Below are 65979 nucleotides of genomic sequence, written 5' to 3' on the forward strand. Positions count from 1 at the left end.
TTCATTAGAAAATGCATCAGCATATGTGCTTCTCTTTGATAATACAGATGCATTTTGTATACGGAGAAAAGAAATGCTCTTAAACATTCGTATTTTAATTGTGGATGAACTAAAGCTCCATACTGTGCATATTCATTATTGCGGGGGGGGGGGGGGGGGGGGGGGGGGGGGGAGTTTACCTCAAAATTCACACGTTCTGTTTTGCTGGCTTGAGATCATGTTATCCCTTAAGGCAGATTTTTACTCTGCTCAGACGCTGTTCTTTTACTTGATCTCAGTATCTGGAGCGGAGGGAATGTGAATATGACAAGAAGTCTCTTGTAGACTTCTATAAGGAGGAGGATCACTCACAGCCTGCTTTGACTGGAGTTATAGCGTAAGACACCTTTATTCTTATCAAAATCTTGCACTACCTTATCTTTAACCTGAATAGCTCTTTCAAGTCTGCAGTTTATGCTGCCTGTAACACAATGCTGATGGTACGATATTGCCATGCTGATGGTACGATATTGCCAAGCTGATATATCTATTGTTTGCAGATTTACGTCCACCCCGGATAAATTTTCAAACAGGTACTATTTGGGGCCTGCACCGCTGGAAGATATGGCCAGGTAACAGAGGGATCATCTACTGCGTCAGACCTCGCCAATTTGTTCCTTGCTTAAAATCGATTTTCACAATTTTTATGTTGCTTGTTCAGGCAAATAGCAACTGCTTTTGGACCTTGTGGAAACAATCGAGATTATCTTTTCCTGCTAGAGAAAGCCATGTTTGACCTAGGTAAGTTCTTTCAACTGAAGCAATCTAGCAGGAGTTACCTTAAGTTGCAAGGTCTTGGGTCTAAGTAGGTTGTGCTTTCTCAATCGGGACACAATTTCACTGTAGACACATGATGCAATTACAGGTGTGCTGGAATTTGGAGAAGTTATTTACATAGCCAAAACAAAAGAAAAAAACATAGTAAAAAAGGTTCCTGAAACCTGTTGCCTATATTTCCATCTGAGAGAAAATCCTTGTGGACTTAATACCATATTCCTGCAAAGTATCGAACTGAGTTGCTTGGCCCGTTCTCCACATAAAATGGAAAATTCACCCGACATTATAACTGGAAAAGTTTCATTTTCCCCTTTTTTTAATTAATTTTAGGAATATAACATGCCGGATCACTTTTTGTAAAATAGATTGGGTTATGAGAAGTGTCTTGTTTAGTGCGATTCTTCTCCTACTTTGATTGAGTTTCAATGGGTCAAATGAACTGCTGGAAAGGACAACTCTGCAGAGCCAAAGCTTCTGCTTCCTTTTGTTTTAAGTGTTTGTACGTTTCCTCCTTGGCTTCATAATTGAGAAACTAATGGGTAACTTTTGTACCAGGTCACGAGGATGACTATGTGATCGAGCTAGCAGATGAAGTGCGAAAGGAACTTGAAATTATCGGGAAGCGGGAAAAGAAGTTGATCTCGCCCCACAAAATCCCGCCAAAAGCTGTCCACATCCCATCCCTCCAGAGACGTCCCCTTCAAGAAGCCATAGTCATGGATTCCTCATGAAAGGCAATAAACCCGCCTAAAGAGAGGGCTCTTTAACTGAAGTTAATGCCCGCGTGCAGGAGCATCGGCGCGCATTCAATTTCTCGAGTAGTATCAGTAACCTCATTCCTTGTTCGCAATTAACCTATCGTAGCTTTCCATTGTTTTATTTAGTACTTTAGCCATTGTTAAGTTCGGGCTTCAGCTGCGCATGGAAGTAGTAGTCCATAGCCGAGAGGACTGACTATATAACTGGGAGACGATAGTGAAAACTAATGATAAAATTGTAGCAGTTGCCTTTGGAGCTTAAATGAAGTTTATTTTAGTAGTAAAGGAGAGGAATAACATATCAGCTCTCACCCAAACTTTTTTACTTGATTTTTCATTTCTATTAGTTATGTTATGATTCTGCCTTTACATTTGGTACACTGAAATGTCTTGGTATGTAATGAATCGACGCGGTTAGAATGTTTGGTTCACTGAACCGTATTGGTACATAATAAATCGACACGATTAGAATTGTCGGGAATATTACGAGCCTTGCCGAGATGGCAGAGCTCTCCAGCTATGGCTGACGGTTTGACTGGTGATAAGTCCGGGGCTGGTCTTGCCTTGGACATGTGAGCCCGTGATTGCCCTGGGGGTGTAAATGAGATGAGATGATTTGCAAAAGGTTCGGGCACAGTTCGATGAGAACTTGCATTCGGCTCGATCTTATTGAGCTCGAGCCCCGGCTCAGCTCGCCAATCAAACGAGCCGAGTCAAGCTCAGTGGTATTCGATTTGATTGGCTCGCGTGCTTAAACCAGTTTTATTATTATTATTATTATTTGAATTTGATGATTAGCAACTCGTATCAAGTTCCAATCAGTATCGTTGGATTATACTTTTGTAGTATATTGTTGTTGTATAGTTTAGTTTACCATCATTGATTCTGTAACAAGTCCAAACGAGCCCAAACTCAAGCCTGAACCGGAGTCCAAACTTTTTTACTGTACTTGGCTCGTCAACCAAGCCGAGCCCGAATCTGAACCTTCTATTTATTTGATGAACCGAGCTCGAGCTCGGATGTTTAGGCTCGACCAAGTTCAAGTCTAGGCTCACATTGACGAGCCAAACTTGAGCCTCATAAATTGGGGTTCGGTTCGACTTGTTTACACCCCTAATTGCCCCTTGGTCGGAGCACAGGCAAGGGCATGGTGGTGCAAATCCAATCTGAGGAGTCCAAAGGCCACACTGCCCTTGGAAGTTCGAAACTTCCCCAAATAAACAAGTTTTGTCCAAGATAATCTATTGAAAGTATTTCGCAACTAGAGTAAGTTGATGTTCGATATGATTTAGGTATACTTGGTAGTTCCACAAAAGTTAAGATTACATCCTCGTCATGGGCCGAGAAGGGGGGGATCATTGGTACAAGTAGCTGGTGATATAGTTCAGCTTTTCCTATATTGTGAGCAAAATCTGCTTTCAATATCTATTCCGTCTCATGTCCCTATGACCAGGAATTAACATGCTTCCTCACAAAAAATCAAGAGCTTATAAAAAAAAAAGACGCACATTTAATTCCTCTTCCTCTCTTTCTTATATTGTCCACAAAGTAATAAATAAAAGCTTCTTGCACTTTTTTTGGGGATGAATGAATTACAATTTACAAATTTAATATATAGTCACATACAACCCTTCATCTGAAATAAGGACATTTAGGCTCCTCTATTTACTGACATGGATTTCCACGTCAGCCTCTGTTATTAATTGAGTAAAATAAGCCCCTCTATTTGCAGGATCTGATTGTATTTCCAAAATCATCTGCTTCATGTCATCGAAGACTAATTTTCAATTTTTGACTCATTGAAGAACCTAATTCCTTCCAATCCACTCCTCTCCCAAAGACCTTCCCCCCCCAATTCCACCGATCACATTGTTCTCAACTTACTATCTATGACTGTTGCAATAAAAGAAAATCTATCCTAGACAAGTTGTTCAATTTCATCTCTTACGATTCCGGTTTGTCATCTTAGTAATTTGATTTACAATTTTTTTCAAAATTTTCCTAATTTTTTGGATAACTTAATTCTCAAGTATATTGGTTGGATTATATAGATTATTTTGATGCTGAGATTGATTGAAGTCTCTAGATGTTACGTGTAGATAAGTTTTTAAAGTAAACTGCAATAAAATGAATAAGAACAAGGAGAAGAGAGCAAAGGATTTCCAGGAAAGAAAATAGTTTTTGCCATGGAGAAAAGTAAAAATAATACATTATATCAAGAATTTAAATATTTAAATGTAAGAAATTACAAAAAAAAATCATAAAAGTCTAGAAAGAAAACGAAAAAACAAAAAAAAATTACAAGACCATAGCAAAAGAAACAATAGAAAATTCAGAAAATGAAAAAAATACAATAGAATAAAAAATTTTAAAATGCAATTGGAAAATGAAATAAAAGGAAGGAATGTAAAGAATAAAAATTTGAGAATGAAAATGTTAAAAAGCTTTGAGAAATTTCAACTACTTGGGACGTGTCAAAAATTTGGAGTGAGCTAATATATATAACTTAAAAAAAGTGGAAAACTTTGCAAGGTAAAAATTTATAATTAAATAAAATGAGTAAAAAATTGGAGAAAAAATGTTCATTCTCTGGTGTTTCTTGAATTTCTCTAAACTTATATATCGTTCTGATTTACCATATGCAATTTATTTCTCCGCTCAACGCCCTCTCAATCTCCTCATCTTTGTCCACCGATCTTTACTTCATCTCATCTCTCTTCTTGGTGGAAAGAGAGGAGGAGGGCAAGAGGCGATGGGTAGAGAATGAAGCGGAAGCCGGAAAGGTGAATCATGACAGGCCTTTTTTTTTGTTATTTAATTTGTTTGTCTATAAATTTGTTTATTTTTAATCTTTCAATTTTCTTTTTCATTTTAATTTTAATTTTTATGAATTTTTCAATATTGTTTTTATTGATATTTTATTTTAAGTTTTAAAATTTTCCCTTTTTAAATTTTAAATTTTTTGAATTTTATCATATTTCTAGTTGGCATTTAAATTTTTTAATTTTATATCTTTCAGAAACTTATTTTAATTATTATTTTATTTTTAATTATTTTGGATTATTTTGGTTTTATTTTTTTATTATCTATCTAAATTCGACTAATTACCAAGTTTAAACTCCAAAAATATTTCTATTCTATGCCCTAAGGGCATATGATAAGCAAACTCAAATTACCAATTTTTAAATCCAAATTATTAATGCCAAGATTCTTTTATTTTTTGTGCCTAATTTACCATTATTCTATCTTACCTAATTAATTTTAATTTCCTTTTAACATATAATCCCTATCATTTTTAATAGCATTTAACCTATATATATATATATATTTTCATATATATTTTGGGTGAATTCATATATATATATATATATTCAAAGTCATACATATTATATATGTTTCTATATATATATATGCACTATATTTTATATGTTTCTATAATCATGATTTGAAATCTGTTTCTTTATTTCTTCAATTTATTGCATCGATAAATTCTAGAACATAATTAAAATGACCATGTAGGCTGTAGCTACTAGAAAGTTCCTGCAAAAGATGACGTCGTTTTGCTACGTTTCATTTTTGGAAGATCGATGCACGAGAGATTGACAACTAGTTTGTTATTATATCTATACTGCATAAAAAAGGTCAAGAAAGCTTTTGGTCTAACATTTGTTTTCCAAAAAAAGCCCATAGTGCCCAAATATTAGTTAATCGAGCCATTAATTGGAGGTTAAAATGGTAAATTCAATTAAAAAACTTACACTCTACTTCTTCCCTTCCCCCTTTCACTTCCTCGCCCTTCTCAACTGTATTTTCCCTCTCCCGCCCCACGTTCCCTTTTTCTTTTTTGCATTTTTGATTGAAAATGAATTAATATAATTTTTCAATTAATGTGAAGATGAATCAATGTAATTTTCATACAACATAATATTAAGTTAGGTCCCATCCAATAAAAATTATTAAATCATGAATAGGACTGTATATGAGTCAATCTAATTTTGCACATAGTGTATAATTCATTGTTTTAATCTTAAAATTCAGCATGTAGGGTGGGTTCTTTTCCTAGTATATATATATTAGATTGAATCATACTTAAACTAAGAACAATGGATACTATCTATATCAAAAGCTAAGGGGGCGTTTGGTTTCAGAGTTAAAGTAATTTTGATTTTGATTGTGGAAAAAGACAAATGAGATGGTATTATAAATTTGACTTGGGAAACGTGTGTTTTTGTTATTTAGTGGGTAGAGTTAAAATCAAAATCATGATTCTAAAATTATTTTATGAAACCAAACAAGCCCTAAGTCATTTCCATGCATAGCACAAACTTGCCTCTAGTTTAGACCATCTCCAATGGGAGGGACTCCACGAGTCTCTAAAGTGGGTTCGATCTCGTTACATAGGCGCCACATAGATGAGAGGCATCCCTAAGAAAAAGAGAAACTTGGAACTCCGACGCTCGTCTCTAATCGAGTCTCTATTATAATCCCACAATTTTAATTAAAAAAAAAGGGAAAGTAGCTGTCGCGTGAAGCCTGCGGCTGCCATGCAGCAACCACGAATTGATCTCGCTGCAGAGAGACTCGTCTCTCAAATGAGAGACTTATTGGGCTTCTCCCAGCTGTAGAGATGCCTGTCGAGTCTTGTTCCACGCCACGTGGGCGTGAGAGAGGCAACAAAGCTTGCCGCTAGAGGTAGTCTTATATATAAATCAAGAAATTGATATGAAATATATCTTTATCCATGCCTAACTATTAATATCTATATATACTTATATATATATATATATAGCTAAAGGAGGGCGACTTTCCTTTATCCACGTGTCATTTAATAAAAATTTCTAATAAAATATTATACCGCTTCAATTTCTTTTTCTTTTTCCACAATTAAAAAAAACCAAATGGTTAAATGGTGAGGTATATGCAATAATACAAACATAAATTAGGTTATAGGCGCATTAAGAGGGACATGTCCTTATTTTTCAAGTATATATATATATATATATTAATATATTTGTATCGATAAATTTATTATACTTTCAGCAATACAAATACTAAAACATACTTCAAGAAGTTTTGTAATTTTTCCACTAAAAATGAAAATTTTAAAAATAATATGTTATTTTTATTTACATTTTTCAAGGCGTTCTATATTACTTACATAAAAATATATCTAATTTTGTTAGTATTTTTCTTTATTTTTAATTTTCTAACTTCACAATCTTCCATAAGAAATCCTGCCATGTAGAACTATCTCACTGTTTATATGTATTTACTAAATTGAATGCGTAATACGTGTTTATATCCTAATTAATTACTCAAAAAAATTTCAGGAATAAATATATTTTTAATTGTCCACATGTATTTTATAGTTATAAGTTAATGTATAAAAACAAAACATTCTAAGAATTTTTACTGTTTAAAACTTTAGAGATTAGAACTGTGCATTGCGGTTAATTGACCTAGTAAATTAAAATAACAAAATACAATTAGATCTAAAATAAGGAAATTCTTATTATTATTACTAGACGTAAGCCCGTGCTACGCATGAAATTTAATTAAAAAAAGTGACAGCGCTACTTACAAGATTTTCAACGTAAGGTCGTTATGAAAATTCTTTGTGCGGTGTTTTTAGAGGTTAAAAGAATATTTTTCTTAATTTAATTAAATAATAAAATTAATAAGAGAATATGTTGAAGAAGAGAAATGGTGGAAGGAAGGTTATTTATCAAAAATAAAAAAGGTGAAGGGAAGGTTTGAGAGAGAGAGAGAGGAGAGAGCAAAAATAAATGAGGAAAACTGAAAAACGATAAAAAGAAGTGGAGCAATTAATTAATGTGGAGTAATAAATTTATTATATCGCCATTTAATTCAACGGTTATAAATTTTTAATAGAATTTTAGAAAGGATTTTTACAAAATGTGAAAGTTAGATTTTTTTTTTAACAGTATAGATTTTTTTTTTTTGCCCTTTCCCTCCAAGCTGTCGCTCTTAGGCCCGAACCGACATGACTTCCGCTTAAAACCCTAAAAAATCCTTCACTCTCAGTTCTCCTGCTCGATCTCTCCTCTCTTCACCTTGCCATGTATCTATACAGCCTCACCCTCCAGAAAGCCACCGGCGTCGTCTGCGCCATTAATGGCAACTTCGCCGGCGGCAAGTTGCAGGAGGTCGCCGTCGCTCGCGGCAAGGTCCTCGAGCTCATCCGTCCCGACGACAGCGGTAAGATCCAAACCCTTCTCTCCGTTGAGGTCTTCGGCGCTATCCGTGCCCTCGGCGTTTTCCGTCTCACCGGCTCCACGAAGGACTACCTCGTCGTAGGCTCTGATTCGGGTCGAATCGTAATTCTCGAGTACAACAAGGAGAAGAACGTCTTCGATAAAATCCACCAAGAGACTTTCGGGAAGTCCGGGTGCCGTAGGATAGTTCCGGGACAGTACCTAGCGGTCGACCCGAAGGGGAGGGCTGTTATGATCGGAGCTTGCGAAAAGCAGAAGCTTGTCTATGTTCTGAATAGGGATACTGCTGCTAGGCTAACAATTTCTTCGCCCTTGGAGGCGCATAAGAGTCACACGATAACTTACTCCATTTGTGGGGTTGACTGCGGGTTCGATAATCCCATTTTTGCGGCCATTGAATTGGACTACTCAGAGGCCGACCAGGACTCAACGGGGCAAGGAGCGAGCGAGGCCCAGAAGCATTTGACTTTCTACGAGCTTGATTTGGGGCTTAATCACGTGTCTAGGAAGTGGTCGGAGGCAGTGGATAATGGTGCCAATATGCTCGTTACTGTTCCTGGGGGAGATGAGGGACCTAGTGGGGTCTTGGTTTGTGCAGAGAATTTCGTGATTTACAAGAATCACGGTCACCCTGATGTTCGGGCAGTGATCCCGAGGCGCACAGACCTGCCTGCAGAGCGTGGGGTTTTGATTGTCTCTGCTGCCACTCATCGACAGAGGTCAATGTTCTTTTTCCTCTTGCAGACAGAGTATGGGGATATATTTAAGGTCACTTTGGAACATAATGGTGGGGAGGTCTCAGAGTTGAAGATAAAGTACTTTGATACTCTCCCTGTGGCTGCCTCTCTATGTGTTTTGAAGACGGGGTTCTTGTTTGCAGCATCAGAGTTTGGGAACCATGCATTGTATCAGTTCCAGGCGATTGGGGAGGAGGCTGATGTAGAGGCTTCGTCCGCTACACTGATGGAAACTGAGGAAGGTTTCCAGCCTGTGTTTTTCCAGCCCAGAGCTTTAAAGAACCTTGTGAGGATTGATCAGATGGAGAGCTTGATGCCAGTAATGGACATGAAAGTGGAAAATTTGTTCGAGGAAGAAACACCTCAGGTATTTATGCTTTGTGGACGAGGTTCTCGTTCTTCCCTGAGGATACTGAGACCAGGCCTGGCTATCAGTGAAATGGCCGTCTCACAACTTCCTGGTGTGCCCAGTGCTGTTTGGACTGTGAAAAAGAATGTGAATGATGAGTTCGATGCATACATTGTTGTGTCATTTGCAAATGCTACTCTAGTGCTTTCGATTGGTGAGACTGTGGAAGAAGTCAGTGACAGTGGCTTTCTTGATACTACACCTTCTTGGCTGTTTCTCTCATAGGTGACGACTCTTTGATGCAAGTTCATCCTTCTGGTATTAGACATATTAGGGAGGATGGTCGTGTCAATGAGTGGAGGACTCCTGGTAAGAGGACCATAGTAAAGGTCGGTTCAAACAGACTACAAGTAGTTATTGCATTGAGTGGTGGCGAGCTTATCTACTTTGAGGTGGATTTGACTGGTCAGTTAATGGAGGTGGAAAAGCACGAAATGTCTGGGGATGTGGCTTGTTTAGATATCGCCCCTGTGCCCGAAGGAAGGCAGAGATCCCGTTTTCTTGCAGTTGGATCATATGATAATACTATACGTATTCTATCTCTGGACCCAGATGACTGCATGCAGGTTTTGAGTGTGCAGAGTGTTTCTGCAGCTCCAGAATCTCTCCTATTTCTCGAAGTACAGGCATCAGTTGGAGGAGTGGATGGTGCTGATCACCCTGCCAGTCTCTTCCTTAATGCCGGTTTGAGTAATGGTGTTCTGTTCAGAACAGTCGTGGACATGATAACTGGTCAGCTTTCTGACTCCCGTTCCCGGTTCTTAGGATTGAGGGCGCCGAAGCTGTTTTCCATCGCCGTAAGAGGCCGCCAAGCTATGCTCTGTTTGTCTAGTCGACCTTGGCTTGGCTACATCCATCAGGGACATTTCTTGCTCACACCTCTCTCATATGAGGCTCTAGAATATGCTGCTTCCTTTTCATCAGATCAATGTGCGGAAGGTGTTGTTGCCGTAGCTGGGGATGCTTTGAGGGTATTCACCATTGAAAGATTGGGAGAAACCTTCAATGAAACTGCGATACCTCTGAGATACACTCCTAGAAAATTTGTACTCCACAAGCGGAAATCTTTGGTTATAATTGAGAGTGATCAGGGAGCATTTACTGCCGAAGAGCGGGAAGCTGCAAAGAAAGAATTTTTCGAGGCTGCTGGAATGGGTGAAAATGGGAATACCACCACAGATCAGATGGAGAATGGGGATGACGAGGATAAAAATGATCCCTTATCTGATGAGCAATATGGTTATCCAAAGGCAGAGTCAGAGAAGTGGGTTTCTTGCATCAGGGTTCTTGACCCGAAGACTTCAAGCACGACGTGCCTGCTTGAACTTCAGGATAATGAGGCTGCATTCAGCGCATGCACTGTGAATTTTCGGGAGAAGGAGCATGGGACTCTTTTAGCTGTTGGTACAGCCAAGGGTTTGCAGTTCTGGCCAAGACGAAATTTAGTTGCTGGATTCATCCACATTTATCGGTTTGTCGAAGACGGGAAGTCCCTGGAGCTTTTACACAAGACCCAGGTTGAGGGTGTTCCTTTAGCTTTAAGCCAATTCCAAGGAAGACTACTTGCTGGGATAGGGCCTGTATTGAGGTTGTATGATTTGGGGAAGAAGCGATTGCTTCGGAAATGTGAGAATAAGCTGTTTCCTAACACAATTGTCTCGATTCACACTTATCGTGATCGGATTTATGTGGGCGATATGCAAGAGGTACGTGTTGAATACATATGTTGCTGCATATGTGTCATGTAGTCTAAGGTGTACCTGTTTCTTGCATCTTGTTGTCATATGCATATAGGGCTGGGAAGTGTTAATATTTGAGTATCAAAATTTGGATTTTTTGCTGTTTAGGGCTACTTTTCTATATTCTAGGGTTATTATAGTTATTAATGTTATAGGAAATCAGAAAATTCATTTTTTTTAGTGCTCAGCTTTCATTTATTATTAATTATTAATCCAATAAAAGTATAGCTGGATTAGTTTATCACTTGATCATGAAATTTCTAGTATTGGTACTGGGTTGTGATTGCTAAGACAATGAGTGAAAATATTTGGAGGAAATCAATTAGATGAATAATCTGTTAGTTGCTTGGGTAAAGAAAATAAAAACGGTAGCTACAGCTTGAAGTGCATAAGATGTTGAAATCTGCTATCAGGCTGATATGTAGTTTGGAGTTTCATGTTATTTCGTAGAGTTTTGATTGCTTACAACCTTATGTTTTGAAGCATGCTATTCAATATCCTCAGACTGCATGTTTGCAGTATGTAATAGAATTCCAAGTAAATTTTTTACTTTTATAATCATCTGAGATATTTTCTTCTATTCTGGTTTGATTTATTGCTACAATGCTATAATTAGTAAATGATTATGCTTCGAAGCTCTAATGTTTTTGACTTCTCTGTATCTGCAGTCTTTTCATTACTGCAAGTATCGTCGAGATGAGAATCAGCTCTACATTTTTGCCGATGATTCCGTTCCGAGGTGGCTTACTGCTTCACACCACATAGACTTTGACACAATGGCGGGTGGGGACAAGTTTGGGAACATCTACTTTGTACGTTTGCCTCAGGATGTCTCAGATGAGATTGAAGAAGACCCAACTGGCGGGAAGATAAAGTGGGAGCAGGGGAAGTTGAATGGTGCCCCCAACAAGGTTGAGGAAATTGTTCAGTTCCATGTGGGTGATGTAGTCACTTGCTTGCAGAAGGCGTCCCTTATTCCTGGTGGTGGAGACTCGGTAATATATGGGACTGTAATGGGGAGCTTGGGGGCTTTGCTTCCATTCACTTCTCGGGATGACGTTGATTTCTTCTCACACTTGGAAATGCATCTGAGGCAGGAACACCCGCCATTGTGTGGGAGAGATCACATGGCATTCAGATCTGCTTATTTTCCAGTCAAGGTAAATTTCCACGTTCCTATTCTTTTAAATGGACCGAGGTAGGTATGCTGATGAACCCTTAATCTACTTATCAAAATGTTGATTGCACGGCGTATTACATCTTCTTTTGGTGTCAAGTTACCCAGAATTTTGTTAAAATTAGATTTAGAACTCTTTACCTATCTATTCATGCTAGAGACCGTTTTAGATAAATCTACTTTGTTCTTCCATTCATGGGAAAAGCATGACACAGAATTTCTTGTTTGTAGTAGGGAGACCGCGCTCATGGCAGATTAGTTTGTCGCTGCATTTTTTTCCTTCTTAAATTATGTTCTGATGGAACAAAAAAAGAAAACAAATAGAAAAGAGAGCAGTTTTAATAGCTGCTTTATTTCTGTCTTTATTTCTGGCTGTCTAGCTCAGATTCACATCGTCTGCTGGAATAGCTGCTTTACTGTTTTTAAGTTCTGTATAAAAATGGTTATTTACACTAGCTGGGAAGAGAAAAAGGTCATTTATGATCATAGTTCAGCTTTCTGGTGCTAATGGTACTGAGTAGGCCAAAACCCATGAATGATTTGGTCATTGCTAAGACATCTGATTTCAGTTTCTTCTTTCTTGTTTGTTTCTATCAACTACTGACATGATTGTTGAATTTTGTAGGATGTGATCGACGGGGATCTATGCGAGCAGTTTCCCACATTGCCTATGGACTTGCAGCGGAAGATTGCGGATGAATTGGACAGAACACCAGCAGAGATACTGAAGAAACTCGAAGAAGTCAGAAACAAGATCATATAAAGAATAAGATATGTCTGTTTCAAGGTGTTCCCACATTGCCTACATATCTCTCTTCGTGGTGTTTTACCTTTTCTCAATGTTGGCTTGGCTGCTTTCAAATTGAGACAAATCACTGCATAAACAGGTCGTTGTTAAAGAGCATATATCTATGAAGTTTCCTGATTACATTGCTGATATTGAGCTTCATCTGCTTTCTAGGTCATGTAATTGTTTGTCATCCACCAGGGCCACGGCCTGACAGGTCTGTCGGAGAAGGGTCATGGAAGGGGCCCAATCTGCAGAATGATCGGGTTTGGGATCTTTCAATTCTAGCTAGCTATTTGCTTTCTATTGCTCTTTGTTTTTGGTTGAGTTCACTAGTCGATAGTGTTTCGCCTAGACAGAACCCAGAGTGTAGGGTTTTAGGTTTCTTTCTTCCTTCTATCCTTGTAGGAATCTGAATGATGATAGATTGAAGGTCACTACCTCTTTGTAACTCCCCCCTCCCCAACCCAACCGTAGCCCTGAGCTGAGTTCTTACCTTGCCATTCATTTTGTTCGAAGTCTGAAAACGTCCGAATCACTCTGTTCGATGTTTGAGCACATCCGAGTCTCTCTTTGGGATACCTTCACATCAAATCTCTCATTTAAGACGCATAAAATCTCACTACTCGAACTACTTCAGACAACTCTCCTGTCAGTTGAAATGCGCATAAACAGGCGACTAGCTATAAGAGGAATAAGAAAAGGCCTAGTGATAAGAGTGGAATAGAGAATTACTGTAAACGAAATCATGTACTTTGTCGAGTTTTTCTCCAAGTTAGGCCTTTTTTGTTTAGAACTTGTTCCTAAATTAGACTTAGTTTAAAGATAATTTCCAGTTGAGACTTATTTGTGTGAAATCATTTCAATTCAATACCTATTTTTTACAACACTTTAAAAACTACCCTAAAAAGTATAATCGGATAACTATTAAAAAAATATTAACTGTTTTGCCAATCAGGGTAATCGGTTAATCGAGTTTTTTAAAAATAAATTCTTTTTAGAAATTAACCGGTTCAGCTGTTTTGTACAAAATTCTTAGGAGTCAAGCATGAATTGAAGTCAATTTTTGTACTCATAAAGATATTCCTATATTTTATTTACGATATCTTTTTTTCCAATTCGTTTAATTGAAATCTACAAAAAAAATCAGTTAGGTTCAACTATGTTGGACACAATTTTTAAGAGTCAAACGTAAATTCAAGTCGATTTTTGTGGATATTTTAGTTTTGTTAATTTAATTTTCAATTACTTTTACTGTTTAAATAATTTTAGTTATTTTATTGAATTTGACATTATAGTGACTAAGAAAGAAAAGAGAGAAGCTTGTACGACATATGGGCGAAAAACATGACATTATATTTACTTAAGAATCTTTTAATCATAATGATCGGATCATTTGACATGACTAGTCAATTAGGTTACACCTTTACTTTATCGGTCCAGATTTAATAACATTGGACAAAAGAAGGAAAAATAAAAGAAAGATGCCTAGGAGAGGGAAAATGTTCCTTGCTTGCAACCTAAGATTTGGAAAGAAAATATTGCGTATATATATGGTACTCCTAATATGAAATCTCTTCTAATCCTTCAAAATAAAATTTGGGGCAAAATAGACTAAATTACCTGATACCTTATTCGGGTTGGATTTGAAATAATAAAAAAGGGAGAAATTTCAAAGAAACTTATAAAATTTTAAAAGTTAAAAATTCAAAAAGAACATGTATTTTTTTAGAAGTGATCCATAATAAATTGATCGAATTACGTGATATTTTTTCAGGTCGAATTTGAAAACATGAAGAAAAAGGGAAATTAAGCAAAAGTTTGAAATCATTTCCCTCCCTCACATGTCTTTCTTTTAATTTTCCTTTTCAAATATAAGGTCGCCTTTTTCGCCTCGGGCAGCATGACAGGGAGCAGGATCGCCATCACTTAATCTAGGCTGAAGATAGATATGTAGAAGTGACGCAGCGCGGATCACGGTTTCTCGCGCCTAAATCTAAATTTAGACTCGAAGGGAATAGAATACAACTAAACCCTAACGATATGCTGAAAACAAAGAGTTATGGCAAACTCAAAGTATCATTCATTAATAGGTGTTTCTGAGGTATATGGTTCTCCTCTTACAATGAGGTGAATAGCCTATATATAAAGGGAAGACACCTCCCTTGACTATAGAATAGGAAACTGACATCTATACTCTTCTAGATTACCTTCCTATAATGGAACACAGAAATAATCTGAAATAGGAAACTTCAGACTCCTGACTCAAACTAAAATTGCACGTAATATCTAATTCTAAATATATTTCTATCGCCTTAGATTTACTTTAGCCCTTTCATGAAGATGTTTGGCAAAATTAGCAAAATTTTCTTGAGTTTCTGTTCCAATCTTGTCCCGAATAGTTGGCTTTAAACTTTCCATATACTGGGAAACTTGTTTGCTCTCTAACTCGTTTAATGCATTACGCTCCGCCAACCTTAAGAATTCCGCCGTGTAATCATGGACGGACCTCGACTCTTGCACACATCTCTGGTACTTCATGAACAAATATTGCTCATAATCTGGAGGAAGAAATCTAGGCCTCAACATTCGCCTCATGCGTTCCCAAGTTTGGATGGGCTGCTTCCCTACACGTCATCGGTTCTCTTGCACACGATCCCACCAAGCAGATGCTCCTCCCTTCAATCGGTATGCCACCAGCTTTACGCGCTTCTCCTCGAGAACCTCGGCGTATTCGAAGAACCGGTCGACTTTTGAAAGCCAATCCAAGAATTCCTCGATGTTTAAGCATCCGTTGAAAACGGGAATATCGGCCTTCAAACCAAAGTCTCCAGCATCCTGGCGATTTCTTTGATTCATTCATTGATGAACAAATCGATCGTATGCAACTCCACTCTCCTCATCCGAATCTTCATAATATTGGATCTTACGGGGAACACGTTGAACAACGGGTGGCTCACGAGGAAAAACTCGCTGTGCCTGACCGCCGTCTACCGCATTCTGGTCAACACGCAAGTTTAGAGCACCAAGCATGGTACGAAGCTCCTCAAACCTCAGGTCTAGTCTTTGCTCAAACCTCCGCTCGAGAGTCCGCTCCATCCTTTCGATCCTCTGCTCCAGTGCTTGAATCGCGGCCACCTCCAGCTCTTCGGCATTAGGGTGGTTGTGAATCGCCTCGTCCGCCATGATCAGATTTAGGCAACTCCTGCTCTAATACCAACTGACGCAGCGCGAATTACGGTTTTTCGCGCCTAAATCTAAATTTAGATTCGAAGGGAATAGAACACGGCTAAACCCTAACGATATGCTGAAAACAAAGAGTTATGACAAACTCAAAGTATCATTCATTAATAGGTGTTTCTGAGGTATATGGTTCTCCTTTTACAATGAGGTGAATAGCCTATATATAAAGGGAATGCACCTCCCTTGACTATAGAATAGGAAACTGACATCTATACTCTTCTAAATTACCTTCCTATAATGGAACAAAGAAATAATCTGAAATAGGAAACTTTAGACTCCTGACTCAAACTAAAATTGCACGTAATATCTAATTCTAAATATATTTCTATCTAAATTAAATATACTACCTAATTAAGATAATAAAATTCTGAATCTATGGATCAAGACATCTCATCTTCCCTTTTCACATTACGAGAATATTTCCTTGATATATCCAAGATATGCTTCTTTAGGCTTGGGATTGTTGGTACATATATGGGCTGAAAATCTTCCGCGTCAAGAAGTATGTGATGAGTGGGCGCTTCAAGCACCGGGCAGTGCCCAGCGCCGCGTCCGTGGGCCGGGATTGGTTTCCAGCCTGGCCGGTGTGGGACGGGCAGAGGCCATGATGATGGCAGCGGAGAAGAGGACCGAGGCGACAGAGTAGGCAAGGACAAACAACCAGTCGGTGCCAACGAAGAGGCGGAAGTTGTTCTGCATACCGACGAAGAGGTTGGCGAACTCGGCGCTGGAGGGGCTGCTGAGGAGGAGGAAGGTCTGCTTGGCGATGACGTCAGTGACGAGGGGTGGGAGGGAAGGGAAGATGGTCGGGAGGAGGAAAAGTGAGAATGCCAAGGTGGTGAAGGTTACCCAGAATTTTGCTCAGATGAACTTGGCTTGACTCCTTTTTATATTGTGCGTGTATATATATATATATATATGCCTTTGTATGTGTATATAAGCCTATACATAATTAATGATCCCATTGAGAAAGTGGATGGAGAAGAGAATGAGTCTTCCTTTGTATAATCTTTTTTCGATAATGTTCCTTTGCATTATTTTCAAGTCAAGAACCATTAATGCATTAATGGAGTTAACTCGAGAAAATTAAGGATTGGCTGTCTTTGTGGAAATGTAGCTCCTGGTGATGTTCCTTCCGAGGTACAACCTTATGTAATTTATTTATTTTTATATAATTTTTATAATTTTTTACCAATCGGGAATAACCGTTCATTCTAAAAGTTTTAATGTATTTGCATTTTCAATATAATATTGAATGTCGTAATTTTGTTAAAAGTAAAATAGTAAAAAAAAATAATCAATAAAATTTAAATTAAGAATTATCAATACGGAGCTCGCCCGAATTATGCGGAGTTTTATTTGGGTAGGAATTATGCGGAGTTTTAGTTATAAGCCTAAGTAAGATAGAAACGAAATATTTGATGGCGACAATTGAGTTATAAAAATATTGTACGATAACATATATAATATCTTCTGTAACGAATGGAAAATGTATCCAGTAACAAGAAAAGTAATAAGAAGAATTAATGTGATTTGTATGAAATTATTATTGTCAATAAAACATTACAAAAAATATACATTATAAAATATATAATACAACACAATATAGATAAAAATTATGATATAGACAATGATCATTAAAAATATAAAAGAACTGTATCAATCGTGAGAGGAATGGATCGGTGTATAGAGTAGATAGAAGATAGTGTAAAAAATGAATTTTCTCGTGTTTTATTTATATGACATATGGTACATTAAATTTTGGAAAATTTTTAATATTTCGAGAAAAATGTTTTAAATTATTGAGAGAACCTTCAATTTTCAAAAAAATCTTTAAATATATCCCTAAATACAAATAACATATATGAATATCTAAAATTCTTTTGATCAAACGTATACATGAACTGGCAAAATTCAATTAACTTGAAGCGGTAGTTAATGAATCATTTCAGAATTTATTAGGTCATACAGTCGAAAGATGAATTGAGAATTTTATGAGGGTTGGAGGAAAAGTGAGAATGCCAAGGTGGTGAAAGATGGTCAAGGTGGACAGAATCGGATGAAGAAAATGATTATTAAGGCGTCAAGAAGAGAGAGAGAGAAATGGAGAGTTTGTGCTTTTGTGGATTAACTATGTGATTTTATTTTATTTTATTTTATTTTTTTAATTCAGGTCAGTCGAAGAACCGACTCAAATAACCCGATCCACTAGCAGTTGGGCTTTTTAGGCAATTTTCATCCTTACGGGGTGGAAGTTTCCCTGAACCGACTCAACCTGAAAATTCGGTTCCTTGGCTCGAATTTAAAAAATCCGACCCAACCCAAACCATTTACACCCCTAGCACTTGGTCCATGGAAAAAGAACCACTTTTAATTTATTAGTCTTATATTCTCCCCTTATGTCAGTGCTCAAAACCTGCACTTGCATTTTTTTAGGTGTATACCATAGGGGTGTGTACGGACACCGGGTATACCTGGAACCGGTCGGAACCTACCCGGTAGGGTAGGATCCAGGTAACTCGTATTGAAAATAAGGTAGGGTCCAGGTATCAAAATAAGGAACCGGTGAAATCCGGTTTCGGCTCCGGTTCCAACCTACATGGTACCTAGAACCATAACCGGAACCGATACCCGGAACCGGATGGTAATTACTTAAAAAAAGAAGAAGGTAAAGTTAGTCTCATTCTCTATTAGTCTTAACAGAGTCGGGAAGATTGAAGACACAGGATAGGAAGAATCCTAAATCGCCTCTCGTCTCCGACTCCACCTCCTCTCGTCTCCGTCGGTCGCTGCTCGTCTCCTACTCTGAGTACTCTCCACTCCAACTCCCCTCCGTTACCGTTCTTCTCGCCTCGGTTCACGTCCTGGTACATTGTTCGGCGGGTGCGAAGCTCATCCCGCCCTCATCGCTTTCGCGGCTGCCTGCCTCCTTTTCCCTCTCTTCCGCTCTCCGCCATCCCTCCTCTGATTATTGTTGACATCCAATCTCTGCAACCGCAACCTCTTACCGCATCCACTCTGCATTGCCCAGCCGAATTGAAAGAGGTGAGGGTTTTCATTTATAGGGTTTCCTAATTTTGTCGACTTCCTCTGGCTTGGTTGATTTCCGATTAATTGTCCCCTCTGACGGTGATGAAACCAAATCTCATTGGGTTTCTACTGCCCCCTTACCTCCACTCTCGTCTCGGTCCTTACTTGTGCCTTAATCCCGCTTCTAATTTAATTTGAGGTATTGGGATCTCAAATTTGTCTCGATCTTGCTAGACTTCGTGATCTTGGTCCTTTGCCGGTAAAATAACGCAGTTAATTGCTCAAATTTGTAATGAGAAGTACGATGACAAGTAGCTTTTTTTGCAATTGATTCCTTGAATGTTCCTGAGCTGGTTTGTGGAAAATAGGTAATGATTATGGTTTTATCTTCTTTAAATATCGAAAAACAATTCCGTAGGGGGTCACACGTTGTTGATTCAAATAATTTGCGGTGATTACTGATTATGGGTGGGATATTTTCGATTTTATTTAGCTATATAAAAAATTTACAAGTTCCAATAGGGTACCCGGAACCTGTGGTATAATATAGGTTCCGGGTAGGTTCCGGTTCCAGGATTCAACAGGGTAAGGTTCGGGTATGGTGAAAAAAACTGGGTACCCGGAACCGATCACCCCTAGTATACCATGATATTCCGAAATCTAATAAATCTCGACTAAGAGAGGGTGAAGCGCTCCATTCACAAAGGATGCTTTTGAATTTCTAATCACGTGAATCATATTTTACATTATTAAAATTTCGGTGTTTGAATTCTCAGCCCAACAATCAAGGGCAAGGATGGGATCTTATTGTAGCCCGTCAGCCCATACATCCGCACCGCACCGGCCATAGGCCAGACTACAGAGGATGTTCTACTCTATCTTCCATTTGGGCGAAGTAGTTTAGGCTATGTGAAACTCGACCTGAGATCGATTATGATTGAAGGAACGCAACCATGTTGAGATGCCTGGAACAAATAGCTGTGGGATGAACGCGAGACCTCCTGATCACAGACTGATGGAGTCGTGACTGTGTCGTTGAGGATGACTCTTACTGTCACAGACTTTGAACTTGAATTGTTTGAGGGAATCAACCATGCCTCTACAAGCTCGGAATACTCTAAGTTACGCCTACTCCTAAGGATAGATAGCTTGAAGAAATTAGGAAAAACTGTAAAGATACGATTTGTTAAGTTGATCGAGGATCCCTTCTTCAATGGGATTTTCTAGTATTTATAGATTTTCTCAATCCAGTGGTGTTTATGAAACTTCTCTCTGGAACCTTGAGAACGTAAGTTAACGGTTATTGATATCCTTCAACTGTAGATCATTATCCTCACGTGATAATTATCCATAGAGTCGACGCGACTTTATGGATAACCTTCATATCTTCTCTGCATAATATGCTCCCTATCTGGAATGGTGTCGCTCAGAGCTCACTTCTAGAATATGCTAAGCAGAGTTCGAACCATACACTTCCATGGGCTCCGGATTCCGTTTGAATGTCGGGGCAGAATCTATCCATAAGATGCCTTCATAAGACGTCGTTCCCCTCCCTACGTGAACGTCCACAGCTTTGTATATTTATAAAAATGCCCCATGATACTATTATGCCACGTGTATTGTTGTAGAAATTTATCTAAACAATGATTATAGGTCCTTCTATTTGGTGGGGGGTGTGGCTGGGTGGGAAGTGGGTGGGTTTTTCCTCTTCGCGAGATTCCATTCCCTTTTCTTTTTGTAATTCTTGTAATTTTAAATTTTTCTCCGCTTTTTTGAGTTTTTAAATTCGGTCCAAAAAATGTACTATGTAATTCGATCCATACATCGTGTCAAAAGATTCGATCAAAAAGCTCAACGCATTATTCATTTTTAATGATTTTATATCATACCCTAATAAAATTCTACATAATCCAATTAACGTGTTAACGCCAAATGATTCAATAGTTATGTTGAAAAGTTAGTGATGTTGTTCTCCTACATTTGATGAAACTAACCTAATCATCATGTCAATAAAAGATGCTTGACCCTGTTTTCAAATATCTTTTTAGCGTTTTCAAATCTAAGCCTAATCCAATGGACATGTTACGCCAAATGATCCGATCATAAATCGTTTTTTTATTTTTTGTAATTTTCATTTTCTAAAATTCCCCCACTTCCCCCCTCCTTTTTAGCGTTTTCAAATCCAATCCAAATAAGTACCACGCAATCTGATCACGGATTATACCAAAAGATATGATTGAAAGGTTGACGAGTTAAGCCTTTTTAGCATTTTCAAATCCAATCATAATAAGATTACACGTAATTCGATTGACGTATTACGCCATATAATCTTATCATTAGGTCGAAAAGTTACTCGTTTTTAATGTTTCTAAATCTAACATGAGTAAAGTACTGTATAATTCGATGGACGCATTATGTCAAATGATTTGATTGTTATAGTCGGATTATTTTCAAAAAATACTTTTACCCAAACTTTTATTTAGAAAAATTAAAAGAAATTTTGTACTAGAGGTACTAGATATACAAATTATGATTTACGTAATATTCTTTTTCAAATTTTAGTTTGTGGGTGTGAAATCCTTCTCTTTTTTTTTTCCTTCTTTGTCCAATATTTTTTTTTATCTTGGCTTGACAAGTTAGTGGTGTAAACTATAACGTAATTGATCCATCGGGTCAAATGACCAATCCTTATGGTTGATAAGTTATTCATTGAAAAATATAATGTCATCTTTTATACCTATATAGGGTACAAGTTTTTCTCTCTATTCTCTCTATCTATTTTACCTTTTTGTGAAAAGTTATGTATACCATATACTTTTTTTTTTTATAAATATCCATCCACAAACACAATTTTTTTTTGTCTTATTGCATCTGTCTTAAGAAATTATACTAATTAAACACGCACGTTTTATTTTACAGATAATACTTTTTCTCCATTTATCTATATGGGAAGAGCCAATAATGAAAATTAATTTCGTTGTTAATTTATTTTCATATATTATAAAATACAAAGATTTTCTTTCTTAAAGTCCATTATGTTTTCCTTTACTTAATATTATTTTCATCCCGATTATATTTTATGCTGGAAACAAAATGATACTTCCGTCACTTTTTTAAATGAGGCTGTGCATTATAAGATTATTGTAACATTGTGGAACTACACTTTTGTAATATATGAAAGTGTTGTAGGGATACGGTCTGGTTTCTTTAGGCTAAACGAATCTGCACCATTGGCAGCAACTCAAATGCCATATGCTTGTTATGACCGAGCCGAGAGATTCTTCCTTCGCCTCTTATTAGATTATTAGAACATCGTGGAGCTATTTCGGGAATATATCAAAGTTTTATGATGTGTAATTGTTGAGTTCTCGGATACGATTTCGTCATTTCTTTAGCAGCAAGTAGCTACTACTGTCACCACCCAAATAACATAATCAACTCTTCTCGTGAAAGCCAAGAACATCCTTCCAAAGGTGCTGATCAAACGTATAACTTCCAAATCTCCCGCCTTGTAGATAACTTCTATGACAAAATAACATATATAAGTACTTCGTGGATATATTGAGTAGAAAAATCGGACAAGCCAATGCGAACATATGGCTATATATTCAAATAACCAAAGAAAAGAAATACTGTCACACTACACATACACAATAAGGAGAGGAGAGGAGGCGGCCAAATGAGAAGGCTGGACATGGCTTCTCGTGAGAAAATTGCAATCATCGTGGCCCTTGTTCTCTTTTGTATTTGCTTCGAGGTTGCTAAATGCTTTTCCCAACGGCTGTACCTCGGTGCGCCTAATACAACCTTATTGTCGAGGTTCTGCAGTAATGAAAAGACTGGTGATGGTTCACGTTACCCAGTTGCTGTGGGCTTCATGCTTCTAGAAATACTGAACACAGCAATGAAAGGTCACAATTATTACACCACAACTCATTTTTTTGGGGCGATAGTGTACGGACATGGAGCATGTAATGGACAACTTGAACAATTGAATTGCAATGACTGCCTAAATGCTGCCGAAGAAGCATTAGCCTGTGATTCGAGTGTTGGAGCACAAGTTCAGCTTCAAGATTGCAGGATTAGGTATGAGAATTATCCCTTTATAGAGTGATGAGGCCGACTTGGATCTACTGCGCGTAAACTTGAGTATTTCTCAGGGGCAAATGGAGAATACATGCGTGGTGTCTATTGTTATTACTTAAAAATTGTAAGTTGAATTTTGATTTTAATTGGGTTGTAATGATTGTGTTGTTGAATTATGAGAAAAAAGTGTGAAAAAGTAATGAATAGTTGAGAGAATTTAGTATAAAAAATTAAATTGAATGGTTAAAAAAATTGAAGAAAAGAGAAAAAATAATAATTGTGTTGTTGACTTTTGTTGTGTAGCGAGTATAGTTAAAGTTAAAATTAAAATTTTAAAAACCAACCTAAAACCAAACGGGGCCGGTAAGCTCATTCTCTGTCTTTCACTTAATGAGGAGTTTTATTCTGTCTTGCATTTGGGATGATTGATTAAATAATCTTTGGATGCCCGATAAATAAACATTATATGTTGGGATTTCATGGGGGTGATCGGTTCCGGGTATCCTGTCTTTTTCATGATACTCGATCCCTACCCTGTAAGGGACCGGTTCCAAGATTTTGGAACCGGACCCTATCCTGTTGAATCCTGGAACCGAAACCTACCCGGAACCTGTATTATACCACAGGTTCCAGGTACCCTGTTGGAACCTGTAAATTTTTTTGTCTCGCTATATAAAACCGAAAACATCCCACCCATAATCAGTAATCACAGCAAATATAATATCGACAAAGATTTAGATTAATCCACAACAATAAAAAATAAGGCCTCATCAATCTATTCACAAAACTAAATATCCATAATACGATCTCACACAACAAAATGTAATATTTCCTCACAATACGTCCATCATGGACTAATACGGTCCACGAACTAAAAGTTTATCTACCCAAAAGCAGACAAATCACACTTTAATCTTAAGAAAAAATACAGGACTAAAAAAAGATAACTCAGAGGATCTGATCCGATAGGCAGGGGAAGGGAATTGTAAAGTCCCTGACCAACTTTGTCTACTGGATTGTCGAATTCATCAATATCCCTCGTTGCTGCACCAATGGAGGAAATTGCCACATTCAGAATGTCTATTACAATGTAGATATGAATTTGCTCAACAAAAAGTTTTGTTTCCTCACAACAGAACCTTAGACTGATCTAGAACACGAGGATGGAGACTACTTCTTCGGAGCAGGAGCCCAAAAAACAGAGCAAATACATAAAGGTGAACAAAGAATTAACCTAAAGTTCGTTAAGAAATAGAATCAACCTGATCAAGTTTTGAAATGGAGCTAAATAATTTTTTTAGATTCCCTGATATAAAGTGACAAACATGATTTGATCATCCATGAAAATAGCCCACCAGATAAGCCACTGGAAGAGGACTAGACCACAAACGTAATGCCTCAGAAGCCAATTGCCCCAGAAGAACATCCGAAAAGGATGTAGATATTAAAAACGAGATATTGATTCACCCCCGTCTACCATCCAATTTATTTTAGTGTTTAGCCTCTTAATTTGTGAGAACAGGCACACGTCAGGACCAAAATTAACCCAAATAGAAGGATATATATACTGTGTTGGTAATAAACAAGAGAAACATGAGCTTTTATTTTATCAGATAAAAGCATTTTCTAATTGTGTATAAATATTAAAAATGAGATACTGATCACACCAGGAAATATCCAGTCCATCGTGAAGCGTTTGTCTCGTAACTCATGACTCATGAGAACAATCACGTGAAGCTGATCTTAACCAGAATTAACCCAGACAAAAGCAAAGACAAGTAAATATATATTCACGTATCGTAATAAAGAGAAGAAAAGTTAGCTTTTCTTCTTAATCTCAGGGACAAAACATTGTGTGGGTGCGATCCAGAGAAATGCCAAAGAAAGACATTCGATTAATAGCTTTTCTTTTACATGAAGGAATGCCAAAGAAAGATATTCCTCATATATATCGGTAACCAAATTATACTATCCATTAATGGTTGGAGATATTCCTCATATTCCTCAGATATTCCAGAGAGAGTCGGAGACAAGAGAGGAGGCAGAATCTCACTGGGAAAGAGGGCGTCAAGGAGAGTCGGAGACGAGAGGCGAGCGTCGAAGAGGAGCTACAGGGAGTACAGAGCCGATTTAGGGTTTTAACAGAACGGACTAACAGCAGCTGAGAGGCGATTTATACAAATTGGGTGAGCAGTGGAGTCCAGAGGAGAATCTCACCGGGAAAGAGAGCTTGAAGGAGAGTCGGAGACGAGAGCGACGGAGAGAGGCCGGAGTCGAGAGTCAGAAACGAGAACGACAGAGAGGAGGCAGAACAGAAGCTCACCGGGAAATGGGATTACGAGCACACTCAGAGACGAGAGGCGAGGCTAGCGAGCGACAGAAAGGAGCTGGAGTGGAGAGTCGAAGACTTGAGGTGACTGACGACGGAGACGAGCTGGAGTGGAGATTCGAAGACGAAAGCCGATTTAGGTTACAGCGGAGACGAAAGCTGAGCAGGGTTCCTTTCCCGACTAAGACTGAGAATAACTTTACCTTTTTTTTTTTTTAGTAATTACCATTCGGTTCCGGATACCGGTTCAGGTTCCAGTTCTGAGTACTATGTAGGTTGGAACCGGAACCGGAACCGAATTTCACCGATTCCTTATTTTGATACTCGGATCCTACCATATTTTCAATACGAGTTACTCGGATCATACCCAATCGAATAGGTTCCGACCGGTTTCGGGTATACCCAGTATCCGTGCACACCCCTAGGATAGCAGGACCGCATTTGCATTTTTTTTAAACTTTTGTTGGTTAAATATTTTATAAAACTAATGTAACAGGTTGAACGTGTCTTATCACACACCAAACATATGTTGTTAACTTACAAAACAAACAGACAGCATTATCACAAAAAAAAAAAACGAAAGATCGAGAATGTTTCATCACTCTCTGCCTAAGGCAAATTCCCAGCAATCAAGGGCAAGGATGGAATCTTGGTGTAGTCCATGCCCAACACCGTCTCTGTCTCTTCACCATGGTTCCTCTTGCCCTCATAGTACAACACTGTGAACCCCGTTAGCCCATACATCCGCACCAGCCACAGGCCGTTGACCGCCACCAACCCCACCAGCAGCAACACGTACGATGATCGGCTGCCTATGGCCACCTTCCATATCTGTCCCACCCCATAGGACAGTATCGTCACTAGGAGGCTTATTCCGAACCCCTTCAGATCCAGCCCACCCTTGACCAGCTGCCAGGCCTTCCCGAACGCCTCCATCCCCGACTTCTCCTCGAGCACCGACACGACCATCCCCATCGTCCACACCACCGACAGGTAGGCGTAGAACAGCATGGCGCAGACGCAGGTGGCGACGGTGATGAACGATATTGCTCGGGACAGCATGATAGGGAGCAGGATTGCCAGGAGGAGGAACATGTATCCCAAGCCGAAGATAGACACGTAGAAGGACGTGATGAGTGGGCGCTTCAAGCACCGGGCGGCGGCCAGCGCCACGTCCCTGGGACGGGACAGGTCACTCTGCCCGGTGTGTATGATGGCGGAGGCGATGACTGTGGCTGTGGAGAAGAGGACCGAGGCCAGGAAGTAGGCGAGGACGAAGACCCACCCGGCGCCGACGAAGAGGCGGAAGTCGTTCTGCATGCCGACGAGGAGGTTGGCGAACTCGGCGCTTGAGGGGCTGATGACGAGGAGGGGGGTCCACTTGACGATGAGGTCGGTGACGAGGGAGCGGAAGGAGAGAAAGTTGGCGAGGAGGAGGAGGGAGTATGCCAAGGTGGTGAAGAAAGCAATGGAGGCCATGAGCCACCCGTTCCTCAAGATCTTCTCGGTTTCCCTCACGGTCTCCATAAACCCAGTGAGCTGCTTCTTGAGCTCCACCATTTTCGTGTTCCTTCCTCGGACTTTTGAATTAGGTCGACGCAATGAAGTGTTTGCTATCGATCAAAACCCTACACGGATCTTTTCTTTGTCTGTGATGAAGTTGCTCGAATGAACTTTGCCTGGCCTTTTTTCGTATTGTGTATGTATGGGTATGTGGATATATATTTATGTACGAGTATATGCATAAAATTGAACGAGTTCCATCCATTGACGAAGAAGATGAAGAAGGGAACGAGTCTTCCATTGTCATTTTCAAGTTGAATCATTAATTAATAGGGCTGACATGAGCAGACTTTCAAAGATTGGCTATCTTCGTGGAAAAGTAGCTCCAGCCGATGTTCCTTTTTTATCCCTTCCCCCTTCGTCAATTGTAACCATATGCGTTGATGCGACACTCGACTGTGACACGTGGCGCACGGATATTGACTAAGAAGGCCACAAAAATTTTATTATTAAAAATAATTATTAAAAAATAAATAAATAAATGGAAATGGAAAAGGAAACGGGGAAGGAGGAGAAGAAGGTAGGGGGCAGTGCCGCTCCACCTCCAATCGACTGCAGCACCGTTCCACCTCCGACGATCCTCCACTTCCGAAAAGCCTTCTGCATGCCTCTTCCCCGACTGCAACAACAGACAACCTTCGGACCTCACCCTCATCTTCTTCGTCTGCCTTCTTCATCAGCAGCCACCACCTCCTTGCCAATGGCAGGAGCTCCGCTGGCTCCGTCCCTGACTTAGCTGCACCTCGGGACCTCCACGATAGCCTCATCTCGACTCCAGCGCGTTATAATTGAGCTAATCCCCGTCTTATCTTTTCGGATCCGGCGCGAGCACGCCTAACTCCATTATCTCTTCCACCGCAAGCTCCTCGTCAGTAGTGGCAACTCGCCACCGTCCCCCTCCTCCTGATCGTGACTTGGTGTTGTGACGGATGCTCGCGAAAGGTGGAGCGGCGCTGCAGTTGATTGGAGGGGGAGTGGCACTGGCCCCCTTCCCTTCTCCGCCTCCGTCCCCTTTTCCTTTTTCTTTCCCATTTTTAAATTTTTATAATAATTTTTAATAATAAAATTTTTACTGGGCCTAATTAGCCAATATCTCTGAATTACATGTCACCGTCAAATATCAAGTCATCACATACGATTATAATTGACAAAGAGCCTGACGGCAAGCTAAAAACTTACAACGATTCGATAGTTTGTATCATTTTATGCAAAAAAAAAAATTGAAAAAACAAAATGTAAAGTTTGTATTTTCTTTTTCTATTTTTTGTTTGTAGTTTTTCCTTCAATTTTCAGGGGTAAATGGACAATGATACCTCTTCTTTAGGACATTCATCACCCCTATTTTTACTGATATGAGAGCGGACTGTGTGTAGTATTTTCACTATACTGACATCGCACCTCTAAATATTATTTTTAGGGAAAAGTATAAAAACCGTCTTATTGTTTGGGATCGAAGTAAATTGCGCTGTGTATTTTCATTAGGGATAATTAAACCTTCTGTGGTGTACTCCGTTAACTATAGGGTTTACGACGTTAATTTTTTTTCCTTTATTAGTCATTAATTTTTGACCTTTTAATCATTTTGATTCTAAAATTTTTTTCTATTATCATTTATATCCTCAATTTTTCATTTTAATCCTCGAAAGAAAATCGAAAGGAAATGAAGGGTCGGGGCTGCCGAGATCACCAGCGTCCTTTGTGCGTACTGGCGACCTCGATTGAGGGGTCATGGTTGCCGATTGGCGTCCACAGCCCCCGAATCGATCGGGGGCTCCAACTCGGAGTTCCCGCTTGATTCGAGGGTTAGGACCACCAATCGGCGACCTTGACCTCTCCATCGAGGTCGCCAGTATCCTCCGTGGGTACCGTCGACCTCGGTGGAAAGCAACCCCAACCCCCCGGTCGACCGGGAACTCTAAGTCAGAGCTCTTGATTGATTTGCGAGCTGGGATCGTCGACCCTCCATCGAGATCGCCGGTACCCACGGAGGATGTCGGTGACCTTGGGATCGCCGATTGACGGCCCCGACCCCTCCTTCCCTTTCGATTTTCTTTCGAGAACCAAAATGAAAAATTGAAGATATGAATGATAAAAAAAAATTAGAGCCAAAATGATTAAAATAATAAATATTAAATACTAAAAAATGAAAAAAAAAAAAACTAACGTCGCAATCCTGTATGGCTAATGAAACACACCACAGGGGACTAATTGTCCATAACAAAAATACATTGTGCAATTTGTCCCGATCCCAAATCACAATGGAATTTTTGTAATTTTCCCTTATTTTTACATTGAAAAATAAAAGTTAAGAAAGTCTAAATAAAATAAAATAAGAGAAGAAATGGAGGCGGGGACACTAACGTTGAGGGGCTCCCCCACCAAGTCACCCGTAGGTCGGCGGAGACATCAGAGACCTCCGACGACCTCACTAGTCACCCAATGCTAGTCTCCTCCTACTGCTTCCACTTTTTTTTCTATTTTTAGAATTTTTAGATTAGATTTTATAATTTTTTAAAATTAAATACTATTTAATGGTGTCGCGTCATCGTAATCACACTAGATACTTAGTCAATTGCCACAACCAGAAAAATAGGAATGACAAATATTCGAAATTTAAAAAAATTACAAAAAAAGATATCGCTATCCATTTATGAAATCACGGGGATCATTAAAGTTTATCCAAATTTCAGTATTTAAAGAAAGAAAATGGATATTCTAATTTCTGAAGAAGTTCATTTAAGTCACGCCTTTCATTCACGTGAGAATCGTCTCATGACTGAATGATAGGCCCGCTAGGCGGTGATGAACTTCAAGATGAGACCTTATTAGTACAAGATCAGCCCATTTTGGTGAATATAAAAAAATAAAAGAAAAAATAACCCCCTACCTATCTAGAACATTGACGACAGAAAAATAAAAATAAATAAATAGATAAATAATGCCAGACTCGGCTTTGCTATTTTGTACTTGAACTTCAATTTCAGCTTGGACTGGCCCTGAAGGTTTAGCAAACGAGGACTCATATTTTGGGAAATATTGAGCAAATATGAAGTGAGTATTACACATCCAAATGGATGTGTAATATCCAATAAAAATATTTAAAAATGAAAAACTAATTCTACAATGAATAATTCTCACTTACAAACATTTTAATTGAATTTTACTCATCCAAAATGAATGAATAATTATTAAATATTTTCTCGTAATTATGCACAATCCAAAACTACAGGGTGTGATTTCTAATTAATCAGTGTGGGGCTTGCTGATTCATTCTGCTTGAATGACGAGATAGAAGCCACAGTTTTTGCCCCTCCCAAAGGTCTGAAAATACATTGTACAATTTGTCCAAACCCCAAATCACAATGGAATTTTTGTAATTTTCCCTTATTTTTACATTGAAAAATAAAAGTTAAGAAAGTCTAAATAAAATAAAATAAGAGAAGAAATGGAGGCGGTAGGGGGACACTAACGTTGAAGGGCTCCCCCACCAAGTCACCCGTAGGTCGGCGGAGACATTAGAGACCTCCGACAACCTCACTAGGGAGGTGGGTCGCCTGGGGTGAGCAACCGCTGCCCCCCAATGCTAGTCTCCTCCTACTGCTTCCACTTTTTTCTATTTTTAGTTTTCTTTTTAGAATTTTTCGATTAAATTTTATAATTTTTAAAATATTAAATAATATTTAATGGTGTCGCGTCATCGTAATCACACTAGATACTTAGTTAATTGCCACAACTAGGGGTGATCGGGTTCGGGTACCCTGTATTTTTCACAATACCCGGACCCTACCCTGTAAGGTACATGTTCCAAAATTTTGGAATCGGACCCTATCCTATTGAATCATGGAACCGGAACCTATATTATGTCACAGGTTCCGGGTACCCTATTGGAACCTGTAAATTTTTTTTAGTAGTGGAATGACATAATCTACCAGTACTGCCCGAATTCAGCATAAATGAATACACATTGATCTAGTAGTGGAATGACAATCTCACAAAACCCCTCTCCCCTCCCGAAACTAACCAAATGGGAGTTCTTACTCTCTTCTCTCATGATCTATTCATGTCCTATACAGTTACGGAAATTGCAAGGCCATAGCAGAGAAATGAGTCCTCCGACTCGTAGTGTTGACAAAGAATGTAGTCAACAGAGGATGAAATAGCAGCCTTGCCAAAAGTAACAAATCAGAATTCTGATCGAACAGCTCTTAGCCCCCATCTTGTGACCAACCAAATATTCATATTCAACATAAGAAAGATATGTGCAGGCATATTCGAAAGACAACCCTATCTTTCACAATTTTTTATCTACAAGAATTAAATTCATGAGTAAATGTTGTCCCATAGAAAGGGCTGCAGTGCGAAATTAGAGTCTCCATATACTTACCATCTGCAAAGTCTGATGATGTGTATGTGATGGGATCACAATTGCCGGGCTTCTGTTCAGAACAAAGCAGTGAAAAAAAAAGAATATAAGTAATAAGATTACGTCAGACCACTTCGAACTTTCCATGCTGGAAATGCTTAAAGAACAAGAGGCAAATGCCAATTCATCCAGAAACCACAGTAGATTGTTTAATTAACCAAAATAACTCTACCAAGCAATGAATTAAAAATTAAGAGCCTCATCAAAACAAACATAAATGAAATCATGCATCTAAGAGCAAATGTGGAAGCATGCTAAAAATAAAAAGCTAAGAAGACTATCGTAACTTGTCGTGATGAAAATTCTAAAAATTATTTGCTAATGCAATACCAATTAAGACTATGCATCAAATAGCACAAAGAATTCGACTTTTGCTCCAGTTATAAGGCAGATTGTATAACGGCCGAATCCTGAAACAAGCAGCCAAATCATTTCTTAATATGGACTACAGAAATTACCATGTTGACAACAGCTTGGCTCGAAAAGAACTCAAAGACACCATCACTCGCAACGACAAAGAACAAGTGATATGATCTTAGTTGAACCACAAATACTTCTGGATCAGCAACCATTGGAATCGGATTACAACCCTAGCAAGAAAGCATTTGATAAATGCCCACTCTAAGCACATAAAGCATGAACCTGTTTATCGCTTCTAATTTACGCTAAACTAGAATAAACTTTCAGAATACCTGAAGGAGAGTGAAGAAGCGTCTCCCTACAACCTGACCAGCCAGGGGCGACCGTGAGATCGAAGAACTAGACGCCGGCAAACGAAAACCTACAAAAAAACGAAACTTTACCTTGGCGAAGCATAAGAGATGCTCTGGCTCGGCACAGGGGACGGAGCAGAAGGCTGAAGTTTAGAAGAGAGATCGAGAGAGAGAAAATGGAGATACCTGGGTAGGATTGGAGCTTAGCTCAGAAAAATCGAGAAAGGGGAATGGAGAGAAGAGTCGGCGAGAACAGAGTGAGAACGACAGAGGAGGCGAAGGTGTTATATATATATATATATATTTTTTTTAAATTAGTAATCGGATTCCGATTCCGGTTCTGGATACCCTATGTTCAAGAATCGGAACTGGTTCCTCATTTTAATACTCGAACCCTACCCAATTTTCAATACGAGTTACGTGGACTCTATCCTAACGGGTAGGTTCCGACCGGTTCCGGATATACTCAGTATCCGTACACACCCCTAGCCACAACCAGAAAAATAGGAATGACAAATATTCGAAATTTGAAAAAATTACAAAAAAAAAAAATATGGCTATCCATTTATGAAATCACATGGATCATTAAAGTTCACCCAAATTTCAGTATTTAATGATAGAAAATGGATATTCTAATTTCTGAGAAGTTCATTTAAGTCATGCCTTTCATTCACGTGAGAATCCTCTCATGACTGTGAATGATAGGCCCGCTTGAAGGTGATGAACTTCAAGATGAGACCTTATTAGTACAAGATCAGCCCATTTTGGTGAATATAAAAAAAATAAAAGAAAAAATAACCCCCTACCTATCCAGAACATTGACGACAGAAAAATAAGAATAAATAAATAGATAAATAATGCCAGACTCGGCTTTGCTATTTTGTACTTGAACTTCAATTTCAGCTTGGACTTGACCTGAAGGTTTAGCAAAACAGGACTCATATTTTGGCAAATATTGAGCGAATATGAAGTGAGTATTACACATCCAAATGAATGTGTAATATCCAATGAAAATATTTAAAAATGAAAAACTGATTACGCAATGAATAATTCTCACTTACAAACATTTTAATTGAATCTTACTCATCCAAAATGAATGAATAATCATTAAATATTTTCTCGTAATTATGCACAATCCAAAACTACAGGGTGTGATTTCTAATTAATCAGTGTGGGGCTTGCTGATTCATTCCCAAAGTGCACTTCTCATTAGATCGATTTATTCGAAACAATGTCTAGTCTTTCCTATCCTGTTGGTAGGACAGTTCTGATCATAGAGTTCGGGATTGGATGAGCATCCTATAACGGCACAGCATCCATCGAATGCGGAGTGGACGCGCCTTGAGTTTATCATCCTGGAAAGGTCAGAAATCGAGTCCTTGACTATGATGAGTCGCAGTTTGCCGCGTAGATTAGAACTGAACTATTCCCTTCCATAGCAGTGAAGAGTCAAGAACACCATTAAATAGATCCAACACAGCCACAATGAAGAGACTTTAGGCAGTTAGACGCACAATCAGACATGCACATGTTTTGAGCCAAGGATCAAAATGCGAATGGAATGTGTCATGATGCCAGAAAATTCCTTCCGCACATCTTTTCCCTCCAAGATCTATTTTGAAAGAAATCACGTTAATGATCAATCCGCAATTTCCCTGCACGGCTTCAACTCGGGCTGAGGGCTGATCGAATTCATGCAGGCAATTGAAACCGAACACGGTATGCTCGATGCTCCATCTTACAGTGATTCTCCATATATCATAATCGACTTTCGCCAATGAATTGAATAAAAAACGAGTAAACTAATAATTTTTCCCAAAAAAAATCAATATCATATCAAATTTGACATCAAAAATAATTTTACATCAATTGATGTTGACCTATCAAATGTAAGTCATATTCTCCCTTTTGTCCATCTACCATTAAAAACTCGATGAAGCTCTCTAACGAAAGGAGCAATATAATGTATATTTTATAAGTCGAGATCAAAATTGACGTAAAAAAATAAAAAAATAATCACATAAGATATTTCCTTTCAGTATTGAACAGCACCCAAACAGTAGAGGTACACTTAACTGTAAAAATTTCTTGAGGTATGTCACATCAATCTCCATGGTAAAATTGTTAGTTTACTCAATAAAAAAACTATCGTCAATCGACAAAGTCACCGCGAGCCACAGGGCAGCAACTAACTACACCTAGTCCTACAATAAAAATCAGCTCTCTCCTTCTCTGACAACTTCAATATTGATCTGTCAACGTTAATCTTCTTAAGATTTTGCAGTTCCTTAAATCAGATCAGATAAAAATTTCAGAAATCATGACAAACTGGTGGAAAAAAATGGGATTTTTCCCTTTGGTTTGGTAAGGGGGAGAAAAGGGATGTAAAAGATGTACTAGAGCTTACTAGACCAGCTTCAGAGAGCAATCTCAGCAAGTCTGAAGAGCAAAAGCAAATCGATTTCCGAGCAGTTAAACACCTTCCCTGCCATGGCCGCCGCAGGGAGGTTGCCTGAATTACCACTCGATTCTCGATTCCTTCCCCCGCTCCCCCACCACCGCAATATATGAATCAAAAAAGGAAAAGCAAGGAAATCCAAATTTAAGAAAGAAAAATGTCAGCCTTCCTAACGAACCCACCAGATACTACCGGACATGGAGATCGTGGCGAATTGGGTGAAGAAAGGGCGACTGATTGGTATAGGAGCTGCATTCATCTCCAAGGCACGGCGGTTTATAGAAGCCGAGGAGCCAAACTTCAGCCCCAGTGGTCAATAGTCCGATGGATAACCCTAACTCGGAACAATCAAAAACCCAACAATAACTGATAATCGATTTAGGATGCTGGGCGGTCGATCGGCTATGACGGCCGCAAGAAAAACCCTAATTGCAGACCGAAGAGAGTGAGGAGGATGCTGGTCTGAGGACGAGCAGGACGAGGGTCATTATATATAGAATATAATATAAACCGATGTCTGACTTGTACATTTACTAATATGCCCTCATTAGTTTCTAGCTCATAGTCGTACGGTGTCGTTCTCATTTGCTTTGATTTTTTTTTTTTTTTCATTGTGAACCTGATATTCGAAACCCACTATGGCTCTGTAGTCCAGTCAAGGTTGGTTAGTCCACTGAGGTATAAAACTCTCTCAATGTGAAATTTTTACATTCACAAGAACTCGAATTCAAAATTTACTTAAACTAAACAATCATCTTAAATCAACTTATGTCCCTTACTTTGTTTTTTTTGGCCTTTCCCATAAGTTTGCGACGCGTCCTGTCAATTCGGAGGGAAAATTGCATAACTGGTACAAGAATTTTTGGAAAAGCAACATTTCCGTCCACCACGATGGACTGCTCCTTGAACCACATATTTGAATATAAATTCAGGTTATTTAAATTCTCAATATACATGAGTTCTAGTTTACAATCGGCAACGCATTTTTTTGGGCCTTGCACTTGTCTTGGGTTAGCAATTACTCCAGGATTTTACCAAAAAAATTCATATGAAGCGAACTCTTACTTCCATACTTGCGCTCATCAGCAGTGTCTACAATTACTTTATCACTTTAGTTATTAAAGTTATGAAAGTTCAGTCTTTTTCGTTGTGGATAAATAAATAAATATATTATTAGTAAATATATTAATAAATGAAGATAATACAACAGCAACGGCCACCTCCCAGGCTGAGAAGAGTGCCCTCCAAGGACCTCGCCTTGGAGAGGTTCCCCTCTCTTTTTGTTTTTTTTTTGTTTTTGATCTTTTATAGATTTTTTTACAAATTTTTAAAAATTTAAAATATTATATGTCCAATCGGGAGATGCCACGTTGACTGATTTAACGCTGTTAACTTCTAATTATGGTTTTGGACAAAAAAAAAGGTTTAACGAACTAAACGTTTAGAATTACTTGAGCCAAAGTGATATTTAAATGAGTGAAGATTAACTTTTTTTTCATAATTTTAGTATTTCAATAGTAACTTCACTAAAAAATTTAATTAAAAAAATCCACCCCATTGTTCCAAACCAGCCATCCTCTAGACTAAATTATCCATGCCGAGCTCCCTATAATTAATATCGAGTTGCCTCAATTTATATATTAGTTTTCTTTCATCCGTACGTTGTAAGAGTAATTGTTATGCAGAGATTTGTTAAAACCTTTTGCTTTATATGTGATTATAATTAAATTTTCTTGGTGAAGAATTTTTATGTTTTTCAAATTTAATTATAGTTTTATTTTGAATAAATTAGTTTTCATAAACTATGCAGAATTCAAAGTACATATAATTATATTATAGATTTATACACATAAATAAGTAATTTGTTATATATAATGGAAATTTTATTGGCTATAATAAATTATCCAACATTAGTTTAAAATAAGAAGAGATTTGTATTGAAATATTATGATAATATATTGAATTTGTACTTATAAGTTTTACTTCATTTATAAATTATACAGTTAACTTATTACTTTTTTTGTCACCAATTAACCTATTTTTGAAAATTAACCTTTTACAAATAAAATATTTCAAATTGAAGGTAAAAATACCTACATAAATTTTAATTCAAGTAAATTTTATGCATATCCAAAGTACAGATAATTGTAGTTTTATGCACGTACAATAATTAATTTGTTATCTATAATATAAATTTTATTTGCCATATTAAATTTTCCAACATAAATTTAAAATAATAGGAAATTTGTATTGCAGTGGTCTAATAATAAAATTTATAAGTTTTAGTTCATTTATAGATGGTATAGTTAACCTATCAATTGGAAATTTTGTACAGATAAAATTTTCTCAAATGAGGTCAAAAATACCTACATAAATTCGTTCAAGTAAAGATTCTTTTCTAATTTTATTTTTTATTTTTAAATTAAATTTATTCCAAACTAAATATAGAATATTATTTAGGTATTCACATTTCTAATCTTATTTCAATAAATATTTACATTTATAACCTTGTTTATTGCATAGATATAGACATTTCTTATCACATATCAGTAAATATTTGTCTCGCTAATCTTCTTTATTGCATGGAATACAATTATATATATATATATATAGATTACTTAGTTGATATAATTTGAATGCACATATATATTCCACATATAAATATAAATAAATTAGCCACTTCACCTGTGCTTAGTGACAAATATTAGAATATTTTATTATTTAATTTAATTTGATCAAATAAATCGATAATTTGTTTATCATTATAAAATTTACTCTTAAATAATTTTTAAATTACCTTTTCATAGAGTATATTAAATTCATGATTTTTTCCTTTTTTTTCCAACTGCTAAAGTACTTTAATTATATCGAAGTCCCACTAAATTTATATCAAAGTTAATGTAATTTTTGTTAATTCTTTATGGTTTCAAAAGGAGATTTCTTTTAATATCGAAATTATTATAAGTATTTTTTATTTTTGAATTCACTTTACATCTTCTAGACATAATCTAAAGTTTCAATTTAAAGTAATATAACTTTACTTATTTCCTTAATAAATCGACATAGCTTGGTGCTACGTGCATGCATGTATGACCCACATAACATCTTCAATAGAGTGTTCCGCTTGAAAAACTGCGCTTATATTTTTGTTTCTAAATTTTACAATAATTTGTCTTTTCACGTCATTTATTAATATTCTTCTTTACTTTTATTTAAGAAAAAACACTTGCATCAAATGAAATTAATTATTCTGTTCAAGGCCAATGGTGGATTGCCTACCTTTGACTCTACTAGGAATGTGAATTAGTGAAGGAGCGCGCACACTAGTCGTGGCACTAGCTAATTGCATATAAAAAAAGGTTATTGTTATTAATATTATATCGCGAATATGATTTTATTTTTACATTCATTCTACGTATAATCAAAAAAAAATTTATCACTACAACTTGAAAGAATCGATTCGGAAATCAGTTTCGAGATCAATTTGATATGCTTAGTCATTATTAGAGTAAGAAACATAACTTTTATTTAATTAATTTTTTTTATTTTCAGCTTTTTAAATTTTTTAAAATGGGTTAATTATTTTATGCCATCAAATTAAAAATTTGTTCTTTCTAATTTTCATTCTTTAATTTTTAATTAAATTTATTATTTGAAAATTTCAATACAGTTAATTATAATTATTATAGATGTTAAAAAATTATTTTATAATAAACAATTTAAATTTCAAATATGCTTATTTGTCAGCAACTAAAATGAAATTCGATCTTTTTATTTTTCATTCCTTAATTTTTAATTTTAACTTGAATTCAATATTTAAGTGAATTTATTATTCATAATTTTAAGTGAGTTGGCAGATTCTAATGAATGTTTATATGGATTATTAAATAATTATCCTATTACACTGCACGTGAATTAAATTAACATTTAGTTAATTAATATTTTTTTGAGAATTTTCATGGTTTAATTAATGTGGTGTATTAATAAATATTAATCATATAATAAATAAATGTGCTTAATTAGTGTCATTGAGCATGTGAAGGGTCAAGCAATGAAGGGGGGAGGATTTGACAATTCGAGCGATGACATTAATCCTCCCACATCGTCTTGTAATTATATATTATATATTATATATAGATAGATACATAAAAAAAAATTCCCAAACATGCCAGCAAAAGGGGGATATGTAATTAAATTGAATCTCTTCAATTAATTGATCTCCTTGTACATGTTTGGTCCCGCAAAAAGGGGTTTTGACTTTGCTTAATTATATGCATGTATACATGTGCTTGTATATTTAATGAATAATATTGAGAGACTTCAATTATATCACGTATATGCTTGTCTGTGCGTGTATATTTGTGTGTTATTTACGTGAAAAGCTGGTTCTACAACAAATTCTTCTTCTTCTTCTTTTCATATTTTTGGAATATTTTCTCCCAGCTTGGCGCACAATTCAGAAAGTTAAATTTAAAAAAAAAAACAAAATTCCAGTACATCACGACCTTTCTTGTGGCCGAAAAAAATTTCACCCACGCTCCCTCTTGCCCGGTCTCCTTTCAACCCCAATTGATTTAAAATTTTCAACCTCAGCCCGGAAATTCCTTACCAACTCAAATGGGCTTTAGAAAAATTCCTATCTATATTCCTCTGTATCAGCAATTGCACACTATATATTTTACAAAATTATTTAATTCTATTTATATAAAAAAAAAAATTCACCTAGCTCGCCAATTGACCGACTTCACAAAAATTATATTCCTACGTATCAGGAATTGCAAACTATATATACTGAAAACGGCACGTCAATTTAAATTCTTAGAGATGTATATATGAGGTGACTATTTGCTTTAATGGATCACTCGCCCAAATCATCTAGTTGAAGATATGTAGAGAAGATAGAGAATAATGCCCTTATCTCTTAAATCTCATTCATCCACCGTTTCCTTCATTCCCTGCGATGTGAACGGTAAATTTACCAAAAACACGCATATAAAGAATTGCTAGAACTCAAAGTTCATCGGGATAACACTCGGTCCAAGCAGCTCAGCGTTAGTTCTGCTTAAGTAAAGTCTCGGGTTCGAGTCTTTATGAATATAGAAAATTTACGCTACGAGAGTTCTACCCCTTAGTAGGCCGACCAAGCTCGACTGGATTAGTCGGGACCCAATTGGGTTTCTGGAAATCAGGATTTACACCGAAAAAAGTTTATCGGGATAACAGGCTACAACCCCCGATTCACCCAAAAAAAATCATCAGGATAACTAAAAATTATCACATAACAAATAAATTGGATTCAGTATGATTACTCATTTTACCGGGAATCGGGTAAACCTTGGTAATATTTGTGTTTCATATATATATACTAGTGCAGAAGCCCGTGCGAGAGAAGGAAAATATATATATATATATATATATATATAACTAATTCTTCGATAAAATTTAGAGATAGATTTATTAACAATAATTTTTTGCTAAAACAAAAAAGAAAGCGCAGATCTGAAAATTCAGATGATAAATACAAACAAAGAAACCATATAATATAGAATTATTCTATGTTTCAAACACTTTAATAGCAACTATTAATTTTAGGATTTATATTCCGTCCTCCTATTAATAAAACTATTAGTTTATTGTATGATGGATGATGATCGTTGAGCACCGAAGAAGCGAGCTTTCAAGCTAATTATCAAGACAAGAAGAACAGCCACAGGGTGAGAGAGAGAGATAGAAAGAGAGCACTTATGGACTTCTTGCTGTTGATGTTTGGGGCTCTACCTCTCGTGGGGCTGCTCCAAGCCCTCCTCTACTTTGCAAACAGAGGTAGAAGAAGGAACCAAAGTGAGACCCTGCCTCCAGGACCGCGGCCGCTCCCGGTGATCGGGAACCTCCTCCAGCTTGGTTCTCCACCACAGAGGTCTTTAAGCGATCTTGCCAGCATCCATGGCCCGATAATGAGCCTGAAGCTAGGCAGTGTCACCATCGTGGTCATCTCCTCGGCCCCGATGGCACAAGAGATCCTCCAGAACCATGATGTCTCCTTCTCCAACCGCCACATCCCCGAGTCCCTCACCTCCTTCCGCCATCATGAGCTCGGGTTACCTTGGATCCCTGTCTCCGATCCACTCTGGAGGAACCTCCGCCGGATTTGCAACGCGCACCTCTTTGCGCCAAAGGCCCTCGACTCAAACCAACACCTCCGCCGCCGAAAAATCCAGGTTTGTAAAGAAGAAAACTAATATACATCAAAGATGAAACAAGAATCGGTGTGGCTGTTGTACATGGTCCACGAACATCCCGTAGTAGTTAAAATAATCCTATCTATCTTCTACTTTTACATACGAAAATTGACATATTTAGCCATACAGGAACTCCTGGCTCACGTAGGAAAGTGTAGTGAGACGGGAAGCTCGGTGGACATTGGTGATGCAGGGTTCATGGCTTCACTCAACCTGCTGGGAAAAACCATCCTCTCCATGGACCTGGCAGACCCCAACTCCGCATCAGCCAAGGAGTTCAAGGAGATAGTGTGGCAGATCATGGTGGAGGTAGGGAAGCCAAACTGGGCAGACTACTTCCCGGTACTGAAGAGGATGGACCTGCAGGGGGTGAAACGGAGGATGACTGGTTATTTCGAGCGAACGTTCGATGTTTTTGATAGGATCATCAGTGATAGGCTGCAGGTCAGGGAGGTCTCAGGCTTTGTTAGGAAGAATGATATGCTAGATACACTTCTTGACCTTAGCGAAGATAAAGAGGAGGGAATGGATCCGTTTCTAATGAAGCACCTGTTCTGGGTCAGTTTGAATCTCTATTTCTATAGTTTCCTAGTCATGAAACATCTCTGCCGGAATGGACACGAAAGCGAAGTTCAATGATATGCTGAATTAAATCCTTCAACTTACCTTTTGATTTCTTTCGTTTTACGGGTGAGATGAACTTGTCTCTCAGTAACCTTCCTTCCGGTAATTGTTTTTCTCTTTCAATTTCCCAATGATGTTTAGGACCTCTTTATCGCGGGTACTGATAGCACTTCAAGAACATTGGAGATGGCGATGGCAGAGCTGCTTGGCAATCCCGAGAAGCTATTGAAAGCGCAGGCCGAGCTCGAAGAGGTGATCGGTAGGGGCAACCCTGTCGAGGAATCTGATATTGCTCGACTACCATACTTACAAGCCACGGTCAAGGAGACTTTCCGGATGCACCCGCCGTTCCCGCTGCTCGTCCCCCGTAGAGCTGGAGCGACAGTGCAGGTCGGTGGCTACACCATCCCGGAGGGTACACAAATCCTGGTCAATGCCTGGGCCATTGGCAGGGATCCGGCCACATGGAAGAATCCAGATGAGTTTATTCCAGAGAGGTTCTTGGGGCTGGACATTGATGTCAAGGGACAAAACTTCGAGCTCTTGCCGTTCGGTGGTGGGCGGAGATTATGCCCGGGCCTGCCATTGGCCATGAGAATGTCACACCTGATGCTCGGTTCGCTCCTTAACTCCTTTGATTGGAAGCTCGAAGATGGGGTTTCTCCAGAAACCATGAAAATGGTAGAGAAATTCGGAGTCACCTTACAAAATGCGCAGCCTCTTCGAGCCGTGCCTTTACCGATATCGAGAAATAATCTCTAGAATGAGGATCTAATTATGTGTAATCTGAGGTCCTCCGGAGAAATCATGTTCCAGTCATGGCACTGTTCGTTGAAGGGATCAAGGTTTCGGACCGTTATATTAATTATATTCGTTGCACATGCACCATTGTCGATTAAATATGTAGTTATATTTAATAACATGTAAAGTTATAAAAATTAAATCCATTATTCTGAAGTATTCGTTGTATGAATATATTGAATTAGTTATATGTTTTGGTTTGCATATTAAGTTTGTGCTATGAAATTTAATACTTTAATAATTACTTTTAAATTATATTAGGTCATTTTGATACTAAGGAATGGAATAAAATGGAATTAGTATAATAGTATGAAATGTAATAATACTAGGAGAGAAATGTGATTTCCTTTTTCTGTTTGTTGGCTCGAGTGGGATGGAAGGGCGTGAGAGTCCTATGCCGACTACCATTGCTAAGTAGGAATGGTAATTTTGGCCTGTTGCGCAGCTACTCGATCTGCCCAGACGTGTTTGGGAAGGATATTACCCGACCCGAGCTTGAACATAGGGTAGGGATGGGCAGAAAAATAAATACCAGCGCCGGGGGCAGGGTGGGAACGGATATAACGCGCGACCTGCCATGACCCGCCCCGACCTGCTCATGCTCGCCGCTCACCGCTCAATCCTGTCGTCTCTACATCCTGGGTTGACGTTGCTACCGCCGAGTGCCCCGTCCCTCTGTAGTAGAGCCGGAGTTGATCTTCCTCTACCCAACTCCAAGCTACTGGTGCTCCCGCCTCATGAGTCGTTGCTGCTCCATATCGAGCCTCTGTTGGTAGTGTCTTTTAATAGTAGCTGTATTAAATTATGTATGTCTCTTTTTTTACGAGAACTCGAACCTGAGATCTTGCCCAAACGTAACAAACGCCGGATCGCTTGAACCAACTCACGTTGGTAATCATGGATGTCTTTTCATTGCTGATATATAAAGAAAATTACGCTAGATCAGGTATAATAGAATTATGAGACATATAATCAAGCATAAAAAATTTTCTTTTTTTTGTCATAAGGAAAACTCATGAGCATAGTTCATGAAATCAAGCATATAAATTATATATTAATATTATAAGTATAATTAGTTTTTCTAATTTGATTAATAACTTATGTAAAAATCTCATACAACGCATGGATAAACACTAGTTTAGCAGAAAGTAGAATTGGTTATATACAAGTAAATTAAATTTAAAAATATGTGTCGATGTAATTGAAGAAGTAAACAAAGAGAAATGGGAGAGAGAACGGACGCATAAGGAGAGATGAAGGGACAGTGAGTAAGAGAGAATAGTGGGAGAGTGGTTAAAATGAGTAGTTAAAAAAGATAAAATTTACATGCCATTTTAACTTCGAAGCAGTGTTATTAAAATCGGACTAGACCAGCCGATCGAATCGGTTCGACCGGGAGCCTACACCTTGTCCAGTCCAATTCTTTTAAAAATCGAAGTTTCACTTTTAGACTGGTGAGCCCATTAAACCGGGTGATTTTTTGATTGAACCCAATGAATCCATATGAACCAATCAGTTCTATAGGTTCCATTTTATTGAAAAATTAAATTGCATGCATGAAGACTTGAACCAAGGACATCAATCTCTCTAAGAGCTACATGCGTAACCTCTTAACCATTTAAGCAATAGCAATATTTGTTTCCTTTTGATCATTCTCGATCTCTTTAAACATAACAAAAGAATAAACAACTTCAATAAAAAACACTTTCTTTCATTCATTATTTTATTTATTTGAATTACTGTGTATATATTTAATATATCAGTCTTTCTTCATTTTAATTAGACGTGCGGTCAGATCCATCTAACACCCGATTGAATCTATAAACCCGTGAACCCATACCTCGACTGGTTTAGTGTCCGATCCGATTTTAATAATATTGCTTCATAGTAGTCAAATAACTTTAAATTTAGATTTTTTTTGAATAAGTGTCAATTCGTTCCATTCCAATCAGTTTATGTACAAGCAGTACAAAACTTTAACATGCTCGTCCAAGATGATGGCATGCAGGCCAAACTCTCAACTATACAAATTTAAAAACTCTCGATGGACGCAAGCCAAACTTATCAGCAAAAATGGACCCACCTATCTTATATTTAAGATTAAAAAAAATCTGCATTCTCTTTTTTTTTGGGTGAATTATGATATTCGGAAGTTCAATTGCTGACTAATTCAGTCGAACTGGATTAGCCTACTAAGAGGTAAATTTCTCCCAGCATGAATTTTCTATATTCATAATGACTCGAACCTGAGACTTTACATAAGCAGAATAAGCGCCGAACCGTTTGAATTAACCCATGTTAATTGCTTCTTAACCAATATGGTTGGTTCAAAACTAATCCAGTATGATTGTATATGACCAATTCAGCTTCTTAACCCATTCTCTCTTTGACACAGTACAAGACTTTCTTAACCATATATAGAAGAGAATGACGTTACCTCCTCCTTGAAATCCCTTCTATTCGAGAAAATTTTAGATAATTTTCCCTCAAATGACGTGTTGAGGAAAAACTAATAAAAATTCTTAATGACGAATAATTATGATAGTTATTCGAGTGATTAGCACCAAATCTTTAGTTTCATGCATTTTTTATTGGTGCTTCGTCGCGTTATGTGGTGAGATAAGATCACCTAATAACTTCTCTTCTATTCCTTTTGAGCCAAATGCAATATATATAATTATGACCAAATCAGCTTCAGTATAATTGTGTCTGGCTTCCTCCCTTTTTTTTCGGTGTGTACCATGGTATCCAGAACCCAATGTGATCTAACTAATCTAGTTGGGAGATCGAGCATTAAAGGATATTCTCCCTCCCAACAAGTGCGCTTCCCGGGATTCGAGCTTGTGTTCTCCTTCTTACGGGAGTGAACTGCTTACCACTCAACCAATACTTTTGTTGGTAGGCTTCTTCCCTTTTACAATTTAGAATATTTATTTATTATGCAATGGGCATTTTTGGGAGATTGAAAGTTACATCAATTACTTTTTTTTTCTCCCATTATAACAATCTAGATCTATATTTTTTTTTGGTATGTATCAAGATATTCGGAAACCCATTGACCTGACTAATCCAGTTCGAGTCGAATCGACCCATTAAAGATAAAACTCTCCCAAAGTGAATTTTCTCCATCCACAATATTCGAACTCAAGAACTTGTTTAAAGAAAACAAGTGCCGAATTACTTGAACCAACACAAGTTGATAGATGTAGGCCGGATTGAATAAAAGAAGAAAGTCAAATTCAGGTTTTTTTTTTCTAAAAGAAAATATTAGCCCTTTCTTATTTTGATCAGCAAAATAAATGAATTTCTTGGCAAGAGATAGTGGCCTTCCAACCTGCATATCGAGTGTCCAAGTGCGTTTCGTGATTTCGATGACTCCATGGACGCAACTAGGGAGGGCCACCAGTGTTAGAAATGTCCAGGATTGACGAAGATATAATACGAGCAAAGCAGTTGATGCGTCTGTTGAACAATAGTTAGGGCTCTCTCATACTTGTAGCGCAAATAATTGCGACGTAGACATAGTTTGAGTTCTCCTATTGATTGATGATAGAGAGATATTTTGGAGGATAAGGGAGGTCGAGATCTCGTTCTCTAAACGAATATCTGAATTCAACTTTGCCTGGGCATGGAGAAAACTTTTGATTCATACTGCCATGGAGTCGGCATATATAACGGAGGCAGGTGACTCCTCGAACCATCGATAATTTGATAGGAATGTATAAATATTCTCCGAAATTTTCATATCTATTTTCGTCCTTACCTCTCGTATTTCGAACTTCTCCTACTCCCCAACCAACACTATTCTTGCCCTCTTTCAGCGTAAGCTGACATGCTCTTTCAATGAACAATGGGTATCTTTGGCAGAAAGTCATCATGCCGAATGCATTAAACATTGGTGACCGATTAAGAATGGCCAAAAAACCAACACATTGCGCTTGAAAATTTTCTCAATTATTATCTCCTTTGGATCTTGTTAACCATCGTCATTTAGATTATCGTATAAAAGCTTGATCAAGATCCAGCATCTTCTAAGAAAACTTACAAGATCTATAAATTTTAACGATAGATCGAACAATAAATTAATGAATTATTTACATGAAAAACTAATTATATACTTTTTTTAAGTAAAAAAACTTATTTATAAATAATGAACATTACTTCTAATGAAAATTAACATTATTTTCCAAGGTAAACATGACTTTTTCTTCAATAAATTAGAAACAACGAACATATAAAGGTACACTAATTGATACTTTAAGAAGAAAAAGGGTGAGAGCAACAAAAGACAATCGTGTTCCCATACAATTAACAATTTATGGAAATATAATTATAAAATATCAGGTTTTTTTTTTTAACTAGGGGATCGAAGTCCAAATATTATTTAGTTTTTCATATTTATATGTTTCTTCTGATGGTGTTTTTGATAAATAATCTTTTTCTGTTTCTTACTAACGAATATTCCTCATTGCATATGCTAGTAGAATATACTTCCCCTACCAAGCAGAGGGGGAAAAAGGAAAAAGGAAAAAGGAAAAGAGAGAGAGAATATACTGCCCTTTAATATAAATAACTAAAGTTTGAACTTAGAATGGAACGATTAGTCAGACTCTGGAAGTTGTGGTAAAGAAGTAATGGGGAAAAAAATGAAATTGGGATATATTCTAATGCTGATATGTTATCAATGGTTCAGGGTCATGTTATAATTTTTACGATGGGAGAGCGTTACTTCTTAGTGGATCGATCCTACTCAATTGGATTAGTCGGGATCTAATTAAATTTTCGAATATCAAAATTTTCATCCGAAAAAGATATAATATTTTCAGAATGTGAAATCTCGTAAATGAATAATATAATTGATTATATCCTATTCGGAATATCTTATCTTATACATACAGATATAAAAGCCAAAAAAAGTTACCTTCTTTATCTTTGAAATTTGACCCAAATATATATATATATATCAAAAAAAATTTCCTGTAAATTTTGGTATTCGAAAATTCAATTGGAGTTTAATTAATTCAGTCAAATCGAGTCGGTCTATTAAGAGGTAAAGCCATTCCAACGTAAATTTTCTGCATTCACAACGACTCGAACCTAAAACCTTGCTTAAATAAGCGTCGAACCGCCAAGTCATTTTAGTACGAAATATTTTTTTTATTTTAAGATAAATGCAGGTTCCTCTAGATTATGAGATACTTTTTGATTTTGCACAATTGTCCCCAACCTCCATGAAAAATAGAAAACTGTACGCTTTGGCTCCTCGTCAATTCTCCGACTAAAATGGGATCACATGCATGGCATGAGACTTTTTTTAAAGAGCAAAAGATCATCTGGCCTGATTAGAAAAATCATGAAATAAAAAATTGTAAAATAAAAATTAAAAGAAAAACCTCCACACTTTCCAGGGGTAATGGGTTTCGACGCTGGTGTCTCGCCGGCAACCACCATCGGAACTTACCGAGCGAAAAAAATACCACCATCGGAACCCATTACTTACCCCCAGCAATTGCCGAGGGTAATCTTATCATTTGATTTCTTTTGTAAGATCAAATGACCTTTCGTCCTAAAAGATGTCAAATGCAACGCATGCGACTCATTATATCGGAAAAATTGATGATTGACTAGACACGAAAGTATCAATTCTCCACGTCATAATTATTAAGGAGAACCCGCATGACCCAACAAGAACATCATATAACTCGGGAATTCAGCATTGTTCACCTTTAATTTTTTCCTCTCCTTTTTTTTTTACTGTCGATGGTGTCCAGCGCCGTAGCAACCGACTAGTCCACCGGGCGATGTATTATACGACTTGGGGCCCGCCAATTAAATTCCAGATGTCGACTTCCGAGAGAATTGAACCCTAGATCTATTACTTGTTGTCAGCTTAGCTTATCAGCGAGTCCAAACCTTGAATTTTTTCCTAGGTGAAATAAAAATATGTTTCTTTTTCCTATTTTTTTAATATTATTTTTGTCTTATTATTATCCGGAAAATAAAGGAAAATGGTTGCGTGGGACTAACAACCTGAAAGATATAAATACGCGCCGGCGCCGCGGGCAAATGGATAAAATGCCGATGGCGACGTCTCCTCGTCAGCAGCGATCAATCGCTCTGATCCTGCCCTTAACTGATCCTTCTCTTGCTTTTGCTTGCGCTCATCCCCATGCCATATCAAGAAACAGCATAACATCATCTTCCTCCTCACTGCTCTTCTCAGCCCCGTCTCCAGTCTCCTTCCCCTCTCCTTCCAAGCTCACTCACTCTGCCTCGATCACGAGAAGCTTCTGAAACCATGGTGGGCATAGAGCAGAAGGGTGACGGAGTGAGGAAGCACCGCCCCCTCGTCTTCGCCTACTACGTTACCGGCCACGGTTTCGGCCACGCCACTAGGGTCGTCGAGGTACCTGCTGCTTCTCTGACCTCGAAATTTCTTCTTTTGCCGACTTCCTCTGTTTCTACGCTCCCCAAGATTCGATTCCCCTTTGTTGGGAAGTGGGGAATTTGGTAAATTTCGAAGCAGGGAAGTTGTCGATGGACCCGGAGATGATCTTTGGATGAGTTCTTGATGAAGTCGACGGAGTCATCTTCCTGTTTTTCAGGTGCCTGCTATGGGATTAGTCGACCCAAGTGTTGAAAAGAGTCCATCTTTTTCTCTGTTTTATTGTTGGTGGCATAATCAGTAGCATGCAGAAGGTCTTGTCGTGTTAGTTCTTGGTCTCGGATTGTGCCCGTTAGTGCGATCATTCAGGCGATTTCCAGAATGATTTCGAAGCTGTGGAATGTTTTGAGCATCAATCAATGAACTGAGACTGTCTATGCTTCTGCTTAAGTCTAGTTTTATTCTGATGTTAATCATGAAGAAGGTTTTTCAAGAATATCAAGCTCCATGTTCATTGCTCCGCTTAGAAATCAGTGAGCGTCAACAATGTGATTGGCACTAACCTGTTCATTGTTTTTCTTTCTTTTTTCCCATTTAATTGGAGCAATATTCTGTTGCTACTTTGGGATCGTGTCTGACAATTGTCACTCGTGGAAAATCCTTAGGTTGTTAGACACCTTATTAATGCGGGACACATTGTGCATGCCGTGACCGGTGCTCCGGACTTTGTTTTTACCTCTGAAATTCAGTCACCCAGGCTCTTCATTCGCAAGGTAATTCATAGAACTGTGCGTTGCTCTTTCTAAACAACGGTGACAAATATAATGTTTAATGTCACATATTCAGTCTTGATTCCTTTTGTCAATATTTACTTGGGCTGATTTCGCAGTTTAATAGTTATGTTCTCTCCTAGGTTGATTGCTTTGTTTTGAAGTAATAATGCATTCATAATCAAACCTTATAGGGGCTTTGAGATTTTTGTCGATCAAGCTGTTTTGAATGGCAACATGCATTGACTTCTTAATTATCTAATGCTATTTTGTTTGCCCTTGCAATAGGGCATTTAATTGCTATTATTGTTAGAAAATGGGTTGCGCTGTTGCAGAAGAGGAGTATAAATAGTTTCTGATCTGTAGAGTATATATCTCAAAAGCACAAGAGTTGCACAGTTGCAGAGCACTTCCAGCCCCTGAATAACTAAGACAAGCTAGTTAGATCACAATTCATACCTTTAGTCATTTAAGATTTATGTATTACTATTTATATTGCATAAGAAGCCCTTTTCTTTTTTTCTTATTGATTTTTTTTATGGACCTTCTAGAGCTGAATTAGTTATTCTGCTCGAGTAGGTGCTTCTAGACTGTGGAGCAGTTCAGGCAGATGCATTAACAGTGGATCGCCTTGCTTCCCTGGAGAAGGTAAATTGGATTAGTTATGTTCTTAGTGGCAATGTTACTGATGCAGCTATGGTTTCTTCTCATGGATTTAATATTAAAGTGAAGCAAATTTGACGCAAGTTTGTTGGGTTTTGCTAGTATATCTTTACACCGTTTCTGATGCACCCTCCTACTATTGGCTTGACTAGTACTCCGAGACAGCTGTTGTACCCCGAGATTCTATATTAACGACAGAAGTGGAGTGGCTAAAATCCATCAAGGCCGACCTGGTGGTACTGTCTCTGCTATGGTTTCCTTTCTGCATTAGCTTTTTATTGGAGCAGTATGTTGAATTAACAGTCGAAGGATCTGGTTGAATCTTCTTTTACTGGAACAGGTTTCAGATGTTGTTCCAGTTGCATGTCGTGCTGCAGCAGATGCTGGAATTCGGTCTGTCTGTGTGACTAACTTCAGGTGAATTTTCATTGCTGACACTTTTTACTTTCTTAGCTAGTTAAGAGTTGTATAGAAGCCCCTCGCGCCTGGGACTTAAACTGCTATCTTCCTTTTTTTCATTTTATTAGCATAGTTAGGATCTATTTTCCTTGGCTAAGTACTTTTCTATTTTTGTAGAATCCATTTCATTCCTGTGAGTAAGACCCAAATTTATTTTGGGAAATATGTAATTCGTTTTCGAGGCAGTAATCATCTGAGTCCTATATGCAAAAACTCTGCTACAGATACTCAAATGATATCTATTATCTATTTGCAAATTTTGGTTTGAATATTGATAAGCCTGATTTAGCCTGAACAAACTAGCTCTTTACATACTAATCAAGTAATAAGCACTTGAAATATCTCTAACCTCTGCTCCACTGTCTTCTTTTGGACTGTGCAGTTGGGATTTTATCTACGCAGAGTATGTCATGGCTGCTGGAAATCATCATCGCAAGATAGTTTGGCAGGTTACCTTTATTCACATAACTTCATCCGTACTTGTTTACCAAAAAATAGATGCTTGATTATGGCAGGTTATACATCTTACCTAGCTTAGCCATATGTAAAATGCAGGTTACTCATCTTATCTAGCTTAGCCATAGGTAAAATGCATTAGATGCATAACATTGAACATAGAACCTTCTAAAAGGTTTAGATCAAGAATTTGCACTTACAGGCAAAATTCCTTTGATTTCAACTCTAGAATATGAGATTGTTACTACCTGCTATAAATAGTGGCGGGATCCCACGTAAGCTTTTTGAGTGAATCATTCACTATTTTTTGCTTGATGATCTTCCGGTTGCTCTTTCTAAGTAGGCCAAACTTCTCTTAATGCTTTTCAGTGGGCTTCTGTTCCTATAATCTTGTGTGCTGACATCTCACCCCCAGTAACCCTTTCATAATGTTTGCCGTGATATGAATTATGTACCATTTCATTGGTGCAGAGACAAAGCCATCAATTTATATGCCTCCCCTCTCAACGATCCACTCCACGTGGATCTTTATGAACCTCCAGTTTTTATGACCAGTTCGGGAAAATGTTCTCTTTATTTCTTGAATGCATTAATTCCTCATAATGTTCCATGCAGATTGCAGAAGATTATTCACACTGTGAATTCTTAATCCGCCTTCCAGGATACTGCCCAAGTATGTTGCTAACCTTCCTTAATTCAAATAGAAAGGGTTTTTTTGCTTGTATCAGTTTCAAATTGTTAATAAATTGCCTTTTACTGAATGTGTTGCTCTCCTAGTGCCTGCTTTCCGTGATGTTATAGACGTACCTTTGGTGGTGAGGAGGTTGCACAGATCCCGTAAGGAGGTTTGAATAAAAAACTCAAGCTAATACCTTACTGATGTAATATAATGTGTAATAGCATCTCAAAAACCTTTTTTTAGGTGAGAGAGGAACTTGGAATTGGAGAGCATGTGAAGGTGGTTATCCTCAATTTTGGTGGACAGGTGGGTTTACCACTTTATATATTTTTGACTATTGAAAATGAATTTGTATAAGTTCCTTAGGTTTTACTAAATCAAATTCCTTTCAGTTGAGTAATTTATAATGCCATCACTCTTTCCCTCCCAATCAGTCTGATTTGAACGCTGACAAGTAGCATAAGAATTCCGTTTATTTCTTGTGGTATAATTTTCCTAAATAATATGTATGTTTGCTGACATTGGCACTTGGACTGTTGGTCATTGTTCACACAGTGCAACTTATCTAATTTTTCAGATGATGCACCTTTGAGGAAGCAGCCATCTAACTGACACATTAAAAGAATATATATGTGTGTGTGTGTATATATATATATATATATATTTACTTTTTGCTTAGTATGCTATTTTATGGTGGAGTATTGTTTACTAGTATTCTTTGTTGTCATCAATTTACAGATTGTTGGATTTGAAAATTGCAAATACTTCCATGAAAGGGAAATCCCTGATTAGTGATGTATCTGAAGAAATTTTTTCTTTCCTGCAGCCATCAGGCTGGAAGTTGGAGGAGAGATACTTGCCTTCCGGGTGGCTGTGCCTGGTACTTGCTGGCATTTTTCCATATGCTGCAAGCATAATGTGGTTGTTAACTTTCAGAGTTGTAAGCTTTCTCTTTTACATGGGTTGTACTGCTCATTTGTCTAGGTATGTGGTGCCTCCGAAAGCGAAGACCTTCCACCAAATTTCATAAAGCTTGCAAAAGATGCATACACACCCGATCTTATTGCAGCTTCTGACTGCATGCTTGGTGAGTACATAATCTCGGTGTCTGAGGTTATTATTATAAATTTTGAAGGTACCTCATGCTATTTTCATTGTTTCAGGTAAAATTGGATATGGTACTGTGAGTGAAGCTCTTGCATACAAGCTCCCCTTTGTCTTTGTGCGCCGAGATTATTTTAACGAAGAACCTTTTTTGAGAAACATGCTAGAGGTACTGATTCTTCTGTATGTTTTCTCATTTCTGGTCTTCTCACCTTTGCAAATGAAAGTTAGATATTAATTACTGTCGGTTTATTTTCTCAGTTTTTGCGGATGTCAAATTGATGATCTTGTAGAATTTATTTAAATGTCAAACAAACGATGCATGATACTCTATTTATGCTTATATAATATGAACATATGTTCAATGGATGACATGTAGTTAAATCTTTTCCGCAGTACTATCAAGCTGGTGTGGAGATGATCAGGAGGGATTTACTTGTTGGCCATTGGAAGCCTTATCTTGAGCATGCCATCAATCTGAAACCATGCTATGAGGGAGGAATTAATGGTGGCGAGGTAATATTTGCTAAATATAGTTTAAAATTTTAACACCCTTTTAAATATTTTGCTCTTGATTATGAGTAATAAAATCAAATAAACAGCTATGCTTTAGGTGTATTGTTAAGCTTCATTGTTGTTATAGTGTTTTGATCGTGAAGTTATCGTTGTCTCCAGTTGACATTTCTTTTAGTGGTTTTGGGTGGAGTACTTTCTGACAGCAATGATACTTGAATTGTAGGTGGCGGCTCACATCTTGCAGGAGACAGCTGTTGGAAAAAATTATGCATCGGATAAGGTAATGAATTTTGCACTGTTCTATCTTATTATGTCATGGATATCTTTCTGCTGGAGTATCTAACCTACCCGCCCAAGTTTCTAATTCAGATTTTATGATAATTATATAGCTTAGTGGGGCAAGAAGATTGCGAGATGCCATAGTTCTTGGCTATCAACTACAACGGGCCCCGGGACGAGATCTATGCATTCCTGAGTGGTATGCAAATGCTGAAAATGAACTGAGTCTCAGTACTGGGTCCCCTAAATTTGAAGCAAATGAAAGAATTTCCCAAATGGACTTGTAAGTTTTGTTCAGTTTGTGTTTTGCCAAGTTTAATGCAAAGTCAATAAATTGGTTTCATTAGTACTCTACTTTCCACATAATGATAGGTATGATGAAGATCTTGAGATTATTCATGGAGATATTCAGGGTTTATCTGATACAAAGAGTTTCTTAAAGAGTTTGGCTGGGCTAAATGCCACAAATGATTCTATAAAAAATACTGAGAAGCGACAGATGCGTGAGCGGAAGGCAGCTGCTGGACTCTTCAATTGGGAGGTCTTGATTCTGTCTTATTAGAATGTCCTTTTAGCTTTATATTTCTCCCTTTCTTTTTTTCCGTTTGCATATGAAGCGTGATTTGCAGAACTTAGTTTGGTCTTGATTCAACTTCAATTTGCAGATTAAAGTTCCCCCTTGTCTTATTTCTCTCAATACTTTGGAAATCCTTTATGATGGTGATGATAATAGCTAGATGACCAGTAAAAATCCAACTGTTTATTGTGTCAACACAAACAGGAAGACATCTTTGTGACCAGGGCACCTGGAAGATTGGATGTGATGGGAGGAATCGCAGACTATTCAGGAAGCCTTGTTTTGCAGGTAAGTTGATATCTGTTTCTTCTAGAGATCACACTTATACTACAACATACATTAGTCATAGGATGTTGATCTGAATCAGAAAACCAGATAATTTGGGGTCTGAGGCACATACTATATTAGTGAGGTTCATTTGGCTTTTCATAAACATTGAACGAGCGACTCTGCTAAACATTAGTATGCAAAGAAAATGATTTTGAGTACAAAGCTCTTAGTCACAAACATTAAGCAATATCATTTCTGTTGATCTCAAAGGTCGTAGCTGCTTGGATAATATCATTGAGAAACATGATAAAGTCAGGCTCTAAGTGTTTCTCCCTTTATCTCTATATCTCAGATGCCTATCAGAGAAGCTTGCCATGTTGCTGTTCAGAGGAATAACCCATCTAAACATAGGCTCTGGAAACATGCCCTAGCCCGGCAACAAGCCAAAGGACAAGGACCAACCCCCGTTCTCCAAATTGTATGTATCTGAATAAGAGTACAACTACTCTGCCTGTTTCAATATCTTCATAATTGAAAAGACTTGTTCTAGCTCTCTAAAAGTGATGTTACACTAGAAAATTTTCTTCTCCGTGAAGGGAATGCTAAAATGCTTTCTGAGGGCTAAAGCAATCTGAGAGTATTAACTGTTAAGCTGTTTATTTGTGCATATTGGTTATGTTAAGGTATCCTACGGATCAGAACTGAGCAATCGTGGCCCAACTTTTGACATGGATTTGTCTGATTTTATGGAGGATGGGAAGCCAATATCTTATGAGAAAGCAAAGAAATACTTTGCTCGAGATCCATCACAAAAGTATGTCCTAGTCATGGTGGTTATTTTTGTTTTCAGAAAAGGTAATGTCTCTTAGCTGGAGATAACATTAAATGGTCATGTGTTTCCAATTGTAGATGGGCAGCATACGTTGCTGGGACAATTCTAGTTTTAATAACAGAATTAGGTGTACGCTTTGAGGATAGCATTAGTATGCTGGTAAGAAGTCTTCCCAGATATTTTATCAATGATCATTTTACTTACCATTGAAAAGAAAAATTCCTTGTTTACTTCTCATTATGTTTTGTTTGTTTTGCGGTTCTTTCTTTATACTTCCCTTCTAATTGACCTTTCTGAATTTGTGAAGAGATTTTAATTTATGTGCAGCTTTTCTGCATTTGCTGTCCTTGCTTTTGTACCATTTAAACGCAAAGGATCTAAAGATATGTATTCCATGGATCAAGCATGACATCATACTTTGCTATATGTTTTTTCATGTATTCGTTATCATAATTTTGTATTCTGTGAACTCTCTGTATTAGATTTATAGCAACATGTTCTCTGCGAACAAATAAATACTTCAAAAAATTGACTTTGCTGCCTTTGCTAATTTTGATGATCTTTGTCTACATTGTTCCTAGCAAGCTCAGATAAGTAGTGATGATCCTTGTTACTAGAAGTCACTCTTTCCACAGCTATCTCCATAGATAGCATCCTTGACATTTCAGTGTCTTAAAAAAGTGCAGCATAAGCATTCAGGGGCTAGTCAAACAGATCATCTTCTATTCAAACGCTTGATGCATGAAATTTTTCTGTTTAGGGTCACTAATGGAACTTCTTTAGTTCCCAATTGTTTTGTGAAAAAGGATGAATCACACTTTTCAATGTGTATTAAGATGACAAAATATTCTGTGAATGTCCTGGGAGTTGCAATGGGACATTTCTTTTAATTATTTTTTTATTTTCCAGTACAAGAGAATGAGAAGCTGGGATTTTTACACTGACTATCTCATGTTGCATCTTCAGGTCTCTTCTGCTGTTCCAGAAGGCAAAGGTGTATCTTCGTCTGCCTCAGTAGAGGTTGCTAGCATGTCTGGCATTGCTGCTGCTCATGGTGATTTTTCTCTGTCCTTTTTGCAAGTTGCATTCTTCTTCCTCGACAAATATCGAATTTCAACATGCAGCAAGTGAAAGACGCCTTTCATGTGAAGGATAACTTTGAAATGAAGGATAACTTTGAAATCCTCTGTATTAGGAGAAATTGTGCGCATAAACCTGTCAAATCCTTTCTATTGTTTGCAGCAATTTTTTCTATTGGCTGCTACATTTTTCATGATTTACCTGAGGACCTGCTCCTGAATATCTTATTCTTTCATGGAGAACTAGTTTCTCGACTTTGTTATGGAGGAAAGCTGGCCACTAATAGTTTATTTGAAATATATTTTCACTGCTTAAGATTTGAAAAATAGTAGCTTAGTTCCTACTGACGATTGCTGGTATAGATTCAGTCGCAATAATGTCCCTTTTCTATTATAAGAGGACTTTGGACTTATGGCACTCTGATCATATGATTGTGCCGTATTTTTGAGTGTTGCAGGGTTAGATATCAGTCCAAGAAAGCTTGCTCTGCTATGCCAAAAGGTTTGTGTTGTCACAACACCTTCTCAATGAAATAAGTTTTACTTTTACTCTCTACTTTCTATTTTGATAAATTCATTATGGTTGTGCTATCTCTATTAATTACTCAAAAATGTTAATAGGTTGAGAACCACATTGTGGGAGCTCCGTGCGGTGTGATGGACCAGATGACCTCCGCATGTGGTGAAACGAATAAACTCCTTGCAATGGTTTGTCAGGTACGCATTATTTCTGCTATGCAGTGGAAATTTTATTCTGTAAAACTGAAGGAAAGAAAATAATATGAATTTGTCATATAATGCAGCCTGCTGAGGTACTCGGGCTTGTGGAGATCCCCACTCACATACGGTTTTGGGGAATTGATTCGGGAATTCGACACAGGTGCCACTTCCCCGATTCCTTTGGTTTTTTTTTTTAAACATATTTCTAGTGCTTTAAAATAAAAAATTTAATATCTCAGTTCCCGAAGTCCTCATTGGAAACCCCCACTGTTCAGAATTCTAATTCTCATTACTAGAGCTTTTTTCTTTTCTTCTTCTTCTTTTTTTTTTTTTAACCCAAAAGCACTGGAAATCTGAAAGCAGAATCAATGCTATAATTTTGTTCTTGCATAGTGAGACTGAAGCATGTTCTGGAAGCATCAGCAAAACATAAACAAATGGTTTAACCTCTTACATTCTTTTCCGACTGTCTTATACTAACAGTAAACGTGAATTCCATTGGGCAGTATTGGAGGTGGAGATTATGGCTCGGTTAGAATAGGTGCCTTCATGGGAAGAGAGATGATTAAGTCCACGGCATCAACAAAGCTCTCCCGCTCCTTTTCAAGTACTGAAAATGGCTTAAATCCTGATGAAGTGGAGGAGGATGGGGTCGAATTACTGGAAAACGAAGCGTCATTAGATTATTTGTGTAACCTAACACCTCACAGGTAGCCTAGTCTCCCTTCATGATGGCTTTGTTTCTAGAACTGTTGAATGAGAAAGAAAGTATCACGCATAGTTACAAAGACTGGATTGGTCAGTGAAACTGGTTTTACACGGAGACCACTTGCCAGACCGATCTAGGCAAGCTGTATTTGCAAATTAACTGACTCATGGTAGACCATTGTATCATTGCACGAATTATTAAAGCTCATTAATTTGGCTGTTCTTTTGCATAACTGACAGATACGAAGCTCTCTATGCTAATGTCCTTCCCGAGTCTATATTTGGTGAGGCATTTTTGGAGAAATACACTGATCACCATGACACGGTCACGGTTATTGATCCTAAGCGCGCTTATGGAGTTCGAGCCTCTGCTAGACATCCGATATATGAAAATTTCAGAGTCAAGGTGAGTACTTAGATATTGGTGCTGGAACTTCTTGTTATTCAATCTTGTCATCTTATGAACTTAACGTACTGAAGTTAATACTGTGGCTCTCATTCAGGAGTTGGACGGAGTGTACTCTTTTAGGATGCAAAATAAATCCATCCTGACATAGCAGTCCAGTTAAAGGATATTGTGGCTTCTTATTTTGAAAATGATTCTGTTGGATCGGGTCAAGATTAGATCTAAGCATTTGAACGGCTTTGGCGGCCCAATAATGGAGGATCTGAAATCCTGAATGCTCTTATTTTATCGAATGTTCTTGTTGGTTGATACCCAAAATAGAGATTTATTATGTCTTTGTCAATATTTGGTAGGCTTTCAAGGCTCTACTTACTTCAGTAAGCTCAGACGAGCAGCTTACGGCCCTTGGGGAGCTTCTGTATCAGGTACTCACCGAATTTACAGTATTTGAAATTTTACATGCATAGTGCTTCCTTCCACACAAATATAATAGATTCTCACCTGGCTAGAGATACCTATAGCAAGAGACGTTTAATTTTTGAGCTGGACTTCACGATATTTTGTTTTCCGAAAACTTGAAGAGCAGAGGTCTTTAAATTATATTTCGTGGATTAGAAGATAAAAAAAGAAGAAACTGGAGATCGGTCTAACTATGACATTAGATTCTCAGCTCGCTATCTGTTCAACAATTATTCGCAGTGCCATTACAGCTACAGCGCCTGTGGACTCGGTTCTGATGGGACCGATAGGCTGGTCCAGTTAGTGCAGGAAATGCAGCACTGGAAGAGGCCTAAATCTGAGGATGGGACTCTCTACGGAGCAAAGATTACTGGTGGGGGATCAGGTGGGACAGTCTGTGTGGTCGGGAGGAATTGCTTGAGGAGCAGTCAACAGATTCTCGAGGTAAGAATTTTATCCATCTACTCGGGTGATATGTTAAAGCCAACAAATCCCGGGACAAGAAACTAGCCATCATGTCCTGTCTTTAATATACCGACTAATATCATGCAGGTTCAGCAGAAATATAAAGCTGCAACAGGGTATCTGCCCTTCATCTTTGAGGGCTCATCCCCCGGCGCCGGGAAGTTTGGGTACCTGAAAGTCTGTCGCCGAAGCTCTTCCAAGCTAGTTTAGTAACCAAATAGCAGTGTAGAGAACAATACGTTGGACGTATACATACAAAAATACTTATCGATACCATTCGACGGCATAAGCACCGCTGAATTTAGATGCAAGAGACTTAGCAGGTCAGCTCACTTCGGGTTATAAGGATTACATTAGCTGTCTAGTCTACCTGCGATAACTAATAACACAAAAGCTGTCAATCGTAGCTTAACTTCTTCTGAGCGCATGCTTGATTATGATTAGTAGTTAATAATATTCTTCGAGAAATCAGCGATTTCTCGGCCTTCATATCGTCTGGGACAACCTCCCATTTGGCGCACAAAGGCATCGATCTCGATCATACCTTCGTCAGCTTCTGCTTCGTCCAGATCGAGCTACACATCGAAAGCAGCAGGAGCTTATGGTTATTTCTCTCGATTTAAAAACATAAAACGGTGCATGACATGCAATTAATGTCGAAGGGCAGTCGGTTAGTCACTTGATCCGGAGAGCTGGACCCAAAGACACGATGTCCATTGTGGAGGAACTCGACGAACCGGTAGTCGAGGTCCATCATGGTACAGAATGTCCGGAAAAGCCGCTCTAGTTGGCAGCTCCGATTCATTTGACAGCATACCTTACGCTGACCCTGCGATTTTAAGAACGGAAAACATTTTGCACATACGTACGTCAGAAAGGCAGACATCGAAGGTGTAATGAGAAAGGAAGAGAGAAACATTGGCAGAGAGACCTGAGTTTTCAAGAGGATCTTGACGGTGTCTCCTCCTTCAGTCATGCTAACGTTGGTGTCTGATTTTTGCTCCATTGCCACTCTGAGATAGAAGAAGGAGAAGACAGGAAGAAATGGAGGTTTTGGCCACAGAAGGGTGAAATGAAGAAGAGCTCTTTATATTACATTTGCCAAGGACATGTCCATTCGGCCATTCTGGCAGTAATAATCATGTCTTTATGAACAAGCTATCCTCTGCAGTCTGCCCCTGCGGGAAATTATTGCCCGATGAAACATTAACCGGCGAATGAGAGAGGCTGACATGGTTAATTTTCCCCTTGTTTTTTTTTTTATTTCTTTTGTAATACGGGGTGGCACAAAGGCCGAATGCATTAAAAATAAAACGGTACATAATACAAAGACGAAATATGAAAACGAGATATAGAGAGCATAGTTATATTATACCCCAACAGCAAGAGATCAGGCAACACCACGTGTAGAGTTGTTACGAGCAAGAGAGCACATAGTTTGCCAGCCAATTAGTACGTACATTCTCTTTTTGATAGGTATGAGTGTATGACCCATGACAATCCCGTCTTTATGCTCCTATCATCCCTCGACAATGCACTATACCAACCCGAGCCACCCATTTGCTGATGTTGCAGTGCGAGCCACTGCCTCCGAGTCCACTTCAAGACTGGCCGTCACCCTTCGAAACCAGCTCTCACGGTAGCTCTCCACTATTAATTTAAAAAAATCTCTTACCGCGGATGGCTAATAAACTCACTAATTTTATCAAAATGATGATATAATACACGCAAGTGTCAAGCAACTATTACACGAGCGCATAACTGGTTTGGTGATCTCAGTTCAGGAAATCATTTCTTGCCCCGACCTTTTCTTTTTCTTTGGTTTTATTTGAGTGGGAAAACAAATTGGCGGTTATGGGAGAGGGAGACCGCAGTGAAAGATCTCATAAATGGTCTTTACTTCTTTGTTCCTTAAATTTTAGTAAAAAAAAATATTAGATTTTTAGTGTGAGCCATGATATTCGAAAGTTCAATTGAATTCTGACTAATCGACTCGGCTAGACTGTATTATTCGGAATTCAATTGGACTTCCGGATACCATAGTTCACACAAAAAAAAAATACTAAGTTTCAATTACATGCTTATGGACTAATATAAAAAAAATTGAAATAAAAGAGTAAAAGTAATCATATTGACAAAAATTAAATCTAAAATCTCCCGATTCATAAGCAAAAATATAACACAATTGCATTACTCATTTCTCAAGATTTTGCTTGTATGTTATTCATTTCCAGATCGAGGCCACCACCACCTCGATTTCCCTCTCTCCCTCTTTCTCCGGGGCCTCTCCGATCTAAAACCCTGATATGCTTCTTTTTTTATTGAAATTTTCAATTTTTTTAATTTTCTGAATTTAAAAAATTAAAATAAAATATGGGCAAAAGGGAAAATATTTTAAAGTATTGGGGCATTTATGTAAATATAATTTCAACCATCATAATTTCATCTAATCATTCTTCACTTAATTAATTAAGCACTTGTTTTATTAAGATCTTAAATTTTCAGAAACCTAAATACCATTATCTAATTATATTATGGGAAAATGACACTTAAGGTCCTATAAGTTTGGGATTTTTTGACATCGAGTCCTAAAAGTTTCACTTTGAAAAATCAAATCCTAAAAGGTTTGGAAAAGTGTCAGCAGTGGTCCTTTCCGTCAAAGCCGTTACCGACCCACTACCGTGGATTTAACGCCGTCAACTCCTTCCACGTGTCCGTTAAATGATGACGTGGCACCCTTGCCTCGAATAGAAAACCCAATATCTCGGGTTGAAACCCTAAAACTTCTAGATTCCCGCCCTTCTCTTCCTTTCCCCGACTCGGCTAGAAAATTTCTTCCATATGTGGAGATTTCAGTGCAATCTCGGTGCTATGTAGCTTCCAATTTCTTCCGTAGCTTCCAATTTCTTCCAGACTTTCGAAATCGTAGAGGTGAACTTTAATTTCTTCAGTTTCGAAGATTGTGAGTTCAGTAAATGAGGGAGCTTCCAATTTCTTCAGTTTCAATCTCGGTGTTCATGATTTTCATCATTCAACTTTAATGAGAAGCATATCGTAGAAACCAGATGAGCTGATGATATTAATTAGCATCTTCAGCTTACATCTATAAAGGTTACAACAAAAATGAGTACTTGCTGGTGAATATTTTGTGTCTCTTCGAACAGCAGCAGCAACATCTTTATAAAGAACCCTAGATAGGTCATCGACTAACTTACGAGCACAAGCTCATGGCTTAAAACAGAACTTGCAACTCATGTACTTGTGAGTTCCTGATTTGCCTATACAATTCAGCATTTGATCGAACTGAAAGTCTGAAAGTTTCAAAGAAGATTGTGAGTTCTTGTTGTCTCTGTTCGTAGGAGAACAACAAGACGAAGCACCCCCAATTGGTTTACGAGGCCACATTATACGGGAGAGGAGGAGAGGGGACGAGGTTGCAGGTGGGGAGCAGCAGACCTGACTCGAAGAAGAAGATCCGAAGAAGAAGTCCTCAGTACTGATCATTTACTGAGTTTTCCTTAGTAAGTACTCTTCATGAACTGTTAAAATTTTTGAGCAAACTTTGTTTTAATGAAAGATTATCAATATCATGATGCTTGTCAATATTGTGATACTTGGTCTGTTACATTGGTCTTGTAGAATTGATGACTTTTACAACTTCAATATCATAGATACACTCTTGAAATACACCATGGCGGGTCCTTTAAGGAAGAAGGAGGAGAATTGTTGCACAGTGAGGGTGCAATATTGCATTGGGATATTGATCCAGACAAAATGTCTATTACCCATATAGTAAAAGAATTAGAAAAGATGGGGTACAAAGGTAATGTAGAGGTAGTATTGTGTCGGGTCCATGGGAAGGGGTTAAAAGAGATTATTTGAGGTTTACAATGACAGTTCTGTCATTCAACTCATAGGGCAGCTATTGGAGCATAAACATTGCCAACTGTATGTCAAGCACATAACCGACCCTAACCCTAAAGCATTTCAGCAACATAAGGCGGCTACTAATTAAGGTGATGAGGTTACTGAGGGAAGTGCTTTAGGAAGGAAGGGAGGTGATGCTGTTGTAGATTGAGCCGCTGAAGAAAGTGAAGAGAATAGTAGTGGGAGTGAGAGTGATTTTGCTTTTGGGGATGTGCTTGCAAATTTAAGTGAAGAAGATGATCCTGAGCTCCAAGACATCGTATCCGAAGTTGAAATTGCGAAGGCGAAGAGAGCTGAAAAGTTGAAGGGTTTGAATCTACAGAAGGATGTACAAACTATTATAAGGGAAGCAAGACAAGATAAGCAAGACAACAAGGGCAAAGAGAAAGAGGACGTTATCGTTGCTGTTAATGCAGGAGATGAAGGATACATAATCGATTATCCATCTTCTAATGAGGCCTGCAATATTAACTATGGTGAATTAAGTTCAGAGTTTGGGGAAGAGAACACAGTGAGAGAAAAGCAACTGATAAGTTACTTCAGAAAGTCAGGTACATTCCCTCAATATGAACTGACTTGTGAGTGGCCAACTTTTACAGTAGGTCAACTGTTTGAAGATGGAAAACAGTTTAAGGATGTAATTTGTTTGGCTTCTATGAAGACCCAAAGGAATGTATACTTAAAAAAAATTGCAAAGAGTATATAAGAGTGAGGTGTAAAGAGATGAACTGTCATTGGAAAATAGTTGCTAAATTCATGAAAAAACCTTGGTGAAAACAAACAAACCAGGCCACAATGCAGCACAAACACAGGACAAGACCAGACTTAATGATATCCAGATTAAACAAACACCCTTTCTACTGATACTGCAATAGAATATATCTCCAAAACACCCTTTCACCATATTGAAAAAACACCCTTTCTACTGATATCCAAATATCAGCAATACAACATATCTCCAAAACACTGATATCCAACAATGATATCCAAAGATCTGCAAAACGCTCATATCCAACAGAATCCAATAGAAATGCATTGATATCCAACATAAATTGTATTTCATTACCGGTAAATAGAAATACACCAATATCCACTATAAATAGTATTCCATTACTTATCAAATGACTCAGTACAAAGTACAAGCCTAATTGCCAATACAGAATTTCCTGCCCAGCCACATACCGAACAATTATTCAATCAAACTACAGATGCAAATTGCAAAAACAACTACCCTAAAATCATTACAATGACTCTGCCGCTGCTTTAACTCCTCCAATTCCTTAATCTTTAATTTCAGGTACTTCATTTCCCATTCAGAAGATGAAACTTCTAATTCAGCAACAACTTTCGACATCGAAGCTTCAAATGGATGGTCAATCCACCTAAAATACCCACACCCTCCATTATGCCTATACCTTGGACATCCGAAATCGAAGCTTCAAATGGATGGTCAATCCACCTAAAATACCCACACCCTCCATTATGCCTATACCTTGGACATCCAACAAATCTTCTACCTGGGTTGTTTACTGTCCGTGAAATCTTCTGTTGAAGTCGCATTCCGTAGTTACAAACGCCCTCAGTGCTCCCAGACAAGGTAGCAGATTCCTTTGAACCAGATGTCTCCCCTCTTCGAGCCTTCCCTCTGGAAGCTTGCTGTCCTTTTCCATGACCAATGCCCGCTTCCATGACAGCTACGAAGCAAGAAGGGATTAGGGTTTCGAAGCAGGGGATTTCGCTCGCGGCATAGAATTTCTTAAGGATTAGGGTTTCGATTTTAGGGATTTCACGTGGGGCAGGGGCTTTCAGGATGGGATTGCAGTAAGAGATGGAGTACGAAGCTCGATCGAAGGGGACAAAATGGTTTGTGGTAGGGTTGAGGGGATTCAAGAGGGTATTAGGTTCAGGAAATATGATTCAATCGAAGAGCTCCATTGCGGATTCAATCACACACTGCTCGAAGATTTCAATCGAAGGGGACAGGAGAGGAGACAGTTTCAATCGAAGATTTCGATCGAAAGGGACAGGAAGGAGAACAGTTTCAATTGAATATTTCAAGTGAATAGAAAGATTTCGTAATTTAGGGTTCGTGCTATGGAAGGGAAGAGGGAATAGCTAGATTTCAGGAAGGAAAAATTAGGGTTTACGAATTTGAGATCTCGAGAGGGGAGGGACGAATTAGGGTTACTATTTTGGAAATTTGAGAGTTTTGTGTTGAAGCCGGGTAGAGAAATTCAAGTCGGGTAGTCAAAATCCGGGCCATCTACTTGGGTTCAGTCGGGCATTCGTGCCACGTCGACAGTTAAGGCCGGTTGGATGCGTCGTCCGCCTTGCTGGCGCTTCCATTAACAGCTTTGACGGAAAGGACCACCGCTGATATTTTTTCAAACTTTTTAAAATTTGATTTTTCGAAATGATATTTTAGGACTCGATGTCAAAAAATCCCAAATATATGGGACATCAAGTGTCATTTTCCCATCATATTATGTTCGATGATCACCAAAGAAATGAAAAGTCCCAAAATTTTCCCGCCGTTTCTTCAGGAACCCTAATCGGCGTCCTCTGATTTCAACTCATCCGTCCTCCCGACAGCGACCGAAATCCTCCATTTCCACGAACTGTTGCGCGCCCTTCGGCTCAAGAATGGCTTTCTGGGGTCTGTAGAATGCTCCGTTCTTCTCAAGTTTGATGGATATTTCTCTCCATTCATCACCTTTTCCTACAAAAATTTTTCGTTGTTATTAAGTTTCGTTCGTGAAATCTTGAAAACGTGATGAAAGATCTTAGCTTTGCGAACATCTGAAAGTGCCTTTAAGGATGATCGTTTTGTTGGTGATACGATGTTGTCGATCGTGTAGGTGTTGAAGTGAAACCCTTAAGACCTTTCACTCACCCACCAAACGGTACCAAAGGAAGACTTCATGTCTCGCAGGTAATTCCGTTTTCATTTTCTGTTTTTATTTATAAGGAAGAACATTTTATTTATTTTTGGTAGGCCATGGTGGATGTGTTGATGCTCTATATGCTCTTGTAGTGTAAATTTTGCTTTTTTCCCAT

The 65979-nt window shown here is 38.0% G+C and overlaps 7 protein-coding genes, 1 long non-coding RNA gene and 1 other non-coding gene across 10 annotated transcripts in view; 5 read left to right on the forward strand and 4 right to left on the reverse strand.

Annotated features, from left to right (window-relative positions):
* The window catches only part of LOC116189833 (gamma-glutamylcyclotransferase 2-1-like), a 3844-nt gene extending 1892 nt beyond the window's left edge, over positions 1-1952 (forward strand). The window contains exons 5-8 of the mRNA XM_031519571.1: positions 279-376; positions 540-611; positions 701-780; positions 1372-1952. Of these exons, the coding sequence (XP_031375431.1) occupies positions 279-376; positions 540-611; positions 701-780; positions 1372-1547 (426 nt within the window). The 3' untranslated portion in view covers positions 1548-1952. The remainder of the gene's footprint in view (positions 1-278; positions 377-539; positions 612-700; positions 781-1371) is intronic.
* A 5630-nt stretch (positions 1953-7582) lies between these two features.
* LOC116189832 (spliceosome-associated protein 130 A-like) lies at positions 7583-13217 on the forward strand. The gene is given in 5 exon segments (XM_031519570.1): positions 7583-9158; positions 9161-10662; positions 11364-11855; positions 12498-12659; positions 12834-13217. Coding segments are annotated over 4 exon segments (3636 nt in total). The 5' UTR covers positions 7583-7654; the 3' UTR covers positions 12636-12659; positions 12834-13217.
* A 9409-nt stretch (positions 13218-22626) lies between these two features.
* LOC116189829 (antifungal protein ginkbilobin-like protein) lies at positions 22627-23046 on the forward strand. The gene has a single exon (XM_031519568.1). The coding sequence runs from the start codon at positions 22627-22629 to the stop codon at positions 23044-23046; it is 420 nt and encodes a 139-aa protein (XP_031375428.1).
* Positions 23047-25956: 2910 nt separating this feature from the next.
* Positions 25957-26907, reverse strand: LOC116189831. Its single transcript, XM_031519569.1, has one exon. It carries the CDS (start codon positions 26905-26907, stop codon positions 25957-25959), a length of 951 nt encoding a protein of 316 aa, XP_031375429.1.
* A 3584-nt stretch (positions 26908-30491) lies between these two features.
* Positions 30492-34973, reverse strand: LOC116189827. Its single transcript, XR_004152487.1, has 4 exons — positions 32233-34973; positions 32026-32114; positions 31792-31923; positions 30492-31346 (listed from the first exon to the last, which is right to left on the reverse strand). It is a non-coding gene; the product is annotated as an uncharacterized LOC116189827 (long non-coding RNA).
* On the reverse strand, positions 34437-34560 carry LOC116189837. The gene has a single exon (XR_004152488.1). It is a non-coding gene; the product is annotated as a small nucleolar RNA snoR77 (small nucleolar RNA).
* A 5159-nt stretch (positions 34974-40132) lies between the features above and the next one.
* LOC116189828 (geraniol 8-hydroxylase-like) lies at positions 40133-42279 on the forward strand. Its single transcript, XM_031519567.1, has 3 exons — positions 40133-40722; positions 40873-41301; positions 41509-42279. The coding sequence occupies exons 1-3, from the start codon at positions 40249-40251 to the stop codon at positions 42127-42129; spliced, it is 1524 nt and encodes a 507-aa protein (XP_031375427.1). The 5' UTR covers positions 40133-40248; the 3' UTR covers positions 42130-42279.
* Positions 42280-48234: 5955 nt separating this feature from the next.
* Positions 48235-59484, forward strand: LOC116189835 (L-arabinokinase-like). Of its 2 annotated transcripts, XM_031519574.1 has the most exons (29): positions 48236-48574; positions 49219-49326; positions 49903-49971; positions 50139-50222; positions 50327-50403; positions 50828-50894; positions 51517-51574; positions 51679-51746; positions 51824-51886; positions 52407-52460; positions 52565-52667; positions 52744-52853; positions 53081-53200; positions 53424-53480; positions 53590-53762; positions 53852-54020; positions 54261-54344; positions 54679-54804; positions 55010-55140; positions 55236-55317; positions 56125-56212; positions 56696-56739; positions 56859-56954; positions 57041-57117; positions 57464-57667; positions 57906-58071; positions 58425-58496; positions 58771-58974; positions 59083-59484. In XM_031519574.1, the coding sequence occupies exons 1-29, from the start codon at positions 48467-48469 to the stop codon at positions 59203-59205; spliced, it is 2985 nt and encodes a 994-aa protein (XP_031375434.1). In that variant the 5' UTR covers positions 48236-48466; the 3' UTR covers positions 59206-59484. The 2 variants fall into 2 exon arrangements, with proteins under 2 accessions (XP_031375435.1, XP_031375434.1); XM_031519575.1 differs by lacking the exons at positions 55010-55140; positions 55236-55317 and having other exon boundaries at positions 48235-48574.
* Positions 59245-60051, reverse strand: LOC116189836. The gene is made up of 3 exons (XM_031519576.1): positions 59927-60051; positions 59675-59824; positions 59245-59570 (listed from the first exon to the last, which is right to left on the reverse strand). The coding sequence occupies exons 1-3, from the start codon at positions 59999-60001 to the stop codon at positions 59436-59438; spliced, it is 360 nt and encodes a 119-aa protein (XP_031375436.1). The 5' UTR covers positions 60002-60051; the 3' UTR covers positions 59245-59435.
* Between the last annotated feature and the right edge of the window lie 5928 nt (positions 60052-65979).

The sequence above is a fragment of the Punica granatum genome, unplaced genomic scaffold, assembly GCF_007655135.1.
Source record: "Punica granatum isolate Tunisia-2019 unplaced genomic scaffold, ASM765513v2 Contig00025, whole genome shotgun sequence".
Classification (NCBI taxonomy): Eukaryota; Viridiplantae; Streptophyta; class Magnoliopsida; order Myrtales; family Lythraceae; genus Punica; species Punica granatum.

What these genes read in the sequence shown, in the direction of transcription:
- LOC116189829 (XM_031519568.1), top strand. Translation starts at nt 22,627, where the DNA reads ATGGCTTCTCGTGAGAAAATTGCAATCATCGTGGCCCTTGTTCTCTTT.
- LOC116189831 (XM_031519569.1), bottom strand. Translation starts at nt 26,907, where the DNA reads ATGGTGGAGCTCAAGAAGCAGCTCACTGGGTTTATGGAGACCGTGAGG.
- LOC116189828 (XM_031519567.1), top strand. Translation starts at nt 40,249, where the DNA reads ATGGACTTCTTGCTGTTGATGTTTGGGGCTCTACCTCTCGTGGGGCTG. An exon ending in TCCGCCGCCGAAAAATCCAG is followed by an intron (nt 40,723 to 40,872) that starts GTTTGTAAAGAA and finishes TTAGCCATACAG; the next exon opens with GAACTCCTGGCTCACGTAGG. An exon ending in TAATGAAGCACCTGTTCTGG is followed by an intron (nt 41,302 to 41,508) that starts GTCAGTTTGAAT and finishes AATGATGTTTAG; the next exon opens with GACCTCTTTATCGCGGGTAC.
- LOC116189835 (XM_031519574.1), top strand. Translation starts at nt 48,467, where the DNA reads ATGGTGGGCATAGAGCAGAAGGGTGACGGAGTGAGGAAGCACCGCCCC. An exon ending in CCAGGCTCTTCATTCGCAAG is followed by an intron (nt 49,327 to 49,902) that starts GTAATTCATAGA and finishes CTGCTCGAGTAG; the next exon opens with GTGCTTCTAGACTGTGGAGC. An exon ending in GCCTTGCTTCCCTGGAGAAG is followed by an intron (nt 49,972 to 50,138) that starts GTAAATTGGATT and finishes TGGCTTGACTAG; the next exon opens with TACTCCGAGACAGCTGTTGT.
- LOC116189836 (XM_031519576.1), bottom strand. Translation starts at nt 60,001, where the DNA reads ATGGAGCAAAAATCAGACACCAACGTTAGCATGACTGAAGGAGGAGAC. An exon ending in AGATCCTCTTGAAAACTCAG is followed by an intron (nt 59,825 to 59,926) that starts GTCTCTCTGCCA and finishes TTAAAATCGCAG; the next exon opens with GGTCAGCGTAAGGTATGCTG. An exon ending in GGTCCAGCTCTCCGGATCAA is followed by an intron (nt 59,571 to 59,674) that starts GTGACTAACCGA and finishes TTCGATGTGTAG; the next exon opens with CTCGATCTGGACGAAGCAGA.